The sequence below is a fragment of the Rattus norvegicus genome, chromosome 14 (genome assembly GCF_021556685.1).
Source record: "Rattus norvegicus strain SHRSP/BbbUtx chromosome 14, alternate assembly SHRSP_T2T, whole genome shotgun sequence".
NCBI classification, from domain to species: domain Eukaryota; kingdom Metazoa; phylum Chordata; class Mammalia; order Rodentia; family Muridae; genus Rattus; species Rattus norvegicus.
In genome coordinates, this window is record NC_141547.1 from 58,447,293 (window position 1) to 58,519,381 (window position 72,089).

The window sequence follows — 72,089 nt, forward strand, 5'->3', positions numbered from 1 at the left end:
ATTCGGCCTGAAGTTCTCTTTCTTTGTAGGGTTTTTGTGTGGTTTAGATATAAGCATAAGTGGCGTCAAAGAACGAATTGTGTAGTGTCCTTTAGAGGAATGGATTCAGAGACTGTGGTACATTTACCAATGTAGTACTACTATTAAAAAATTACAGCTATTAATAAAATGACTTCATGGAATTTTTAGGCAAATGGATGGAACAAGAAAATTTCATCCTGAGTGAGATAACCCAGACACAAAAGAAGACACATGGTATTCACTCACTGATAAGTACATATTAGCCCAACAGTTCAGAATACACAAGATAAAGTTTACAGACCATATGAAGGTCAAGAAGAAGGAACACCAAAGTGTGGTTGCTTCAGTTCCCCCCCACACACTTTTTTTTCACTTCAGTCCTTCTTAGAAGGGGGAACAAAATATTCATGGGACAAAATAAAGGGAAAAAGAGTGGAGCAGAGACTGAAGGAAAGACTATTCAGAGACAGCCCCACCTGAGGATCCATCTCATATGCAGCCACCAAATACGAATTCGCTATTGCTGATGCCAAGAAGTGTTTGCTGATGGGAGCCTGATATGGATGTCTCCTGAGAGGCTCTGCCAGAGCCTTACTGTTACTGATGAGGAAACTTAAAGCTATTTAACAGAGTGAGCATTGGGACCCCAATGGAGGAGTTAGAGAAAAGACAGAAGAAGCTTCAGGGGTTTGCAACACCATAGGAAGAAAAACAATATCAACCAACCAGATACCCCCAGAGCTCCCAAAGACTAAAACACCAACAAAAGCCTGCACATGTTGGGACCCCTGGTTCCAACCACATATGTAGTAGAGATAGGCATTGTCTGACATCAATAAGAGGAGAAGCCCTGTGAAGGCTCGTTTCCCCAGTGTAGGGGAAGGCCATGGTGTTGATATTGTAGGGTGGTTGGGAGGGGGAGCATCCTCATAGAGTCAGGGGAAGGGGGATGAGAGAGGGGGAAACCAGGAAAGGGGATAACATTTGAAATGTAAATTCTTAAAATATTCAATAAAAATCTAAATATAGGGAAAGGCAACCAGAATTGGCCATTCTTGCTTTGAATTTACAATCATGGCTTTGGTCTTTCTCCTTTCAATTTTTTGGGATTAATACTCACTTTATCTATTTTTGATAAAAATACAAACACCCAGAGATTACACAATTCTACAACCATAAACTTATTATGTACTAGGTGACCCCCGTTATGTCTGATGATGCTAACACACCATCGCAGGAGTTGGCAGAAAGAGGAAGATCAAGAGTTTAACTTTAAGAGTACATGACATTATAACTGAGACTCCAGCTACAAAATGGCTAAACTCTTAAAACCAAAGTTAGATAAAAGTGAAAAGTCTGGAAGGGTGGGCACATTGATCTCTCTTGCATAGGGAAATAAGATAGATTTTGTGGTAGACTGAGGGCAGATGGGAACTGGAGGGATCAGTTTGTTGAGGGAGGTAAAAAGGGAGGAAGTACTTGGAGGGGTGAAATAGGTGGACATTTAGGGGTGATAAGTAAATCTAATGCAGTGGAAATTTACTGGAATCTACAAAGTTGACCATAGTTAGGACTCCTATTAAGAGGATATGGAGCCTGAATCAGCCATTTTTTTAAAACCAGATTAGCAGTTTTGCTTTATGGCTTTCTAACTTCATATCCTTGAGAGGAGACCTCTTCCTGAACTAGATGGTTCTACATTTTGCTAGAGTATCTGTCCAGAGAGCACATGGAAGATCCTATATCTGTTTTTCAGTGTTGGGTTTACAGTCACTCACAACCATACCTAATATATATGGGTCACATGTGAGGCAGGCTCTGAATGGCCATTCCTTTAGTCTCTGCTCTAAACTTTACCTCCATATACCCTCCTATGGATATTTTTGTTCTCCCTTTTAAGAAGGGGTTGGAGTATCCACTGTTGGGAGTGATACCCTTGAAGCCCTCCATTGTTGATGTTATTATTATGGTTAGAATTAAATATGACTAGGTTCATGGAAAATCCCCAGCCAGCTGCAGAAGACTAATACAAATCTGGTGGTCAAAATGAATAATAATATGATGTGCCAAGATACCCAAGATACCTGTAACCTTTCTGAAAAACCAACATCCTGCTGACTAATAGATATGATAAACCTGTGACCTTTTTAACATATTGTCAACATAAGCTGATTCCCTGACCACCAGGGAATCCTTGTGTCCTTGGCCTGCATAAATGTTTCTTACTTTCCCCCTCCCTCTGTTACCCATGTTATGGTATAAATTCAGCCTTGGGGAAAAATAAATTGTCACCTTAATCAGACTCTTGTCTTGGCATCCTTCTTCGCGTCCCTTGTCCCCCATTCTCTTCCAGGTACCCCCTCAGACCCATCACATACAATCCATATTTTGATCATCCTTCTTCTTGAACTTCCTGTGGTCTGTGGATTGCATCTTGGGTATTTCGAGCTTTTGGGCTAATATCTACTTATTAATGAGTGCATACCAAATGTGTTTTTCTGTGATTGAGTTACCTCACTCAGGATGATATTATCCATAAGAGCAACAATGCAATCCAAACAGAGCTTCCAGGGACTGAACCACTACCCAAAGACTATACATGGACTGACACAGTGATCCAACTACACATGTAGCATAGAGTAGCCTTGTATGGGCACCAGTGGTCCTGCCAAAGTTGGACCCCCAGCTCAGGAGAATGTTGGAGGGGGTGCTGTCCGGGGGTAGATAGGGGAACACCCATATGGGAGAGGGGGAGGGGATGGGGGGTTATGGACAGGATCCCGGGAAAGGGAATAAGATTTGAAATATAAATAAAGAAATATATCTAATAAAAAAATCACGGGGTTGGGGATTTAGTTCAGCGGTAGAGTGCTTGCCTAGCAAGCTCAAAGCCCTGGGTTCGATCCCCAGCTCCGAAATAAAGAAAAGAAAAAAAATCACATCTTTTATGATAAAGTGAGTAAGCCCTTTCCCCTTCCTGTTATTAAATGAGTCTGTAGCAGTGTAAACACCGGAGGTTTGAACGAGCTTTGAACCTAATTGTTTAGAAATGTTTTGATTCCAGTCATAATTTCTGATTTGTTTGGGACACTCTTATCTGTCAATATCCTTAGCCTGTTTTAAAATTAGAATTAATATATTGAGATAACTTTTTTGATTGAGCCGATTAGACTTGTTGCTAGTTTCTTTGACACCTTAAATGATATACTATTACCTCTCCTCTTGCATATAGTTATTCATAAGTTCCTGGTTTTGTGATTTTTGACATTTATTCCTTAACCCAAAAGAAGTATACTATGTATATAATAAATATGAAATTAGTCTTACGTTGCATGATTTCTCTTATATTGTGCCTAGCAGATTTTGTAGAGAAGAATGAAAGAAAGTAGAATGTCTAACTGTAATTTACAAAATCTCTGACTAGCATCCCAATGATTCAATATTAATATCTGTATTAATAATTAAGGGTGATTTAAACTAATTTATTGAATAGAAAAAGAATGGATGAAAATGCTCAGTAAAATCCCATAGTAATTATTTGGGTGTTGTTTTACTACTGTGAAAATTTTACCATAATCTTAAAAGAACAATAGCTTATATTCTTGTATTCCTGTATGGGAGCTGTCAGGTTTCCTGTGCTGGCTTATGTACTGTACACACACAAAGCTAAAGTCAAATGCTGCTTTTCTGGAGGTTCTTTGGGAGAATCTGTGTCATTGCTCTTGCTCTTGCTTCTGTTAGAAGGCATTTTCCTACAGCCACCAAGCAGAGTCTTTCCTCTCAGATCCTTGACCAACATTGTCCCTTTCACATTTTAGCATTCTATGTATTTTCTACTTATTCCTTGCTTCCTCAAAATCATGGTCAGCTGGTCCTCATGATTTAGACCCTGACCTCTGGCTCTTTTTGCTCATTCCAGCCACTTCCCTTTGTGTCGTATTAACAGTGATTTTAGCTAATTTCCTTTTTCCAAGACATGAACATTGAGTCCACTTAGAAAATTCAAATTAATTGTTTTTTTAGTACAGTTTAATTTCATTTTGAGAATAACATCAGAGGCTTCAGTTTAATAACTTCTATTGAATAACCCCGAGAAAACACCTACCTATGTAAAGTTTACTTGAATACACTGATACCATTTGGTTTTATTAAATTCTGTGATGACTGAACTCACATGAGTAGGATATTATGTTACATCAAATCATAAATGCAAAAATGTAAAACAAACAAACATGGTAAAACATTTTAACATTTCATAAAATGATCTTTTAATTAATTAATTTAGCATTTGTATTTGTGTGTGCATGTGTATATGTATGTATTTATATGTATATGCCGCCATTCATGCAAATATATATGCTTTGACACTCTTGTGAAAATCAGAGGGAAACTTGTAGGATTTAGTTATTGACCAAGTCAAAAATCATATTTTAAAATAATGAAAGGTAGTTATTTTATTTGATGTACATTGATCTTGGAATATTATAACCTTCAAATTTTGGAATATATATATGTATATATATATATATATCCATATGTGTGTGTACCATGTGTGTGTATAATTCTGATGGTAGAAAAGTTTAATCTATAGAATGCAACAGATATCCTTAAATATAATTGTCATAGCATCTACCTACTTCAAAAGTTATTATGAAAATTGAAATTATAAATAAATATGCATGCACACATCTCCTATTCTTTTTGTTTCTTTTCTAGGCATGTCAGCAATTGCCTGTCATACAGGTGAATTTCTTTTTTCTGGTTTCCATGGTACATACTCTAACTAAGCAATGTATTTTCTCTCTAAGAACACAGTTTCCAAGGTAACTAGATGGCAAACAAAACCAAAAGTTTTCCAAATATGAACACATTCAGTTTCTTTAAATGATGCATATCTTAATTATAAAATTTTGACAATACATCAGAAAAGATTGAGAATGAGACTAGACTCTTACCAACATATTTTAAATCTTTAACAGATAACTAATTTAAAAATTAACTGTTGAAACTATTAAAATCTTCCTGAAGATATTAAATCATGATGGTTACTGTATTAATCATTATTCTTTGACTTTGTGATAGCAAAATTTTGGAGTCCAAAATAGAAATACATTTCTGAATGCTAACAATAAAAGACAGAGTACTGTAAATTATAATAATTTAGTGATAAATTTTTGAATTTAATATTTTGAAATTTAACCTTATACTTTCAAATGTGCATATAAAATATATTTGAAAGATAACACATTTTTATAAAACCCAATAAGCACAGGAGATTCTAATGTGATACAGGTATGCATTGAACATACCTCTAATTGGGGAAGCAGCGTAGTGTTAGAGCACAATTTTCAGCTCGTAGAAAAGCTTGAGGTTGACCTTTAACAATACAGGATCCTTTACACAATATGAGATTTATTATTTATCAGTTGGAAAAGGCAATAATCTCCTAATAATTAGAAAATGGCATTAAAAGTTTTCCCAAATCATATTTTAAAATATCATGATCAAATTTTATTTTTTTCTAAATATATTTTATGTTATGACTTATAAAATTATCAAATATTTTCAGAAGAGTTTCATCTTGCAGACTTGCCAGTATTATACAAAGTACCATTATGCACAAATACAATATTTGCTTTGATTAAGTGAACTTTAAAAGTGCTATAATTCAACTTCTGAAACAAAAACGGATCAGTTTTGCTATTGTGTCAGTACATGGTTTTAGAAATCACAGGTTTTATGTCTGCCTGAGTAGACTATTTTTGTGGGGATGGTGATGTGAATTTTATTGAATATCTCATGAACCTTTACCATGTAAACAATCTAATCGAGTTCTATATTACTGTCAATGCATTTTTGTTTATTTTTATAATTTCATTTAATTAGTTTGATAAGTGAATCATTCTTTTGCATTATGCTACCTTCGTATAAATTCCAATAGGACAAGTGTCTTATAAAATTAAAAGACCAACATTAATAAATTTATTGTACAGAAAAGAGCTGCTAGTTTTGCCAAATGAGCTGGATCATTAATTTGTTACCACATAATAATTAGTTGCTTTGAGGCATAAAAATTTTAAATCTACTCATAGATTATGCTATTGCAGTGCTTAAGCACTGAACTCTTTGCAGTTCTTAAAGGGAGCTGAATATTTGTCCTAGGCACTTTCTCTCCCTAATGTGTGTTGTTTTCTGCTTTGGTCTTCTTCAATATCGCTGCACTGGCTTTTTTTTTAATGTCAGCTTGACACAGGTTAGAGTCATTTTGGAAGAGTAAAACTCACTTATGAAAATACTCTGACCAGCATACTGGCTTATTTGAAAGCCTAGTGTTGGGGACATTTTTCAATTGATGATTATGTGGGTAGAATCATCCTACATGGTTTAGTCCTACATCTGGGTGGGTGGTCTTAAATAGTATAAGAAAGTAGGTTGAGAAAGCAGTGGGAATCAAGTATGTTGAGATCCTTCAAGGCCTAAATTCCTGTTGTGGTTTCTGAGTTCCTGTCCTTAGTTCTACATGATGGAACGAAAACATGTAAGGTTAAACAATTATTTCCTATACAGTTGCTTTAGATTATGGTGTCTTATGACAATAAAAACCCTAACTAAGGCAATTTTTCCAATATTTTATCTTAATATTTTGAAATCTGCTTTCTAATTTTTAAAGAATGTGATAAATATACTAGCAGAGTTAGGAACTGTATAATCCTGATGCTATCAGTCTTCATGTTGCTCAATAAAATGCTGGAATTTTTAGTACAACTAACCCAGATCTATATATTGAGATATTATAGTATTTATCATTGTTTCAGCTACAGCAGTCATACACAAGTATCCTTATTAATTGAACATGAATAAAAGTAACATATACTATAGTTATGAAATATAATAATTTCTTAATATTTGTATTTATGAGAGAATTAAATTTTTGAGCACACTATTTTATGAATCATATTTCACCAAGTTGATATTTAGATATTAAAATCTGAATCTGTTCATAAATAATTTGTGATAACAATAATCTACTCAGCAAGAGTAAAAGTGCTATTTATTTGGTATGTTGTTTGTTCTTATGCTTTCAGAGTATCTATTTGGTAACACTGTAGTGTGCATGATTCACCTTATAGCAAAAGTAGAGTGCTTGAGGGGTTGGGGATTTAGCTCAGTGGTAGAGCGCTTGCCTAGGAAGCACAAGGCCCTGGGTTCAGTCCCCAGCTCTGGAAAAAAAAAAAGAACCAAGAAAAAAAAAGTAGAGTGCTTGTAAATGTGCTAAATATAAAATATCTGAACAACAATGGTTTTTCAACAATGGAAAACATCTATAAAAATCCCATTTGCTGCCTCATTCCTTTATTTTTGATATTTATTTCTTTAAATTTTAGTAAATGAATATTTTCTATCTTGTTCTTATATATATGAAAGAATGGGCTTGTTTATTGCCCAAGAACCTAAAAGGGAGTACATAGAAAATGAATATAGCCTTTGTAGAACAGATTTTTAGAAGATGATAAATAATGTGATAATGGTAGAAAATAATCAGTATGCTAGAAATGAGAGAACAAGTGAAGTGAGAAATGGAGAGGTGTTCTGAAGATCAACCACAAGTAAGTATGCATTACAATGCCATAAGGTAATTTTATACCTGGTAAATTAATTACAATTTTCTTCAAAAAATTGTCAAATAAAGAAAATTAAATAAAGTAAATTAAATGGACATAGGTAAGAGTATAAAATAACATGCTACAAACTACTAAAAACCGAGGACAGTAAGGAGACTACTCATAGTATAGGTAGCAATACTGGTGTTGGGGAAGAAGAGGTCAAAGATAGAAGTGCCAGATCATCTTCCTCCTGGGTGACTGAACATAGCAATGCATAGACTTCTGACCTCTTTACCACTGTTTATTTCTGAAACTGTATTGGACAAGAATGCATAGAACACCAGCTCTGCCTTCATGATTTTATTTTTCTGTATTGAGTGAAAACAAGGCCTATCCTGACCACAATTTCACAGTTAACTATCTTTGTGCTAGAGTTATGTGTGTGCGTTCTTGAAAGATATTCTAGCATCCTCAGGTTCCCTCCCTATTTCCTACACCCTTGTTGGTTAGTGTTTTAGGTGGTCATTGTCTCCAGAGTCTTTTAGAATAGGAAGAAGCAAATATAAAACTAGGAATTATGAAGAGTTTCAAAATCTACTGAAGGTCTATACTATGCTTTGTGGATGTGTAAATGTGACATAATCCACAGGAGTTTCAATTTCTGAGAATTGGCACTAAGGAACTTCATCACCCTGAGTTTATGGCAGGCCGAGTTCCGTCTCCTGACCAATAATTGCTCCCTGATTTCATAACTTTTGAACAACTGTTTCAAACAGTAATTTTCTTCTTTTGATGAAGTTGGCCACAATACACCAGGACATGAGGAATGGAAAAAAAGGCCATACAACAGTTTTCTTGCTGTTTCAAAAATTTTTTCTTTCATTGGATATTTTTTATTTACATTTCAAATGTTATTCCCTTTACTCTACATGAGCCCCCATGCCATCCCCTCCACTTCTTCTATAAGGGTGTTCCGCTCCCCATCCAACCACCCATCCTGCCCTCCCCAACATTCCCCTACACTGGAGGTTCAACCTTAGCAGGACAAAAGGCTTCCCTTTCCATTGGTGCCCAACAAGCCCATCGTCTTCTACATATGCAGCTGGAGCCATGGGACAGTCCATGTATAGTCTTTCGATAGTGGTTGAGTCACTGGGAGCTCTGGATGGTTGACCTTTCTGTTTTTATGTGGTTGCAAACTACTTCAGCTCTTTCAATCTTTCTCTATTTCCTCCAACAGAGGTTCCATTCTCAGTTCAATGGTTTGCTGCTAGCATTTGCCTCTGTATTTTACATGCTCTGGCTGTGACTCTCAGGATACAGCTACATTTGGCTCTTGTCAGTATGTACTTATTTGATTCATCAATCTTATTTAGTTTTGGTGGCTGTATATATGGAAGACATGTGGGTCAGTCTCTGAATGACTGTTCCTTCAGCCTCTGCTCCAAACTTTGCATCCATATCCTTCCTATGAATATTTTATTTCCCTTTTTAAGAAGGAGTGAAGCATCTACACTTTAGTCATCCTTCTACTTGAGCTTCATGTGTTCTGGGGATTGTTTCTTAGGTGAATTGAGCTTTTGGGATAATATCCACTTATCAGTGAGTGCATACCATGTGTACTTTTCTGTGCTTGGGTTACCTCACTCAGGATGATATTTTCTAGTTCACTTACCTATGAAGTCCATAAAGCCATTCTTTTTGGTACATAAGTAGTACTCCATTATGTAGATGTACCACATTTTCTGTAACCATTTCTCTGTTGGAGGACATCTGGGTTCTTTCCAGCTTCTGGTTATTATAAATAAAGCTGCTATGAACACAGTGGTCATGTGTCTTTGTTGTATATTAGAGCATCTTTTGGTTATATGCCAAGGAAAGGAAAAGCTGGATCCTCAGGTAGTGAAATGTCCAATTTTCTGAGGAACCTCCAGACCAATTTCCAGAGAGGCTGTACCAGATTGCAATCCCACCAGCAATGGAGAAGAGCTCCTCTTTCTCCACCTCCTTGCCAGCATCTGTTGTCAACTGAGTTTTTGATCTTGGCCATTCTGACTGTTGTGAGGTGCAATCTTAGGGTTGTTTTGATTTCATTTCCCTGATGACTAAGGATATTGAACATTTCTTTAGGTACTTCTCAGCCATTTGATATTCTTCAGATGAGAATTCTTTGATTAGCTCTGTGCCCTATTTTTAGTAGGGTTATTTAGCTCTCTGGAGTGTAACTTCTTGAATTCTTTGTATATTTTGGGTATTAGTCCTTTATCAGATGTAGGATTGGTAAAAATCTTTTCCCAATCTGTTGGCTGCTGTTTTGTCCTAATGACAGTGTCCTTTGCCTTACATTAGCTTTGCAATTTTATGAGGTCCCATTTGACTGAGAGTGTAAGCTATTGTTGTTTTGTTCAGTAAATTTTCCCCAGTGCACATAAGACCTCTTCATTTGCATTTGGGATAAATTTTTTGCTTCCCATCAGCCACCAAGTAAATCCTATAGCTATTATCTATTTATTTCTCTAGTTTATTGAATATCCCTTCTATTTCTCCTTAAATGTCAGTGGTTAGATCATTTTTCTTAGAGAATTTCTAGTTGTCTTAACAACCTACTTTCTAATAGAACCTATTATTTCTTACTGTGTCTCTCAGCTTTCACTGGGCCACATGGACACAGCTCTACTCTACAATCGTACTCAAAACCAAAATAAGTTTTGATCTCTCTTACTTGTTTCTATTGGATGGCTATGTTTCTGTGGCATTAATTGTTCATTTTTATCAATATTTACTTTTATGATGTATGTCTTCATACACAAAATTATAAAATACAATGACAAAGTTGAAAATTATAGAGACTTTCCACAAGCATTTACATATATAATAAAGAGTGAATAAAAATACAGCATATTCTAATTGTAAAAGTAGCTGTTACTGGTCATAAAATTAGGAGGTATTTTTCATGTCAAATGCAAGTTACATTCATGTAATAAATAGTAAGAAATCAAATATGAAGAGGAAATTCTTTTACTCAACCAAATACAAAACAAAGAAAGGTGCAGGTTACACTTAATGAAAGACAAGGAGGCTATAAAGAAATGGATCCAGATGACAAATACCTTTGATATCCATATAAAAAAACTACATTTAGTAAAGCCAATAGAGGATGTTCTGAGAAGTTAAAGACTTTCCTTATTAAAAGTATAAGTATTCTGAAATGTTTAGGGGAGAAATGAGAATTTTTTTTCTTTTTTGTCAGAAATAGAATATAACATCCAGAGCATGTCCAATACAGAGGTCAGTGCTAGCAGCAAATCACCAAACTGAGAACAGGTCCTCCTTGGGGGGAATTAGAGGAAGGATTGAAAGAGTTGAAGGAGCTTGCAACCCCATAAGAACAACAATGCCAACCAACCAGAGCTTCCAGGGACTAAACAACTACTGAAAGACTGTACATGGACTGACCCAGGGCCCCAACTGCATATGTAGCAGAAAATAGTCTTGTTGGGGCACCAGGGAAAGGGGAAGCCCTTGGTTCTGCTAAGGTTGGACCCCTAGTGCAGAGCAATATGGGGAGACAGTAAGGGGGATGTATGGGGGAATACCCATAAGGTGGGGAGGAGGTGAGGGGATTGGGAGCTTATGGACAGGAAACCAGGAAGGTAAATAACATTTGATATATAAATAAAGAAATATATCTAATAAAATTTTTAAAAAAGAAATAGAATATAAGATTTAGCAGAGGACATAAACTTGGAAAATTCAGAGAAACTTCTTAATAAATATGAATATGTAAAATGTCCTTTGAATAGAATGAAAAGAATCAAAATCCCATTTATGTTACATAGTATAAGTTTATCTGTTTACACCTTCACTAGTTACATATGGCAGAAACACACTAATTATTTCATACCATGCTAAATTTTGAGCCCTAATTCTGTCTTTTCTGTTTTTTTGGGGGGAGGAAATAATGTATGTTAAAACAAATTTTTTTATTTATGTCAATTATTATTTATTCTACCTGAGTACATAAGTCTCTTTTCATAAAATTATGAAGTGTTGTTTTTAATTTTTAAATGAAAATTTATCTTCCAAAGAGAATAATATAATAAATAATATGAGTAATTTATATGAGAAAGACACTCAAAATCATAAATGACTTTTAGTGGTTAAAGTATTTTGATATAAAAATAAATAAAAACATCATCAGGGAAAAGACCCATAACATGATTTACATTATATAATTAACCTCATTTTATATGACTTGCATCATGCAAAATATATACTACAATAACCTTGATCATTTTAATTAAAGTAGAAAATAAATACCTCTACCAATTTATTTTAGGGTCTATGGACCATATATGTTATAAGGACCACACAGTATAAATGTTTTTGTTGTAATTTCGTGACATAGGATCCAATTTCTTGTGAATTGTCTATCAGCTTAAAAGATATAATTAAATCTATGTTGCAAACACCCCCATATTATGGACTGACCCTGAATGAAATACAGAAGTTTTAAAGGTACATTTCTTATTACTCTTAGGTTATTATAACTATGCCATTAAACCTATCATTTTAGTAGATATATTTAGCCTGTAATAGGTATGTGTATGAAAATGGATGCCTCAACTAGGAAATACGTTGTGCTACAAAATTTTTCCCTAAATATCCTAACAGTGTTTACTTGGGCCAAAACATTCCCAATTCCCCTGTATTCTCACATGTTGTATTTAAATCATAAATATTGATGCAAATATATTTAGATTTTGTATACATGATTAATGATTCTTAAAACAGTTTTTAATTTGTATTTTATTTTGGTTCTTTTTCCTTCAACCATCATTTTCAGTTCTAATAGTTCTGACATCATCAGTATATACCAATTGATGGTGCATTTATGTGATATACATGCATAATAACAATAAACCAACATAAAAGAAAGCTGAATAAAATGATTTAGAAGAGATTGGGAAATACAAATATAAAAGAATAATGGAATTTAAGGAGAAACTAAGTAATCTATAAGCACCATATAACACGGAAAATAAAGCACTATTGTCTCTTTATCAGTGTTGAATTGTTGGCAAAGACAAACATTTTGAATCAAACTATCTCATTAGGAGAGAAGTCTGGGCTATAAAGAGACTCGTCTTTCATAAGTAGTTAGATATGCACTAATCTATGTGAAAAAAGTGTTAGGTAGGTAGCTGAATACTCTATGCATTCAACAGAAGGATACTAAGTTCTCTAGAGTCTATAGCCTCCCCTGATGCATGTCCTTGGTTGTATTATAATACCTGAAAGGGGCTCCTTCCTACTGAGTGTGTGTCTTAAGACCAATCAGACAGCTGTTGTTTAATCTCAGACTATTAGGGCCACTATTAAATAACTGGCCATATCTTGCTTTGCCAATCGTTACTGGAGTTCACAAGATCTAAGTGGGATAGGAGTTTTGTTTACTTTTCTCCCTCAACAACCTGCATAGCAAAGTTCCTTGTAAGAGCTTGTAGTCTTCCAGGAGACTTTTCAGGCAAAAGCTGTTTGAATAGATTCAAGTTGTGGAACTAAATTTTCGTTGTCCACAAGCAATAAATGCTTACTCTCAAGTTTTGGTTGGCAACTAAAAATCAATGGTAATATCCAACATTGTTTGCAAGTTTTTAGATGTCCTGATCAACCACTCAAAGTGAAATAGCCAACACTTATTCATGTGTTGGCGACAAGATCGAACTGCAAAGAATAAATGATGTTACAGGACTAATTTCTAAACGAGTCATTAATAAAGTAACCAGTACAAATTCAGGAAACAAGGCAGAGGAGCAAATAAAGATTCTAAGAGCTCAAGGAGGATTACTATAACATAGGGTCATCTGAAAATGGCAGTGATATTACACCTGTGAACTCTCAAGCTTTGCACAAGACTATTGAGCATTCTATCATATATGGGATAAAGGTTAGTAAGACAGCACTCCTATTTAAAGAGGTATGGAAGCTTACTTTTGTTGAGTAGGCAGAACCAGTTTTCTTCATCTATGTTGCACCATGTAGGATGCCTGTACACCAGTGGTCAGCCCTAAACTCTGTGAATAAAAGAACTATTAACTGGACTCAATAGGTTACATATACATATGAACAGCTTTAGTGGAAAATGGGAGCATAGAAAGAGTTGGTGGGAGTGGAGGAAAAAAATGGCTCTTATCAAAATGCATGTAAATAAAAATTATCAAAATTCATTGAAAATGCATATATACATATGTACTTTATAAAATATAAATAAAATTCTATCTTTTTCTGCACCTAATGCCTCAAATGTCTCCCAAACCCCTCTTGAAATTATGGTTTCTTTGCCTTTAATTGTTAAAATACATATATACATAAATATATAACTACAACCTGCTGAATCTGTTCTATATAATTGTATGTATATGTTTCCAGCATTGTTGACTTCTTATTTAATAATCAGTCATTGTATTTGTCCTTGTTCAATGCTAATTTTCCCTGTTTCATCAGTTCTTGGTTGCATGTATCCCTTCATGTGCATTATCATGAGAATTTTTACCTTTGACATTAACGTGACTATTGGTGTTGTCATTGCCTAGAATTTGTTGTTAAGACTTCATGAGTGTGTGTCCCCTGTCTCTTCTTCAGGGGTACATGTTCAGTGGAGGGGTATTATGACATATGAAACAAAATAGTTTGAATTTAAAAAAAAAAACCTCTGCAAAATACTCTTCTAATTGTCAGAGATTAAGACTATGTATATGCTCTGCAAAAGTAGCTCTCTGTTTCTACATAATTCCTTCTCATGCCTTTTCTTGAGCTCTTTTTCTTCTGTTCATTCATTTTGTCACATGACATATTTGTTTTTATTTTTTCTTATTAAATTATATTTTCTTATAGTCCTTTGAAACTGCTTGTCTTTTGAAAGAGAGAAGGAAGTGTTTCTGGATGGGAGAGTAGGTTGAACTTAAAGGAGTAGAGGAAGCAAAATGTTAATCATGATGTAATAAATGAAAAATTCTATTTTTGATAAAAGAAATAAATATGAATTCATCACTGTTATTACCATAAGAATCTTAAAAGATGTATATAATAATTATTACTACTTTTTATCTATTTGTAGTTAATGTACAGAAGCTAGTGTTGATTAATAGAAGAAAATATGGTGCTGAGCAGTGTGTATGTTTCCATAATCTTCTTGTATTTACATAGCTGATTGCATGGTTGGAATGAAATTAACATGTTTGCTGAACCTCTGAAAAATGTAAGAACACATATATAGATAAAGTTGCCATAGATTTGTTTACAGCCTTGTTGAAGAACTAAATGCACACTCCTTTACTTTAAACATACTTTTTCTCTAAACATTTTCAAAACTCCTTCAAATGGAATCATTTGTGAAATATATAGAAAGAACATTGTAATTATCCTGTAATTTTAGCACAGATTTATTTAAAAATCAGAAAAATGTTAATATCAAGGTGTCATGTTATGGAGAAGGATTTAAGATTTGACAAATATCAAAGTCTTCATTATGAACTAAATATTTTTCTCTTGGTTAACATTTTTGTACCTTTGCATCTCCATGTGTAGCATGTTACATACATGTGTGATTTATCTCTACCAAATAGAATAGAGAAAAAATGAAATTATTTTTGCTGCAGATTTAGTATTTTTATATCATTCATAAAGAGGGCAATCTACATGCTTTAAATTTTTCTTTGGTTGTTTACTGAACAAGAATATTTTGAAATCATAAATACCTAGTCACTGAATCTCCTCCAGAGCAGAAAAATAGTCAAATGCCCATTTCAACATTGAAAATGAAGGAGGAAAAAACGCTGAAATTAGCCAATATAAACTTCATTACAAGTAACATATATCAGTTTTCTGATACCTTTAATTGCAGTAGATTGTGAAAGAATAACACTAAAACACTCTTCAGTGTTGAGCATCAGAAGCTGTCTTTATAAAGCCTAAGTTACTCCTTGCTAGTTCATATAAAATCAGCTTCAAGAGAAGATTAAATTGTTTTTAATGATTAGGACTTTAGTAATTTCATTTAATTATTTTTAGTGTTAATACATTTTGAGATATTGTTTAAAATCGGTTGTTTTTTACTGAATGACAATAAAGGTTAACAAACAGTGAATATCAGATACTTAGACCCAGTAATTTCTGTCTCCCCAATATACTATCTACTTTCCTCACTTTTCTAATATGCTTTATATAGTTTGAGGCTTGAAGCGTATTGGGGGAAAAGTCCTTTTGCGTGTGTGTGAAATTTTATCATTCCCAAATGCTCGCATCTTTTTTAATGCTCAAAATGTATGAACACCTTGTAAGTCTGTATCCTTTGATAACAGATTGTGATAAAAATATGCTTGAGTCTGTAGGTTAAGTGATGTAATTTAAAACATTGGAGGAAATAGAGCAGAAAGAATTGAAGTCTCTGGAAAACTGTTTTTTTTTTTCTTTAAATATACACAAAAACAAGCCTGTGCTAATCATGAGTGGTTACATCAGCCACTGTTATTATCATGATTAACTATCATTAAAGCTATCACTAAAATGAATGAGCTCCTAGTCAAAGGGGATACTATTTTCTTTCTGTTAAATGACAAGGAAAAAATCAATCTGAAATAATGTGTTTTCCTGTTTGTAAGTGCAAGTGAGTACATTTACACAATATTTTATACCTCAACCTAATTGTTGCTGCACTAAACACTGTTTCTAGACAGAATACTGCCACTAGTCCATGCAATAATCATTGCTTTTCCTATATTTCCTTTCTCAATCTTCATGCATTGCTTATTTTGACTCTTTGTTATGTGTCATTTATAAATATATTGATTTAATTGGCTTTCGGAGTCTCTAATTTTTCTATATCTGTTTTTACATGGTATAGAAAATGGAAACACACTGTTCACATAAAACAAATATATTTGATTATTTTGGAGTGCTTAATAAACCCCCATTTTATTTAAAGGAGAAACAAAAGTGAATTTTATATAATGTTTTATTGTTTACCAGAACCAAAGATGTATTGATGTATTATAATGTCTCTTTATATTTTTCTCTAAAATTGCTGTTAGACTTGTTTTTTTCCTGTTTTTTGCTTTATTAAAGCCTTTTCAATGATAAGTGATTATGATATGTACGGCTTTATGAAACATGAGAGACAAGGAAGCACACAATGTCAATTTTAATTTTTTTGACTAGTAGTGTATAGTTTACTTTAGGTGTCTGGAATATTTGAAGTGGTCTCATGTATGGGTTCCTTCTCATATTGTGGCCTCATTCAAATCAGGCATTAATTGGATACTCTCACAGGTTCTATACTACCACTGCACTAGCATATTCTATAGACAGGACATGTTGTAGGTCAAAAGTTTTGTGCTTTGGATAGTGTCTATACTTGTCTTTTGGTGGCCTGTAGAGTACCTTCCCACATAAGGAGACTGTCATGTAGAGGAAAAGGGTCCATGTAAGAATCAGCTTCACTTCTCCATATTCAACGTGCAGGATGGATATTGCTCTCAGCTAAGGAACTCACTATCAATTTGCAGAGACCAACTCTTTTTTATTAGTATCAGCCTATACTAATATGGGGGCTGTTTGTGCATTTCTATGGGATGCCCTTGACCAACAATTTAATAGCATTAAATCCTTTGCAGCCTATGGAATCCTTGCCTGGCTTCAAGAGAAGAAGAGTTGAGACTCTGTATCTCCCATTACTTGGAGTCCTCATTAGGATCACCTTCATAGATTCCAAAAAGTCTCCCTTAAACTAGGTTGCTACATCATCCCTCAAAAGTCCCCCAATTCCAATCAATTTTCACTGCAATCTCCTTTTATTCTTCCAGCATTTCATTTCTCCAACTTCCATCTCTTTCAGGCCCCCAGTCCACTTGGACAATGTACTCTAGTTCCTTTGTCTAGGAAGATTTATTTGTCCATCTTCTTTATGTAACCACCCTGAGTCTAGTGATTATAGCTTGCTTATCATTTACTTAATGGCTACTAAATGCTTCTGTGTGAATATATAATATATTTGTCTTTCTGTTTTTGGGTTACTTCACTAAATGATTTTTTTAGCTCCACCTACTTGGCTGGAAATTTTGTGATGTTACTTTTTTACCTGCTGAGTAATACTCCATTGTGTAAACTAACCACTTTGTGTTTATCCATTCTTCTACAGAGGGACACATATAAGTTATTTCCAGTTTCTGGCTAAAATGACTAAAGTCATAAAGAATAAGGTTGATTAATTCCTTTTACTAGGATGGAGCATACTTTGGGTATATGCTTAAGAATATATATGATGGATCATAAAGTAATCTGATTCCCAATATTCTCAGGAAGTCTCACATTGATTTCTATAGTGGCTTCATTCCCACTAGCAATGACAGAGTGTTTTCTTTTTGCTCATCCTCAGCAGCATGAGCTGTCACTTGTTTTATTGATCTTATGCCCTTCCAGTCATTATTACATAGCCTAATGATTCCCGGGCATCAGCTCAGCCTATTGAACAAATTTCCTGCAGATCTACATGAAGATGAATTTTGATGAATTAATGCTGTTTATATGAATTAATTACTTTGTAGCAATCCTTATTTGATTCAAATAAATTTAAGAAAAAAGTTAAGGAGATGATTTTAGATGTTTTGCCTAATGTAATAAAGCTTTTAGAGAGAGATAATAAAGTTAGAATCAAGAATAGAATTGCCATCCTCATAGAATAATAAATAAAATATACAAATTAAGAAACACAGTGAACTTTCTTAAATTACACTAAAAAGGGAAATAACATTGGGAAAAATTTATGGGCAAGAAAAAACATTCATTCTTGGTCAATTCAAAGGATAACAACACAGGTGGGCACAAGGATAAAACAAAGCAATGTGAAACTATTGTTTTGACTTATACTGAGCTTACAGAATGAAACACTGCTTTGAACTTACTATCTATATCTTTCTGTAACTCCTCTTTTGTGTAGCATTTTATCCATGAAGTAATTTTAAAAAGTACTTTTGCCTAAAAAGGTAGAAGAAAGTCAGAGAAAAAAAAACATAAAGTATGGCTATCAGGACTCAGCCCTGTTCCCCAAATGCCTGTATATCTGTTTATATACATATGAAGCTATATGAACATGTATATAAGTATGTAGGAACACTTGTGTAATTATGGAGACAGATGTTTGGGCCCAGTCAAGACGTTTTTTTGGTGTGTCTATGTTTGAGCTAGAATTTTCCCTTTCTTTATCTTTTGTCTGCCTCATGAACAGTTAAGGAACACCTAGCCTCTAGCCTGGTCAGTAAGTGGCCCTTGAGCCAGAGAGAAAACAGCTCTATTAAGTTTCTTTTATAATCTCCTGCTGTTGCTAGAAGGATTTAATTGCCAGAAACCAAGCCTTTCAGCAATGGAATAACAGGAGGAATTTAAATTGCCAGAAGCAATCAATTTCTGGCCTCCAGAAAAGTAAGAGGGAGTTTCAAGGCCAGTGATCATCAGACTTTGGCCTTTGTCTAAAGCTGTGTCCACCGCAGTACCTCATCCCTGCCAGGGCTCCTGTCCAGTCTATTTTATAGAAAAATTTGAAGAGTATTGGTGTTAAATTTTCTTTAAAATTCTGGTAAAATTTTGTACTAAATCCATCTGACTAAGATCTTTTATTTGTGTTTGGAGACTTACTGACTGCTTTTTCACCAGGGATTATGGCTCTTTAAATTGTTTAACTTTTGTGCATAGAACCTATCAAAAATTATCAATTTCTTTTAGATTTTTCCAATTGGGAGGAAGACAGGGTTTTTGTTTGTTTGTTTTTTGTTATTTATTAATTTACATTGTGGTTGTTGACCCTCCTCATTCCCCCCTCCCATAATTCCTCATCACATTCCTCCTCCCTATTACCTCCAAGAAGATAGCCCTGACTAGACCTTCTCTTTTCCTGGGGCCTCAAGACTCTGGCAGATTTTTTTAGTTGGATGCTTTGTTTATTTACATTTCAAATGTTATCCCTTTTCCAGGTTTCCCCTGCAGACCCCCCATGGACCATCTTCTTCCCTGCTTCTATAAGGGTGCTCCCCCACCCACATACATAATCCTGCTACCCACCCTCCCCTGCCCTGGCATTTCCCTACACTGGGGCATCAAGCTTTCATAGAACCAAGGGCTTCTCCTCCCACTGAAGTCTAACAATGCCATCCTCTACTATATATGTGGCTAGAGCCATGAATCAATCCATGTGCACTCTTTGGTTGGTGGTTTAGTCCCTGGGAGCTTGGGGGGTTCTGGTTGGTTGATATTGTTGTTCTTCCTATGGGTTGCCAACTCCTTAACCTCCTTTAGTCCTTTTACTAACTGTTCCAATGGGGACTCCATCTCAGTCCAGTGGTTGCCTGTGAGCATCTGCCTCTGTATTTGTCAGACTGTGGCAGAGCCTCTCAGGAAACCCCTATATACCCCTATATACCTATATCAGGCTCCTGTCAACAAGTACTTCTTTGCATCTGTGTCTGGGTTTTGGGTCTGTGTATGGGATGGATCTCTAGGTGGGCAGTCTCTGGATGGCCTTTGCTTTACTCTGTGCTCCACACTTTGTCTCTGTATATCCTTTAGACAGGAGCTATTCAGGGTTAAAAATTTGGAGTTGAATGTGTGGGGTGGCCTCATTCCTTGAGGAATGAGGAACATTGCCTAACCTCTGGATATGGTCTCTACAAGTTCTGCCTCCCCTTTGGGTTTTTCAGCTAATTTCATCCTTGTTGGGTCCTGGGAGTGTCTTGCTTTCCTGGCATCTGGGACTTGCTTGTGGCTACCCCCAGTTCCCCATTCCCCATTGCTACACACCTCAGTTCAAATTCCTGACCCTCTGTATATCATCCTCATCTCCTCCAATACCTGATCCTGCCCCTCTTTTTAAATTTTATTTTTCTTGGATATTTTATGTACTTATATTTCACATGTTATACCCTTTCCCCTGTCTTCTATACCCCCTCCCCCTTCCTGAGCTACTATGAGGATGCTCCTACTCACACCTAGCCACTCCCACCTCAACCCTGGCCTTCTCCTATATTGGAGAAATGAGTCTTCAAAGGACTATGGGCTTCTGCTATTGATGCTGGACAATGATATCCTCTGCCACATATGTGGCTAGAGACATGGGTTCCTCCATGTTACTCACTGGTTGGTGGTTTAGTTCCTGGGAGTTCTAGTGGGGTCTGGTTGGTTGATATTGTTGTTCTTCCTATGGGGTTGCATGCCCCTTCAGCTCCTTCAGACTTTTCTGTAACTCCTCCATTGGGATCCCTGTGGTCAGTGCAATGGTTAGCTGCAAGCGTCTTCATCTGTATCTGTAGGACTTTGGTAGAGTCTTTCAGAGACATCCATATCAGGTTCCTGTCGGCAAGCAATTCTTGGAATCAGCAATAGTGACTTGGTTTGGTGACCGCATATGGGATGGATCCCCAGGTGGGGTAGTCTCTGGATGACCTTTTATCCAGCACCTGCTCCGCTCTTTGATTCCGTATTTCCTCCTGTGAGTAGGTTGTTCCCGCTTCTAAGAAGGACTGAAGAATCACATTTTGCTCTTCTTTCTTTTGTGATCTTAACATGATCTGTGAATTTTCTCTTAGGTATTCCAAGCTATTCAGCTAATATTCACTTATCAAATGATTGCATACCATGTGTGTTTTTTTGTGACTGGGTTACCTCACTCAGAATGATATTTTGTAAGCTATTTCTTAGGCATTCTAAGCTTTTGGGCTAATATCCACTTATCAGTGAGTACATACCATGCAGATTTTTAAAGTATGTCCTTATGATTCTTTCAATTTCCTAGGTGTATGTTATTATTTCCCCTTTTTCATTTGTGATTTTTTCATTTGTATTTTCTTCCTCTGCCTTTTAGTTTATATGGATAATGACCTGTCAATATTTTTCTTTTTCTTAAAGAACCAAGTCTGTATTGCATTTATTATTTTTATTGTTCTCTTTTGTTCTGTTTTATTGATTTCAGACTTTAGACCGATTCTTTCTTGCCATTCCTCTGGGGAATACTTACTTCTTTTATTTTAGAGTATTTAGGTGAACTATTAAGTTTCTAGTATGAGATATCTCTAATTGTTTTATGTTGAGATTTAATGCTAGAGATTTTCCTTTTACCACTTTCATTGTGTCCCATAAGTTTGAAAGTGCTATGTATTCATTTTCATTCAATTCTGGGAAGCCTTTAATTTCTTTCTTATTTTGGTCTTGACCCATTTTTTTTATTCATTAGGGAGTTGTTGAGGTTCCATAGTTTGCATATTTCTGTTTTTGTTGATATTAGCTTTAATCTATGGTGGTCTTATAGGATTTGGGAGTGTTTCAAATTTATTGTATCTATTACAACTTGCCTTGTAGTCAATGTGGGAAACTATCCTATGATGATCAGAGGCGAAGGTTTATTTATTTTCTTTTGGTAATATTTTCTGCAAATATGTATTAGGTCCAATTGTTTTTTTTTAATGTGTATTATCTTCAGGATTTCTCTGTTTAGTTTTTTCTGTGTATTAATGATAGCAGACTACTGAAGTTCCCAAGTGTATGAGGATCAGTATGTGACGTAAGCAGTGGTAGACTTTCTTTTAAATTTTTTAGGTATTTATGATAACAATTAAAATGTCACCTTCATGGATATTTCCTTAGATGAATATAATGTGTCTCTTTTTCCCTTCCCATCTCTTTTGATTAGTTTTCATTTCAAATCTACATTGTTTGATATTTAAATGGCTACACCACCTATTTTTAAACTTTTTTTATTTATTTACATTTCAAATGTTGGCCCCCTTCCTCATCCCCTCTCCAAGATTTCTTCACCCCCTATCTCCTTTTCTTTGCCTCTGAGAGGATGCTTCTCAGCCCACCCCTGACCCATCCACCCCTCTCACTTTTCTCACTTTTCCATTTCACCCACCCTCTCTCTTCCTTGGGTCATCAAATATCTGCAGCAGACATGACAATGCTACATATATTCCAGAGCCACAGACCAGTCTATGTATGCTCTATCTTCGGTGGCATATTCTGTGGGAGCTCCTGAGGTTAATTGATAGTATTGGTATTCCTATGGGTTTGTCATCCCTTTCTGTTTCTTCAATCCTTCACCAAGCTCCTCCATAGGGGTATGAGACCTCAGTTCAATGGTTGGCTGTAAGTATATGCATCTGTCTCAGTCAGTTGCTGGTAGAGCTTCTCAGAGGACAGTCATGCTCGTCTTCTGTCTGCAATCACAACATTGAATCAATAATAATGTCAGTTTTTGGTGCCTGCTAAGGCCTATTTGTTTGAAATACATTTCTCAATCCACTTCCTTGAGGTAATGTCTATCCTTAATAGGTATTAAGGATATACCAATTGAGGTATATTGTTCAGATGCAGAAGAAGGACAGCTTCTTTTTAACAAATCCATTCTGTTATTCTGTGTCTTTTTATTTGGGAGTTTAGTCCTTTCATATTGAGAGGCACCAATGACTAATATTTTTCATTACAGATATTTGTTGTTGATTCTGTTGGTGGTAGAGCATGTGTGTGTGTGTGTGTGTGTGTATGTATGTGTGTGTGTGTGATATTCCTTTCTTTTGGTATTGCTGGTGTGAAATTATTTAAGTCCTGTGTTTTCATGTTTGCCTCCTTAGGTTAGATTTCTACACCTAGTACATTCTTTAGAATGGATTTGTAGCCAGATATTGTTTTAATTTGACTTTTTAAAGAAATATCCAATTTATTCCATCTCTGATGATTGAAAATATGTTAGAGATTGTCTGCACTGGCATTGGTTGTCTCTTTGAATCTTCTGTATTCTCTAGGTTATTCTGGCTTTCTCTTTTTTTCATTTAGAATTAGGTGTACTTCTGATAGGTCTGTCTTTGTATGCTACTTGGTCTTTATTTCTTTTATTTTTTAATATTCTCTCTTTTTGTTCTGTATATTTAGTGAATTGATTGTTATGTGGCAAAGGGACTTTTTCTGGTCTTATCTATTTGGTGATATGTTTGTATGTTTCTTGTTCCTTTATGTGCTTGTCCTCCTTTAGATTGGGAACATTTTCTATGATTTTGTTGAAGACATTTTATTGGCTTTGGGGCTAGATTTATTTTCCTTCCTCTATAACTATTATCCTTAGTTTTGGTCATTTCATAGTTTTGCATATTTCCTGGATGTTTCTTGTTAGGATTTTCTTCGATTTAGTATTTTGTTTGACTGACATACCCATTTCTTTTACAGTATCATCAATGCCTAGATTCTCTGTCTCTCATAAATATTCTGTTGGTGAAGCTTGCTACTATAGTTTCTGCTCTTTTTTAAAAATCTTAATAATAATCCAGAATTATGCCCATTTGTATTCTTTATTGATTATATTTCACTCTACAGGTATTGAACTATTGTGTTATTTTTGCAATCCTTTGTTTTAACTGTTTTCTTTAGGATAATCATTCAATTCTGCCAATATTTTGCTCCTGTATTTTCCTAGATTTCATTATGGAATTTATTTATCTTTTGTGAGCACCTCTATTATCTTCATACAATTAATCTCATATGTTTTGTTTTGTTGTCCTTCATCTATGTTGAAATACTCAGGACCTTCTATGGTACGATAGGTGGGCTCTAGTGGGGTGATACTCTTCTGGCTGTTAATTATTGTTTTGTTTTGCTGGCTCTGAGGTATCTAGGTTTTAGATAGTTCTACATCTCAGTGATGATTTATGAATTTGTCTTTGTTGGTTGAATGTTTTGCTCCTTGGTTTCCTCTCTGGAATTTTGGAGAGTATAATGACTGTTGCCTGTTCAGTTAGAAGAGGAAGATCTGTGTGATCCACAGAGATAGGAGCAAAGAAGCAGGAAAAGCTGCCAAGAGTTTTACTGAGGTTGAAACCTAGGGTACTAGAGCTGAAGGAACAGAGGAAGATGATAAGGTCTGTCCATTTCCAGACTATCTAGTTTTCTGGCATGCATAGGCTATGGTTGAACAGGGAGTGCTTACAGTATTTGGGGGCTGAGATATAGCCATGAGTTTGGGGAAGGACTGTTAAGAGTCTGTAGAATACACAGGAGACTGAGAAGTGGGAAATGATGTTTGCAGTTGGAATTCTGTTGCAGTGCTAGGAAAGAGACTGAGGGATTGGGTCCAGGGAAAGGAGAAAGATGAGAAGATTTTCAGGCAGTGTAAATGTTTCATTCAAGGTATGTTCTTTTTTAAACACAATTTATTGTATATGAATGGAATGATTACTGTGGGAAAATACAGAGGTTTGAGCTCTTCAGTGATATAGCTACTGATAACCCACCTATATTTTAGTAAATAACTTCCATTTGTGCACATGAAGACATTAAAATTATTTTATTTTATTTTTATTTTTATTTTATTTTATTATTAAAAATAAGTGGCAAAATAGAAAATTAAAAGCTTTTCTCTGATGATGATAAGGCACAAGAAATGCTTGTGAAGGATGAAAATAACGCCAGTTCATATGTATATGTCATAAAATTATAACGGAGTATTAAAACATAATAAAAATGTACCATACTAAACATAAATAAGAACTTGTATTTTAATTATTTAATGACAATGTTAATTTTCAATGATAGTCTGGTTATAATCTTTGAACAAAGTCAGAAATACCATATTTTGTAAAGAAGTACTAGTGATCTTCTGTGTAATTTAAAATTCCTCAAATTTGTATTATAAATTTAGAGATGTTTACATTCACATCTCAAGGTCACAACTCCAGGACAATTAACTTGATTCTCAAAGAGTGAACATTTATCAAGAATATTTATATAGTTCTGTACTGATTGACTATGTTGGTGTAATCCATTTTGATTGGCCAATTCTGGTTTCTTTTTTCTCTAAACAATATTAGAAATACCACACCTGTATGTTATCAATGAGAATGTTTAAAAATAAGTGAACTGTAAGAATCTAAGTTAAATTGACAATATTTGACTTAAGTATGTTATACCCACAGGCTATATTTTGAATTTTGTGTTTTTCATTATTCTTTCTGGCTTAAAATCCAAATATATCATGACAAGCTGATCTAAGTAAATTGATTCTCTCAGTAAGTCATGTCAATCAGTGGGCTAGTCTCCTATTTTCTACACTGTTAATGTGATGACTGCATTTTAACATTATATATTCACTAGCAATTAAATATCTTTAATAGTTCACACTAAAGAAATATTGTACAATCACAGAATCTTAAGTGTGATGATTAGCAGTAAACTTTTAGAGTAATCCATATAAAACATATCACCCCCTTAAAATATAGCTATCGTCTTACTTCATTTTATAGTCTCCTGTGTGTGCTTTTAAAATCCTCCCACATTTCAAATGGACAAAATTTGGATTTCTATCCAACTGGCTTATTGTCTTTAAAATATTCTCCAGCATCCCTTGCTGTCATGTGATAGATTAATTTTTTACTCAGTATACCTTTTATGATTTGTTATTACTGCATTTCTAGCTAATTTCTTCTGCTTATTCATTATGTAATCTTTTATGTAAGTATATGTTTAAACTCAATAGAGTAAATTCTTGGTTTCCTTTCCTCTTCTTTTTAAACATTTCATTCTTTGTGTATTTCATATTATGCACACCAATTCCTTCATCTTCCCATCTCTTTGTATCTATCCTCCATTCTTTCAATCTCTTACCAAAAAAATTAAAAATAAAAAAGAATAATAAGGGGCTGGGGATTTAGCTCAGTGGTAGAGCGCTTACCTAGGAAGCGCAAAGCCCTGGGTTCGGTCCCCAGCTCAAAAAAAAAAAAAAAAAGAATAATAAAAATGAATCTTGTCACAATATGTCACACAGCATATTCTTTTGTTGAAACATGTTCATTGAAATGAGCCATTGGTCTCTCTTGAGTTGTTTGGCTTATGAAACATTATTAATACTGGATACTTACTAAGACTCTTCTTTAACATACAGTTTTTGATCTGTGGCATGGAGAACCTGCAGCTTTTGATATGGGGGTCTGGCCCCAACAGTTCACAGATAGGCTAGGTTTTGTGGTGGGCAAATGCAAAGCCCTGAATCTGGACCTTAGTGTGGCTGAGTTGGACAACCAGCCATTTTGCTTACACATGTGCACCACTAGGAAGTGCTTTCCAGCTCATTTAATGCTGCAACCAGCAAGAGGCAGTGCTAGCTCTCCAGCTTTCATTTCCTTGAGGCCAGAGAGTGCTGAGGGAGATAGGCAGGGACATTTCTCTATTGCCTACACTACCATTCCCGTACTCATGGGCTGGTTGGCTCACGTGAACACAGGTCAACAAGTGTCAATTCTACTATGCTTCCCAGAGGCTGTACAGGACATACTTTCCTGAATATGGTAGCCCGTGTTATTCTATCCAGAATGTCACAGCCATGAGATGCTGGACTAGTTTTAAACAGTCCTTGGACATCAGCAGGGCTCCAGGTGGCCCTTCAGGCCAGGGATATCCCGATGGCCTTTAGCAGTAATATGAACCATGGTCATCAACACAGACATGGCCATAGACCCAAACTTGTCCCTCAGAGGCAGCACTGTAGAGAAATCACAATGGACTCAAGAGGCAGGGCAGGGTACTCACATCAGGTTATTTTTCTCTATCCTTGTGTCTCCAGTTCCTCCTTTCTCATTGTGTCCAAACTTTTTCTTTCTCTTATCCTTTTTTCTCCCATCTCTCCATCATATTCTTATACATATTAATGGCTTCTTTTCTATGAGGGGCACCCAGCAGGTAGGCTACTGGGTGTCTTCTATATTTTTTCTTTTATCTTCACTAACAGTGCTATATAATTTTTGAATATTTTCTTTGTTTTCTGTTTTATTTATTTATTCTCTGTTTTTGCTTTGATTTTCTGGAGATCAACCTCTTTGACTCGCACATTTATTTATGTTATTATAACTTTCAAAGTCTGAGCAATAGGCTCAGATTTAAATTTTGTATCGGTCTAATACTTTTATCTGCATGTGACTCCATGGACTCTTCAACTTCATAAATCGGTGCCTTTTTTTAGTGATATAGACAACTTTCAATAGGCACATTTACTTGTGGTTCACGTTTTTATTTCACATTGCTTTAGTCATTTAAATAAGATATTCATAGTGTGATTGTATTTGTCTTAACAATTTAAAAACTTCCATGACACAAGAAAAAATTTTTACTCCTGACAGAAATTTGTGGCTCATTGAAACATTGACAAGTGGGTTAGAGAAGATTATAAATATATAATTTTGTTTTACCTCCAGGGAAGAATGCCTTATTATCAATACTGATAACTTTCCTGGTTACTTCCAGGATATTTCCTGGTGTATTTGTGGTATTTTGAATGGGGCTATTTCCTCATTCTTTGTATTTTATTTGAGAAATATTTTTGCTTGTTTATATAACTGTAATTTGATTAATAAAGTTATTTTGTTTTATACTGATTTAGAATTGTTGTTTATCAATTTCCTCTGAGATAAAACTCTAACATTGATGGAAGCTATTCAGCTCCAGAAATAAACAACTCAAAGGCTTTAGGAAGTCCCTGAATTTGAGCAGATCTACTGAGCTCTTCTCATCAAGCATGATACAAATAGGGCCTGATGAGAGAAACTGTCATATAGGTTTAGCTGCCTAGAAAGGGCAATCTAAAACTGCCTGCATTTTTATCTCTACCTTGAAAGTTGGGTGTACTCTCCACTTTTCCTTCCAGTATTTTCAGATTATTGGATTTTATGTTGGAGTCCTTGATGCATTTCCTGTTGAGTTTTGTCAAGAGATAAAGATCTGATATTTTTGTCTCATTTCACATGGGGATATCCTGTTCTGCAAGAATAATTGTTAGCGATGCTGTTTGGTCATCTCTGTAACATATCAGGGAGCTGTGGTTACATGGTGTTGTATTACTTTGATGTAATCTGTTTTATTCTGCTCTTGTGAAAGCTCCATGTTATTTTCCTTATCTGTCTTTGTAGTAAAACTTGAAATCACGTATGCTAATACCTTCCATGGCATCTTTTTATTCAAGACTGATTTATCTCTCCTTGTTTTTTTTGTGGCTTCATATAAATTATGAGATTATCTGTTCTGTTGGCAAAGAAAGGTCATGGTATATTGATCATAATCTTACTGAATTTGTAGATTGCTTTTAATATGATGGATAGTTTTATAATACTGGTACTTTATTCTTCAGTGTCTTAATATTCTTGTTATGGGTCTTACCTTTCCTTGTTTAAATTTATTTCCAGGTCTTTGTCTTATTTTCTGTTATTGTTGCAGGTATGTAGCTATTTCAGATGGAGTCCAATTCCTTGATTTCATATTCAGTGGGTCGTCATTTATCTATAAGAAGACTATTAGTTTTATGTATTAATTATTTTGCCCTGTCACTTTGCTTTAACTATTAATCATCTGTAAGAATTTGGGGGGTGTCTTTTAATTTTATATGTGGAATCATACCATCTACAAATAAGAATACTTGTTAGTTTTCTCATTTGTCTTATTGCTTCATCTAGCCGAGGTTTCAAGTAATTCTTTAAGCAAGAGTAGAGTGATTAGAAATCCTTGTCTTGCTCCCAATGTTCCTGAAAACACTATGTTTTGATTAATCTAGTATTATGTTGGGTATAAGTTTATCGTATTATGATGATGTAATACTCCAGCCACCCTAGCCTCTTCATGACTTTTAGTGTGAGGAGACAGGTTTTGTCAAAGCCCTTTTCTGTATCTACTATAATTGTCATTGGATTTTTTTCTATTGTGTCATTTTGCCTGATGGGTACTATTTCCAGATTTATAGTTGTTTAAGTATCCTGATTCTCTGAAATGAAACCAAATTGTTGGTGATAAGACTTTTTTATGTGAGTTTGAATCACATCACTCAGATAATTTGAAAACATCATTCAGTTTTGCTATACCTTATTGGATATTTTTATATCTACATTTGTCAGAAAGATCAGTCTATAAAATTGTTTGCTATCTTGTCTTTATCTTCTTTTCATGGTATTATTGATAAGAAAGCCTTTCTTCATTTTCTATTATTATAAAATAATTTAAGTATTCATAGGGTTAGTTCTTTTATGTTCTGGTAAAATACTGCAGTGACTCTGTCCTTTTCTGAACTATTTTTAACTGGGACTTTTTTTGGGGGGGTTCATTTTTACTCTTTATGCATGTTAGTAAATTGCCTTTACATATGTATATTCATCACATGCATTTAGCTCCTCTCAAGATTAGAAAATAAGTTCGATTTCCTAATCCAGATTGTATACTGGTTATAAGCTTCCTTATGGCTGATGGGAACAGTATTTTTGTCCTCTCAAGCCTGAGTAGAATATGTTGTTTGCTACTTGGTCAACTCCCTAGTCCTAGAGTAATATGCATATATTTTTTGTTACTGCTTCCATTTCATTACTAGTTATGTGTCTATTAAAAGACAGATTTTTATCTTTGTTTGATTTTCATATGTTTCATGAGTCTTAAAAATATTCTTTTAATTATTCAAAAATTTTACTAAAGGTTTCAAAATGTGTCCCTTTGAATTCCTTATTTGTATCTTTTGTAAAATTTATATCTTCACTTGTATTTTCACTAATTTGAAAATTATTTTTTTATTAATTTACCCACAACATTTTCCAATCTGGTTCTCTTTTTCAAACATCCTGACCAATATTTTTCTGTGATTTACATTCTTTTTGTACTTATGATTTATCCCCACACTATTTTCTTAAGTCTTAATTTAAATTGTGCTTTCCCACATACTGTTTTGGGAGTTGTTTTTTCTTGTTTCATCATGGGCTGCAAGTGAACATTTATGTTGTTAATTTGAGTTCTCTCACATTTTTAAATATATACTGAGAGTCAAAGTCTTCCCTTTATAGATTGTCTTCTTTATAAGCCATAGATTTATTAACCTGCTTTAATTTTTATTCAATCTATTTCTTCCTTCCTTCATTTCTTTCTCTCTTTCTTTCTTTCCTTCTTTCTTGCTCTTTTCATGACCAAAAATCACTTGCTAGTGCATAGTTTAGTAACTGAGTTCCTTTTGTATTACGTATCATTGTTGTAGCTTATTTTCATATTATAAGATTGAGTGCAGATTGTAATTTCAATTTTCCTGTATTTGCTGACACTTGTGTGATTCTATTTTAGTGAAATAGTGGGATCAATTTTAGTGAAAATTTCACTCTCTACTGAAATGAATACATACACTTTATTGAAGGATAGTGATAATATGTACCTATCTGTTACTTCCATTGGATTCAGTACATCTTTGAATAATTTTAAGAACTCTAATTATACCTTTGATTAATTTTGTCCAGATGAGTGATCTATTGGTAAACATGGGCTATTGAATATATCTAGTATCACTATTTTGGGTGTCATCTTTTATTCTACTGGTATTTGTTTTCTGAAATTGTTTATAACTTTTCAGCAAAATTTAGAATATTAATTTCCTAGAGATAAGTGATAAGAGATATGTGACTTACTTCATCTCTTCTAACTGGTTTTGAAGTTTTTTTTGTCACATATATGATCATGTTTTCTGGCTGATTTTCTTTCACTGTGTTTTTATTTTCTGTCCTTTAGCCCAATGACAAGTGTTGCTTGTCATTGATTGCAAGGTGAATCATTTACAATTATGTAAATGCTAGATCTTGACTTCTAATCCAATGTGCTAGTATGTGTTTTTTCATTGGCTAATATATATAGCCAATCCCAATAAGAGAAAGTGCCTATAAGGTGATGGTAGTCACAGGCAAGCAAACTCAGGAATCAGGTAGAGTCAGAATTCAATCTGAATATCTAATAATGTTTCCTAGTTGTATTCATTTTTTTTCATTTTCCTAAAAATTACCATTACTTGTTGGTATAAATGTTAATTTTTAAAGCCATTATTTTTATATTAAATTTGATTTTTTTCATACATTTCCCATTCCTATTTTCCACCTTTCTTTATAGAATTTTTGAAAAGAAAGGAACTACATATTCAATCAGCAACTGAGCTCAGCAATCAAGGTAGGAATTTACATTTTTAAAAATGACATCAATGTACAATTTGCCATGTTCTTTAAATGCATATTGAGGAAATAAACATGTGTTATACTTTGCAGCATATTAGTTTCTTTAAATATTCATATATTATTATTTGCCACATTTTAGTTCTTTGCTACAACAGAAATAGTGTAACTTCAATTTACTCCTATAAAAAATAGCTACATTCATTTGCGATTCATTATTAAAGAATCGTCTAATACACTGTGACCATTTTCTCACTACTTTTTCTTAGCATTGTAAGATTATTCTGTAATATATTATTTTAAATATATTTATATAAGTGCCATTTTGATATTGCTTTGTTCTTATTTATTACTTTTTTAGTAAATATTCTTGGTGGTTGTACTACAGCTTATAATGAAGGCGAGATACAGAAAAAAGTTGTTTGGTTGCCATTACTTTGGCCTCTCTTATGAGAACAGCTGCTTGAGTTTCTGTCTTTTTTCATGAATTTTTATAATTGCACATGACTTTGATACAAGATATAACTATGGTCAAAGGACAAGCTTCATTTGAGGAAAATTATAGACTTGTGCTTTTGAAAAAAGGCTGCATTTGTAAATGCACTTCCGCACATTCTTTTTAAGTGGGGCATTTCTGATATGATTCCCCAAGGGTGTACGATTCTTCTGCCAGGTAAAAATGTATGTCAAGAGTCTCTGAAATAAGCCTACTCTTGCGATTGTTGAAATTTGAATGAGAGTTGAAATGAGGTGAACATAGTAGCAGAAAAACAGAAAAGTTGGAGAAGAGCTGGTTTCCCTGGAGATTCCATATTGACTTTCCATGTGACTTAAAAATCTGATGGCTCTGCAATTATAGAAAAGGGCCCTTAGGGACAAAACTCCGCTGTCCTAGCAGGATTTATGTTTTGAATGATTTAACTGGGACAACTTCTAAATACTATGTGAAACTAGGTTGAAACTAATGGGTATTAGCTACACTTATTTTAGTTCTAATGCAACTTAGTACTTTATGATAAGCATGAGAGAGTATTTCATGAAAAACTATAAAGCTTTATTGGATGCTTTGATATTTTCTTGCACACAGATGCAAGAAAATGCTATATCAGTTATATTTATTGATTCTTTAATTATGTCATGATATTAAAGAAATACATACTGGAGGGGTATAAACAAGGTTTAGCACTTTTGTCTGAAATTTAGATATTAAGCATTATAAAAGGTCTTTGTATTTATTAAAGAAACATATGTTGCTCATTTAACTTAAAACAGGGATATAATAAATGCAAAATCTTCCATATTATATGTCACAATTAAAAATTACACTCAAATAATGTAAGTTATCATATTGTTCAAAACAAAAGTGTCCATTTCATTTCTTAGATGGTAAACAATTTATGGCAATTAACAAGTTGTTTCCATCTTGTTCCATAGTATCCTTGTCTAAACTACTAACACACTACTACTTAATTAAATATTTTGTTTCTTCTAATCATGTATATATTAACTAAATAAAAATAAATACAACACATATGTATGTGCTTGCATGCATGTGTTTATGTTCCTGTGTGTGTGTGTATCATTCTTATACCTCTAAGAACTGTTATCTTTATATTATCCATTGTTTACATATTCTTTAATATACTCAGACATTTGCATGTACAAAATCTACTGTACTTTCATTATTTATATTTGTAGTATAAATTTGTTGCTTAAAATTGTATTTGCAAGACTGATTAAATGTTGCTGCACTCCATTTAGGACTGATAATTAGCAGGCAAGTTACAGAAACACTACAGTTACAAGTTGGCCCCTTTCGTACAGGCAGTGAGCTTTCCCAAATTACAGATTGCCTTTGTGAAGTTTCATTTAATTCAACCTCGTTGGTTCTCAATAGCTGATCGACATAACCAATGGTTATGTCTTAGTGCTCCAAAGAAATCATTTGTTTATTGCTTCATCCTATCAAAAAGTGCTTGAAATTTTGTTTGAGGACAAAGTATTATCTTCCAGCCCATGTCTTATTATATAACCTTCTTCAAATTCTAACTTCTTTTTAAATAATATTTTGTTTATTCTTTGATAAATCTATACATGCAATGCATTTTTATCATACTCTCCTCTTCCATATCCACCAATTTCCCTGGATTCTCCCATAAAACAATTTTCACCTAATTAAATGCTCTCCTTTTTAAAAAATAATTTAACCCATAAAGTCTCATTATTGCTGGTTATATATTCATCAATGTAGGACAGCATTCAGAGCATGGCCACCTTACTAGTGTACAAGACCCAAACAAAATTGAGCCTTCCTCTCTCCAAAATTCATCAGTTGTCAATAGCTTCTCAGTTGGAGGTACAACTGAGTTGCAGATACCTCCCTAATCCAAAGCGAAGTTTCTAAATGCCTTTCTCTGTGACTATTCATGTGGAGATGATCATAGATACTATGAGATCATCCATACCATGGTATAGATGCTATACCATGCCCAATATAAAGTTTTTCCTTCCTGTTGTCCCTTCTCCCATTCTATTCACACTCAGTTGTATGGTGTTCTTCAGGAGAGATGATGGGAAAATTGCATAGGTTTTCCATCATTTAATTGATGAGCACACACACTTAATCTCAGAACTTTAAAATGTTCTGAATCTCTGTGGTAATGATTGTTCCCTTCAAAAAGAAGTTTCTTTCTGATCAAAACAGAGTATAATATGTATCTATGGTCAATAAATGCAAATCAAAATGTAGTTTAATAACAAGACCTTTTAGCAAAATAATAATAGTAGTTTGTTGCTATTAATAAAGTCAATGACCTATGTAGCCATGTATTTTTCCATTCAGAGTTTATTGGTTTTAGACAAAAAATTACAATACAAGTCTCAAATCCTATCATAAACTAGTTGATTGCCAGTAGTCATGTCAGTAGTTCATCAATGGGCATAGTTCGCCAAGCGAGTCAGTATTCTAGTTTGTAATGTCCATCCATGGATAATACAACTAATGCCTTTTCTTCCCAGCAGCTTGCATAGTACCTTGTATCACTGAAACAAAACAGCAGGCAGGGACAGAAAATCAGGGTGACTCAAGAAAAGATACTTATTATGTAGTCATGTTGAAAGTGAAGGGTAATGGTGATAGTCCATTTAGTTCTAGGGTTTCCTAGAGTTACTTTAAAGAACAATAATAATACCTGGGGAAGGAATATGCTTTTAAATACGTTTTATGTTCATTAACCTATATGTTTAGGCCGGAGCATTGTTCATCCACTTGCAATAATTCTATTTACACTTATTTTTCTTTATATTATATATTTAATTCATGGGCAAAATAGTGGGGTTTCATAAATATTTATTATAAGGCCTTGGTTTTCCTTAACCTACATTTTTATTTCTTCTTTCAACCATTCTGTTGCCTCCATCTCCACTTAACTTTTTACTGCAGTATTATCTTCTATTTTTTATAGTCTATTCATATTAAAATTATTATATATTTTCCTCTTAACTATGATGTTTGAAATTAATGAGTCACTTCCAGTTTTACTCAGACATTTTTATTTCATTTCATTCTTGTTAGAGTAGGATATTTTGACGATGATGAGATGTTTATATTATATAATCAAAGATCAAATGACATAGAGCAATTTATATATTTAAAGCAATTAAATAAGTTGAAATTACTTATATTACTTATTTTTACTCAGCATAGGAAATATTCTTATGTGAATATTTTATTATAAAATTTAAATTATTTGGCAATAACTCAAGAAATATTAAAATAAATTAAGCTAGACTCAGATTCATGGCCAAGAGCTGTATGTACAGATACCAGGGAAGGTGAGTAAGTACTTTGATTTCAAGGTTTACCTGGACCACAAAACAAAATCAAGGTCAGTTTACCCACCTTAGTGAGACAGCATCTCAAAATAATAAAAGGACATTAAGGAGGTTCAGCATATACTCAGTGGCAAAAGGATTTTACTACCATTTACTAGGGATAGGTTCAACACCAATTTACAGAACAAACAAGCAAATGAACAGTGAGTTGCAACAGAGAAACCCTTTTTAATAAAACAATATCCTTGCCAGAAAACAGGGGTAATTTAGTAAAAATACTCTCAAACTAATAGAAGAAAAACTAGGACAGCATCTTGAAAACATGGGCACTGGAAAAAATTTCCTGAACAAAACACCAATGGCTTATGCTCTAAGATCAAGAATTGACAAATGGGATCTCATAAAACTGCAAAGCTTCTGTAAGGCAAAGGACACTGTGGTTAGGACAAAACGGCAACCAACAGATTGGGAAAAGATCTTTAACAATCCTACAACAGATAGAGGCCTTATATCCAAAATATACAAAGAACTCAAGAAGTTAGACTGCAGGGAGACAAATAACCCTATTAAAAATGGGGTTCAGAACTAAACAAAGAATTCACAGCTAAGGAATGCCGAATGGCTGAGAAACACCTAAAGACATGTTCAACATCTTTAGTCATAAGGGAAATGCAAATCAAAACAACCCTGAGATTTCACCTCACACCAGTGAGAATGGCTAAGATCAAAAACTCAGGTGACAACAAATGCTGGCGAGGATGTGGAGAAAGAGGAACACTCCTCCATTGTTGGTGGGATTGCAGACTGGTAAAACCATTCTGGAAATCAGTCTGGAGGTTCCTCAGAAAATTGGACATTGAACTGCCTGAGGATCCAGGTATACCTCTCTTGGGCATATACCCACAAGATGCCCCAACATATAAAAAAGACACGTGCTCCACTATGTTCATAGCAGCCTTATTTATAATAGCCAGAAGCTGGAAAGAACCCAGATGCCCTTCAACAAAGGAATGGATACAGAAAATGTGGTTTATCTACACAATGGAATATTACTCAGCTATCAGAAGCAATGCCTTTATGAAATTCATAGATAAATGGTTGGAACTGGAAAATATCATCCTGAGTGAGGTAACCCAATCACAGAAAAACACACATGGTATGCACTCATTAATAAGTGGCTATTAGCCCAAATGCTTGAATTACCCTAGATGCCTAGAACATATGAAACTCAAGCCTGATGATCAAAATCTGAATGCTTCACTTCTTCTTTAAAAGGGGGAATAAGAATACCCTTGGCAGGGAATAGAGAGGCAAAGATTAAAACAGAGACTGAAGGAACACCCATTCAGAGCCTGCCCCACATGTGGCCCATACATATACAGCCACCCAATTAGACAAGATGGATGAAGCAAAGAAGTGCAGGCCGACAGGAACCGGATGTAGATCTCTCCTGAGAGACACAGCCAGAAAACAGCAAATACAGAGGTGAATGCCAGCAGCAAACCACTGAACTGAGAATAGGACCCCCGTTGAAGGAATCAGAGAAAGAACTGGAAGAGCTTGAAGGGGCTCGAGACCCCTTATGAACAACAATGCCAAGCAACTAGAGCTTCCAGGGACTAAGCCACTTCCTAAAGTCTATACATGGACTGACCCTGGACTCTGACCTCATAGGTAGCAATGAATATCCTAGTAAGAGCACCAGTGGAAGGGGAAGCCCTTGGTCCTGCTAAGACTGAACCCCCAGTGAACATGATTGTTGGGGGTAGGGCGGTAATGGGGGTAGGGTGGGGAGGGGAACACCCATAAAAAGGGGGAGGGGGAGGGATTAGGGGGATGTTTGCTCAGAAACTGGGAAAGGGAATAACATTCAAAATGTAAATAAGAAATACTCAAGTTAATAAAAAAAAATCTCACTGCACAGGATATTCCCTACAAGTTTGACAGAGAGGACCAAGATGTCTTCAAAACAACAAAGATCATTTTCATCATTCTGTGCTTTCCCAACATAAATACATACATAGTAGGATCCTCTTGCTAAAGACACTGCCCACTTTTGTTATAGGACGAAATAGTCCTCAGTCCTGGTGAGCTTGACTAGTGCCAGAAGATATTATCCGTGTTCTTTGTGTGGGGGGGAGGGAGGGGAGTAGATATCAGTAGCCTTACCCATTCTTGGACTTTCAATTGTGGATTTTTAACTAAGATAACTCAATTTTATATAATTTGATGTTTTACATATTATATTTTTGATAAATGTAAAATGGCACTACTAACAAACTATATACAGATTAAAAACAGTATTCTAAAATTGTGATTCCTACAATATTACTATAAATGGTGTCATTAGAACAGAAAGTAATTTTGTACTTTAAATAATGATTGACAAAGCAGAGTGACTGGAAGTGGGTTAAATTGTCGAATTGGTTTCTTATAATTCAAATGAACTATTTGAAGGCCTGCCCCCACAAAAATAATTTCATTTTTCTCTTTCTTTCAGGCAAGGAATATGAAAACATAAAAATGGTATTTTTAATAAAAATGGACCCTAATGGAAAAGTTAGAGAAAGGACTGAGGGAGCTGTAGGGGTTTGATAATATCAACCAACCAGAATCCCCAGAGCTCCAGGGCACTAAACCACCAACCAAACAGTACACATGAAGGGGCCTATGACTTCAGCCTCATATGTAGCAGAGGATGCCATTGTCTGACACCAGTAGGAAGAGAAGTCCTTGTTCCTGTGAAGGTTTGTTTCCCCAGTGTAAGGGAATGCCAGGGTATTTAGGTAGGAATGAGTAGGAGTGGGAGCATGTTCATAGAAGCAGGAGGATGGTTGAGAAGGCTTGGGAGAAGCAGGGAAAGGAGATGACATTTGAAATGTAAGTACATAAATTATCCAATAATAAAGTTAGAGCTTGAAATACTTTTCAGATATCTAAGAAATAAGTGGTTTTTATACCTTTTTGCACCATCTGTAGATATAAGGAATTTTTTAAGAGAGCTAAGACTGGACTCAGCATATTCATGGTGCTTTCTGATTTCAGAATAGTATTGGTTTTCTATTGTTTAAGAACATCTTCCCACGGGTAGTTTATACTAAACAATAAATCAACAAACAAACAAGAGGAACAAACAAACAAACAAACAGAAACCACTTACTTATCTCAGAGTTGTTCTGATTTATAGTACAATTAAAAGGTGCCTGGGCTTGGTCTTCTTATAGTATCCCAAGACAGAATTCAAGCTGAATTATTTTGGGAAAAGTGTGAGTGATGAATCTGATATCAATTGAACTTTCCTGCTGGTCTGTCTTCTCTGTAGGCATGGAAACAATGACATTATTTTCATCCTAGCTTTAAAATGGAATAGTCTTTTCTCCAGAAAAGCACTGTGTTTTATGCAGTATTATTCATGTGAGAGGAATCTCTGTCTTTCATCTCTGTGACAGTCCCTGTTGCCACATTTCATTCTTTGTTCTAACTTGACACCATTTTTGGCATTTAAAAGTCATGTAAAATGATTGATCTTAATTGGAAAACAGCATATTTCTTTTTATTTCATTTATTTATTTTCAAGAAGTCCCCATCCCCTCCCCCTCCCCCATATGGGTGTTGTCCCTATCCATCCCCCTTACTCCCCCCCCACATTCCTCTGCACTGGGGGTCCAACCTTGCCAGGACCAAGGGTTTCTAATGTTTAGAATTTGTATCCTTGCTTTGTTAGCAAGAACCTCTTGACATGTGTTACACCATTTTCATTGGTTCTTGAGGCAACTTCCTGAGGGGAAAATTGGAGCACATGTAGTAGAGGGGCCATTCGACCTACTAGACCACTGTTTTCATATATTTATTCTGATTTAGAATTATTTTCTACACTATATCATAATGGAAACACATATCAAAATGGAAAAGATGTGTTTCAAATTTGAAATACATAGAACTCACAAAAGATGAATAATTAAGGAAAAGTAATAAAATAATTGAGCATTTTCCATAACAGCAGTTGTGAAAGTATTGGTGACAGTTTAAAATGCACATGCTGATAAATAAATTAACATAGTTTTTGAATTCTGCCTTCAATTACCATCACTCTCCTATGCCATGTATATACCTATACATTTGTTCGTGTCTGTACATGTTCATAAAGTAGCAATTTTTCAGATGCTTGAAAAGAGAAGAACATTTCCTTTCAAATGTGGTGCATGTAAAAATTGAATTAACTGATTGACTTTCTGGCTCATTGCCTAAAATTCTCAGTGCATAATTTAATGGCAAATTCTTCTTGATCTTATGAAATGGACCCAATGTCATTATCTATATGATTTATATAAGTAATTATTTCTACATATTTTGTTGAAATATATCAATTCTACGATTGTAGTCCCAACAACCTTTTACCTCATTGTCATCTATCTAAGTAAAAATAAAACCTACTGCTATATTTTGGACCATTCAGAAATAATAAAGGTTCCATTATTTATGAAGTTTATTATGTGATTTGTATCTGGGCAGGGAGGTAGCTACAGTACACAAAAGCAACATCTTATCTTGTTTATTAGGAGAAAAATAATGAGAGTTTTTCTGGAAAATGTGGAAATTACATTCTGAGCAAAAATAGTCCTCATACTTTCAGGCTCTAGGCCATGTATTTGGTAATTTATATGAGTAAATTATAGTGTATATTTCATTGAGAATGTGGCTTATCTTTTACAGGAACTAAAATTGCAATAATTACCTCACATAATGATGTTGGAAATAGGGAAAGGAATAACATTTGAAATGTAAATAAGAAATACCCAATTTAATAAAAATGGAAAAAAAAGAAAAAAAAGAGTTTAGTCCTTCAAGATATATCGATTAACAAATGGACTGTTTTCTTCGGCTACTACATTAAGATATTATCAATGTCTATTTTTAAGGCTAACATATATTTATTTTTATTGAAAACAGATACAATATATTCTGATCATGGTTTCACTCTTTCAATTCTTCCAAAATCCCCCCGCTTCCTCACTCATCAAAATCCACACCCTTTCTTTCTCTCATTAGAAAACAGGCATCTAATTACGATGCTGACATATGATGACGATGATGATGATGATGATGATGATGACGGTGACGACGATGATAAGGATGATGTGAAAAGTAAACAAACCAGAACAGGATGGAACAAACAAAAAAATTTTTAAAGGGCCAAAGAAAATGTACAAAATATGTACAGATGCAGAGACTCACCCATTCTCTGGAGTGTAACCCATTCCCAGTATTGGAGGTTTCATCTGGTTAAAAGAGATGTCCAGTTGGTGCTTCATCTTCACTGTTATTTGGTGATTCTGTTTAGATTTCTTTCATATGTGTGTATGTTTTAAAAAAAATCTACTATATTAGGTTTCCATGCAACTCCTCAAATGGCCCTTAATTTTAGCTCTCCCTCTGATTTCCCTTCCTTATGCTTCTCCACTCTGTCCCTTCCTGTGTGATCCTCTTCCATGATGCATAATCGATACATCTAACAAATAATTAGAAATATAAAAGCTCTAACACACTTACTGTCAAAAATACAAATTTTGAGCAGTATTTATAAATATATCACTTTATGCCTGGGTGATTTGGGATATGACTTAAGTATCATGGTCATGAATTTTAGTGTCTGTATACTAAAACAAAGGATATGTGTCTATTTTTGTAACCTATACCCATCAACTTTCCTTGAATAAAAATATGTTCTCATCCAAAGTCCTTTTCCCTTTTTAAGAATTTAGTTCTTTAAAAATTTCAGGCAAGAAGTATTTTTAAGTCCCATCTATCACCTCCACATCTCTGCCAATTCCTTTCCTGTTTGCAGACTTCTTCTATTCCCTTTTTCCGTCATTCCATAAAATTGCCTGCATACTCTAACTTAATCCCTTTGCTAAGGTTTTTAAAATAAATGTTCATGTATGTAGTCTGTCATCAGAAGAAATTCTAAAAACTGAATTTGAGCATTCCCATTAGATTCTGTGAAAGCTATCCATGATCTACTCATTGGAAATACTGGGTGACTCTTCATGCTTAAATGAATGGAAAACAACCTTAACTGAGAGTCTCCCAACCATAAAAAGCCCAGGACCAGATGGGTTCAGTGGAGAATTTTCTCAGACCTTCATAGAAGATCTAATACCAATACGGTCCAAACTACTCCACAAAATAGAACTAGAGCAAGCACTAACAAATTCCTTCTATGAAGTCACAATTACACTTTTACCTAAACCACAAAGACCCAGCAAAGTAAGAGAACTTCAGACCAATTTCCTTGATGAATATCGATGCAAAAATACCCAGTAAAATTCTCACAAACAAAATCAAAGAACACATCAAAAAGATCACCCATCATGATCAAGTAGGCTTCATTGCAGGGATATATGGAAGTCCAACAACTTAATCCATTACATAAGCAATCTCAAAGGAAAAAAAAAACCTCACAGAATCATCTCAGTAGATGCTGTTAGAGTATTTGAGAAAATTCAACATGCCTTCTTTTAAAAGTCTTGGAAAAATCAGGAACAGAGGGCCCATAACTAAACATAGTAAAAGCAATATACAGCAAATCAGTAGCCAACATCAAATTAATGAAGGGAAACTTGAAGCAAACCCATTAAAATCAGGGACTGGACAAGGCTGCCCACTTTCTCCCTACTTATTCAATAATAGTACTCAAAGTCCTAGCCAGAGCAATCAGAAAACAAAATGAGGTAAAAGGGATAAAAATTGAAAAGGAAGAAGTCAAAATATCACTTTATGCAGGTGATATGATAGTATACTTAAATGAACCCAAAAGTTCCACTGGAGAACTAGTAAGCCTGAGAAAAAATTTCAGTAAAGTGTTCAGAATATAAAATTAACTCAAACAAATCAATAGCCTTCTTCTACTCAAAGGATAAATGGGCTGAGGATAAAATTAGGGAAATGACACCCTTCACAATAATCACAAATAACATAAAATACTTTTGTGTGACTCTAACTAAGCAAGTAAAATATATTTATGACAAGAATTTCAAGTCTCTGAAGAAAGAAATTGAATACCATGATCATGGATTGACCATCTTGACAAAAGAAATCTACATATTCAATGCAACCCCCATCAAGATTCCAACTCAATTCTATTCAGAGTAAGAAAGAGCAATTTCCAAATTATTTTGGAATAACAAAAAATCCAGGGTAGTGAAAACTATCCTCAACAATAAAAGAACTTCTGGGGGAATCACCATCCTTTAACTCAAGCAGTATTACAGAGCAATAGTGGCAAAAACTGTGGTATTGGAACAGAGACAGGCAGGTAGATAATGGAATAGATTTGAAGACACAGAAATTAACCCTCATTGACAAAGGAGCTAAAACCATCCACTGGAATAAGACAGCATTTTCAACAAATGGTTCAACTGAAGGTAAGCAAGTAGAAGAACGCAAATTATGCTATTCTTATCACCCTGTACAAAGCTCAAGTGCAAGTGGATTAAGGACCTCACATAAAACAAGATACACTGTAAGTAATAGAAGAGAAAGTGGAGATGAGCCTCAAACACATAAAAAGTTCCTGAACAGAACACCAATGGCTTATGCTCTAAGATCAAGAATTGACAAGTGGGACCTCATAAAATTGCAAAACTTCTGTAAGGCAGAGGACACTGTCATTAGGACAAAACGGCAACCAATGGATTAGGAAAAGATCTTTACCAATCCTACATCCGATAGAGGGCTAATATCCAATATATACAAAGTACTGAAGAAGTTAGACTCCAGAGAGTTAAATAACCCTATTAAAATGGGGTACAGACATAAACAAAGAAATCACAGCTGAGGAATATTAAATGGCTTAGAACTACCTAAAGAAATTTTCAACATCCTTAGTCATCAGGGAAATGCAAATCAAAACAACAGTGAGATTCTACCTCAGGAGTACTAAGACTAAAAACTCAGGTGACAACAGACACTGGCAAGGATGTGGAGAAAGAATACTCCTCCATTGCTGATGGGATTGCAAGCTGGTACAAACACTCTGGAAATCATTCTAGTAGTTCCTCAGGAATTTGGACATAGCACTATCTGAGGAACCAGCTATACCACTCCTGGGCACATACTCAAATGATGATCCAACATAAAACAAGGACACGTGCTCCACTATGTTCATAACAGCCTTATTTATAATAGCCAGAAGCTGGAAAAAACCAGATGTCCTTCAGGAGAGGAATGGATGCAGAAAAAAATGTACATTTATACAATCGAGTACTACTCAGCTATTAAAAACAATGACTTCATGAAATTCATAGACAAATGGGTGGATCTAGAATATATCATCCTAAGTGAGGTAACACAATCAAAAAAAAAAAAAAAAAACCCAGATTGTATCCACTCACTGTTATGTGGCTATTTGTCCAGAAGTTTGAATTCCCAAAATACAATCCATAGACCACATGAAGCTCAAGAAAAATGATGACCAAAGTGCAGATGCTTCAATCTTTCTTAAAAGGGGGAAGAAAATATTCTTAGGAGATATGAAGACAAAGTCTGGAACAGAGAGTGAAGGAATGACATATGGCCACCAAACTCAGATAAGATTGCTGATGCCTGGAACTGCATCCTGACAGGAGCCTGATATAGCTGTTTCCTGAGAAGCTCAACCAGTGCATGTCAAATACAGAGTCAAGTGCTAGCAGCAAACCATTAAACTGAGAATGTGGTCCCTATTGGAGGAGTTAGAGAAAGAATTGAAGGAGCTGAAGGGGATTGCAACTCCCTAAATCCCAGCCAGAGTTCTCAGGGACTAAACTACCAAGCAAACAGTACACATGGACAGACCCATGGCTCCAGCTCATATGTAGCAGAGGATCGCCTTGTTGGGCACCACTGGGATGAGAAGCCTTTGGTCCTGTCAAGGCTTGAACCCTTAGTGTAGGGGAATATCAGGTCAGGGAGGTAGGAAGAGGTTGTTGCTTGGGGTTGGGCACCTTCATAGATGAAGGGGGAATGAGATAGGTGGTTTATGGACAGGAGACCGAGAAATGGGATAAACTTTGAACCTATATCACTCTAAACATAATAGGAAAATTATTTTTTTAAAAAATACATCATGTGCATCCATGCAACGAGTGTTTTACTTCAAGTCGATTATTTCATTACTTCAAACAAAAAACAGACAAGTTGGTTCTCACAGAGTGAGAGAAGCCATGAGGAGTGCTATGCTTCGGGAATCAAGGCTTCAAATGTCAATGCCTTACATTATACTCTATCTGGCATCTTTGTTAATATGTTCAGCCTGTATTACTGTTGTTGTATGTGGCAGTGTCTCCTTACAGTGAAACCAGCAGTAGGAAACTCTCATCATCCTGTAACTTATTTATTGTGTCATCACATGGGTTTCCTTCAATGTAACTCTGAGCCTAAGACTTTTGCCTAAGACTTTTGTTTTTTACTTTCACTTAAAAGGTATTCATTTGGGAATCGGGTACAAACTCAAATATCTCAGAGAAATAACATACTTTTTCAATCACTGCAGCAAGTAAGTTGCAATTTTCAATAACAGATTTTCCATAAAAGGATTCAAAATCAGAACTTGAGGGCAGGAAAGACAGCATAGCAGTTAAGAGTCTTTGTCCCTGTTTTGGAGACTTGGGATTTAGTTCCTAGAAACCATGTGTTGAGGTTAAAAGCCACCTTGAGGTCCAATAGATCTGACATCTTCCTCTATCCTCTGGGAGCATGGGCAGAAAGAATCACATACACATAAACATAATAAATAAATATGTAGATATATTTATAATACATATATGTCTCTCTCTATATGTGTATATATATACATATATATATATATATATATATGGACTAGAAGGATGATAGATAAATAGATAGAAAGTCAAAAACTTAATACACGAAACATCTTTGTAAAATTAGGAAATAATTGGCTACTTTTGCACATTCCAAAACAATTTTTGGGATTGCAGAGTTTTAAAAAAGAGTCAATGAAGTAAGTATGTAGTCCATGTCACAGTTCTAAATGAAATTCATAAAAATAGTATCAATTTTCTTAATAATAAAAATAAGATTATAAAAGATAAACATTAAAATGTGAATAATTATTTGGCAACAAACTCAAGAAAGACAAAGTTAGATATAAGATAACATTGATGCAAAGGCTATGTATAAAATGTCTCATTCACAAGAAAAAAAGGAAAATAATTAAAAAAAGAATAATAAAGATCAACACGGATGATGTAGAAAAGTTGGAAACTAGTAGAAATTTCGTTTCTGGCCTCCAGGATTATCAGGCACACAATTGGAACACATATAAATTCTGACAAAACATGCACATACATGAAAATATTAAAAACAACATTATGAATCACTTTTGACAAATTAATTTATTTTAGTATGAACATTTTATGATATGATAACTTCATTTCTGTTAAATATTTAGACATTTTTTGAAACGAATATAAGCAGAAACATCCTAGAAAATCGTTAAAAGTATCTCAGAATCACTATTTTTTAAACCAAGTTTTGAAAGTAAGAAAGAATGAATAAAATTCATATTGAGTCCTGTCTTTTCCCTGAGCTTTAACAGTCTTCCAAATGAAAAAGCAGATCACCTTATCCAAATATGAAGATCTGAAGGTGACAATCACTGTTCCTTAATGTCTCTAAACATCAATGGACTCAGTTCCCCAATAAAAAGACACAGATTAACAAACTGGATGAATGATGGGGACCCAGCATTTTGCTGCCTACAGGAAACAGACCTCAGACACAAAGACAGACACTACCTCAGTGTGAAGGGCTGGAGAATAACTTTCCAAGCAAATGGTCTGAAGAAGCAAGCTGGAGTAGCCATCATTGAATAAAATCAATTTTCAACCAAAAGTCATCAAAAAAGATAAGGAAGGACACTTCATATGCATCAAGGGAAAAGTCCACCAAGATGAACTCTCAAACCTAAATATCTATGCTCCAAAAACAAAGGCACCTATATACATAAAGGAAACCTTGCTAAAGCTCACAGCCCACATTGCACCCCACACAATAATAGTAGGAGATTTCAACATCCCACTCTCATCAATGCACAGATCATGGAACAGAAATTAAACAACAACATAGAGAGACTAACAGAAGTCATGAACCAAATGGACTTAATAGATATTTATAGAACATTCTATCCTAAAGCAAAATGATATACCTTCTTCTCACCATATCATGGTACTTTCTCCAAAATTGACCATGTAATTGGTCATAAAACAGGCTTCAATAGATACAGAAAGATAGAAATAATCCCATGTGTCTTATCAGACCACCACGGGCTAAAGATGGTCTTCAATAACAATAAGGAAAGAACATACACATGTACATGGAAGTTGAACAATGCTCTCCTCAGGTATAACCTAGTCAAAGGAGAAATAAAGAAATTAAGGGCTTCTAAGAATTTAATGAAAATGAAGGTACAACATACCCAAACTTATCGGACACAATGTGGGCTGTGCTAAGAGGAAAACTCATAGCTCTGAGTGCCTGCAGAAAGAAACAGGAGAGAGCATATGTCAGCAGCTTGACAGCACACCTAAAGGCGCTAGAACAAAAAGAAGCAAATACACCCAGGAGTAGTAGAAGGCAGGAAATAATCAAACTCAGAGCTGAAATCAACCAAGTAGAGGTAAAAAGGACTATACAAAGAATCAACAAAACCAAAAGCTGGTACTTTGAGAAAATAAACGGACTGACTAGAGGGCACAGAGAGTGTGTCCAAATGAACAAAATCAGAAATGAAAAGGGAGACATAACTACAGAATCAGAAGAAATTCAAAAAATCATCAGATTCCACTACAAAAGTCTATATTCAATGAAACTTGAAAATTTGGAGGAAATGGACAATTTCCTAGAGAGAAACCAGGTACCAAAGTTAAATCAGGAACAGATGGACCATTTAAATAACTCAATCTCTGCTTCTCTTGCTTTAGGAGTTATGACTTGAGTCTCCCAACCAAGGAGAACACAGGTACTGATGTGTTCAGAGCAGAATTCTATCAGACATTCATAGAAGACCTCATACCAATGCTATCCAAACTACGCCACAAAATTGAAACAGATGGAGCACTATCGAATTCCTTCTATGAAGCCACAATTACTCTTCTACCTAAACAACACAAAGACCCAACAAAGAAAGAGAACTTCAGACCAATTACCCTATGAATATTGATGCAGAAATACTCAAAAAAAATTCTTGCAAACCAAATCCAAGAACACATCCAAACAATCATTCATCTTGATGAAGTAAGCTTCATCCTAGATATGCAGGGATGGTTTAATAATTGGATAACGATCAAAGTAATTCACTCTTAAACAAACTGAAAGATAAAGCCACATGATCATCTCATTAGATGCTGAGAATGCATTTGATAAAACTCAACACACCTTCATGATAAAAGTCCTGGAAAGAACAGAAATTCAAGGCCCATATCTAACATAGTAAAAGCCATATACAGCAAACCAGTAGCTAACAGTAAACTAAATGGAAAGAAACTTGAAGCAATCCCACTAAAATCAGGGACTACACAAGGCTGTCCAGTCTCTCCCTTCTTGCTCAATATAGTTCTCGAAGTCCTAGCGAGAGCAATCAGACTACAGAAAGAGATCAAAGTGATACAGATTGGAAAGGAAGAAGTCAAAATATCACTAATTGCAGATGATATGATAGTATATTTAAGTGATCCCAAAAGTTCCACCAGAAAACTGCTAAACCGGATAAACACCTTCAGCAAAGTGGCTGGGTACAAAATTAATTCAAATAAATCAGTTGCCTTACTCTACACAAAAGAGAAACAAGCTGAGAAAGAAATTAGGGAAACGACACCCTTCATAATAGTCACAAATAATATAAAGTACCTCAGTGTGACTTTAACCAAGCAAGTGAAAGATCTGTATGATAAGAACTTCAAGCCTCTGAAGAAATAAAGTGAAGAATGTCTCAAAAGATTGAAAGATCTCCCATGCTCATGGATTGGCAAGATTAATATAGTAAAAATGGCCATTTAACCAAAAGTGATCTACAGATTCAATGCAATCCTCATCAAAATTCCAACCCAATTCTTCATAGAGTTAGACAGAACAATTTGCAAATTCATCTCGAATAACAAAAAAACCCAGGATAGCTAAATCTATCCTCAACAATAAAAGGACTTCCAGGGGAATCACTCTCCCTGAACTCAAGCAGTGTTACAGAGCAATGGTGATAAAAACTGTATGGTATTGGTTCAGAGACAGGCAGATAGACCAGTGGAATAAAACTAAAGACCCAGAAATGAAACCACATACCTATAGTCACTTGATTTTTGACAATGGGGCCAAAATCATCCAGTGGAAAAAAGCTAACTTTTTCAGCAAATGATGCTGGTTCAATGGGAGGTCAGCATGTAGAAGAAGGCAGATCGATCTGGTTTTATCACCCTGTAAAATGCTTAAGTCCAAGTGGATCAAGGACCTCCAAATCAAGCCAGAAACACTCAAATTAATAGAAGAAAAAGTGGGGAAGAATTTTGAACACATGGGCACTGGAGAAAATTTCCTGAAGAAAACACCAATGGCTTATGCTCTAAGATCAAGAATCGACAAATGGGATCTCATAAAACTACAAAGCTTCTGTAAGACAAAGGACACTGTTGTTAGGACAACACGGCAACCAAGAGATTGGGAAAAGATCTTTACCAATCCCTGATAGAGGGCTTATATCCAAAATACACAAAGAACTCACGAGGTTAGACTGCAAGGAGACAAATAATTCTATTAAAAAAATGGGGTTCAGAGGTAAACAAAGAATTCACAGCTGAGGAATGCTGAATGGCTGAGAAGCACCTTAAGAAACGTTCAACATCTTTAGTCATAAGGGAAATGCAAATCAAAACAACCCTGAGATTCCACCTCACACTAGTCAGAATGGCTAAGATCAAAAATTACTGCAACAGCAGATGCTGGCGAGGATGTGGAGAAAGAGGAACACTCCTCCATTTTTGGCGGGATTGCAGACTGGTACAACCATTCTGGAAATCAGTCTGGAGGTTCCTCAGAAAATTGGACATTGAAATACCTGAGAACTCAGCTATACCTCTCTTTGGCATAAATCCAAAAGATGCTCCAACATATAACAAAGACACATGCTCCACTATGTTCATACTGGCCTTATTTGTAATAGCCAGAAGCTTGAAAGAAGCCAGATGCCCTTCAACAGAGGAATGGAAATAGAAAATGTGGTACATCTATACAATGGAATACTACTCAGGTATCAAAAAAATGACTTTATGAAATTCAAAGGCAAATGGATGGAACTGGAAAATATCATCCTGAGTGAGGTAACCCAATCACAGAAAAACACACATGGTATGCACTCATTGATAAGTAGATATTAGCCCAAATGCTTGAATTACCCTAGATGCACAGAACACATGAAACTCAAGAATGATGACCAAAATGAGAATGCTTCACCTCTTCTATAAAGGGGAAAAAGAATACCCTTGCAAGGGAATAGGGTGGCAAAGTTTAGAACAGAGGCTGAAGGAACACCCATTCAGAGCTTGTCCCACCTGTGTCCCATACATATACAGCCACCAAACTAGATAAGATGGATGAAGCAAAGAAGTACAGGCTGACAGGAACTGGATTTAGATCTCTCCTGAGAGACACAGCCAGATTATGGCAAATAAATAGGCAAATGCCAGCACTAAACCACTGAACTTAAAATGGGACCCCCGTTGAACGAATCAGAGAATGGTCTGAAAGAGCTGAAGGGGCTTGAGACCCCATATGAACAACAATGTCAACCAACCAGAGTTTCCAGGAACTAAGCCACTACCCAAAGACCCTACATGGACTCACCCTGAGCTCCAACTCCATAGGTAGCAATAAATAGCCTAGTAAGGACTCCAGTGGATGGGGAAGCCCTTGTTCCTGCCAATCTGGGCCCCCAGTGAAAGGGATTCTTGGGGGGAGGCTGGTAATGGGGGAAGATCGGGAGGGGAACACCCATATAGAATGGTAGGGGCAGTTGTTAGGGGGATGTTGGCATGAAACTGGGAAAGGGAATAACATTTTAAATGTAAATAAGAAATACCCAATTTAATAAAGATGGAAAAAATAAATCAACAGACAAAAGCTCTATCGGGGAGAATTTAATTTTAGAACAGAATAAGCAAAATCTAATTACTTATATTTTCCCTGCTGTATATAAAGGTAATACTCTCCTGAACATATTGCACATGGTATTCTTAAAAGTAAATATGTGAGTATAACAAAGTGATATCTTATATATTTTAGAAGTGTTTTGCAAATTTTATGTAAATTTTGTCATCTATCTAAATCTAGCATTTCCTCAAACTATTTAAACTTTTTGGAGCTTACAGTCAAAAAATGTATTTTATTGATTTTCCTCATGTGTGATTTATTATTTACTTAAACATATTCTGGGATCAATCATAGGACTGTTTATCACCATGCTACCAAAATATTCTTCACACTTAAATTTCACATGTGTCACACTAGTAATATTTTCCTTCCATCCATCAGATTTCCCCAGGAACTTTAATTGTACTTAGATTTTAAAATGTAAAATCAATTGTCTTCATTTTAGCTGTCATATCTGTTAAGCAGAAGACAATTTAAATTAAAATGCAGATACACAGAACAAAGGATTAATTAGACAATGCTGAGTATTTCTATTCTGCTGTACTTAGTTTATCTTTAATACAGATTATAGAATTAATACTTCTCAATTAAAATTTAAACCAATATTTGGTAAAAAAGAGACATTAGTAAAAATGTATTGGAAAAAAATAAATTCATGATTATTTCATAATAATATAGTTTGCCTATTAAGTACTCTATTTTCATGAAAATTCCCTGTATTTTTCCTGACCAAAAAATTTAAAATAAGGAAAACAATGCATTTTATAAGCTAATTAAAATATATAAAATTAATATACTCACATATCAATGGCACATGTTTCCCTTATCTCTATAGTTGCCTATAAAGCTGCAAAATAATTTTCAGTTCCAATGGAGGACATATTTTTCTACTAGGTACTCTGATAGTCTGCGACCTTACTACTAAGTTATCCTTTCTGTTTTGGGGTTAACGATAATATTTTAGCTTGATGGAGTAATATATCATCAAGTGTCCTTTGTTTCTGACACTCTAGCATATCTTTTGAGACTGGACAAGATCTTTTTTGACCTCCCAAAACAGTAAAAAGCATGATATTTATTCAATAAAGTCAAGTGAAAATATTATCTTTTCATAGAGTTTTATTCTATTGCTATGTGTCCTGCATTAAATCAGCTAATTAGAAATGTACAAAATAATTTGTATATCAATATCTGATGAACATTGGGTTTTATGTTTGTGTAAGAGTGGATCATTGCATAACAGAAAGAGATCACTGAAAAGTCTGAAATATTCAAGTCATATAACTCAACCTAAACTGATTTCTTTCTTTGTAATTTTTATTTTAACTGAATTGAAATGGAAAGAACTTACACTTCATTTATATTTCTGAGTTTCAATTATGAACTTTTCTATTCTAGAAATGTGGGGAAAGCAATACGTTTCTAGATTACTTCCACATATTCCACTATTTCACAATATTTTCACAAATGTGATCAGACGTAAAATCATACATATATTTTTCAAACTGATTATATATATATATGTGTGTGTGTGTGTGTGTGTGTGTGTGTGTGTGTGTGTGTATGCATGTATGCACACAATAGCAATTGGTGAAAAAAAAAGCAGCCCAGGACCTTTAAGGAGAGCTGTAAGAAATATATGGGAGAATTTGAAGAGAAGGGAAAAAGTAAATGTTGTAAATAGAACGTAAGAAAGTCTTTATAGTATGCAAAGTACACATACGTATGTGTCTATTTTCACTCAGAGTTTTTTTTTTCCTTTTTAGAATAGAAATTCAAACTGTCCTTGAGCAATTGAATACTTAGAATTTAACATCTATTCTTTATGTAATAGATTCAGTCAAATACCTACTTTTGGAAAGATTCGATAAACAGCATAGACTTATTATGGTCTGTGAACTAAAATATAATTCTGGATATTAAAAATGATAAACGTAACTAAGACTGTAAAATATTCAAATAAGGTTAAATTGAATAAAATACAAAAACACTTTTTAAACAAGAACAAATGGGATAGTTCAACAGCAAAAGGTGTCTGCTACACCAGCCTGACAACAAAACTTTGATTTGCGGAAATCCCATAACTTACATGGTCAGAACTATCTCCAAAGGTTAGCATCTTCATGCTCTCAATAGCAAACACACAAACACACACACACACACACACACACACACACACATACACATACATAAACACACACATACACATACACACATACGCATACACACATTACACACACACAGGTGCTACACACATATATACAATATATAATATATACAATTAAATAAAATAAATGAAAAGAAAACCATTATTTTATTTTCTGATAGCATAACAAAGTAAATAGCAGATATTTGTGTTTATAATTAATATGTTAAATTAATAATATGAATTATATAAACAATAATAATGATTAAAATCAATGCTACATTTAACAAATATTATATGTACAATACAAACAAATTGACACCTCTCACATTTTAGTAAAGCACAACAGATGCACAAAACTGATCCCACACACATTATCCTGTGTTTGAATTAATTTAACCCTTCTTAGCAAGTTTGCCACCTGTTTATTCTGCATTGTCTCCTTAATGATTATGTTTTTCACCATGAATGCTGCTACATGCACCTTAAACTAATTACAACACAAATAAAATAGTAAACAAATCAATCAGCCCAGAGTACTCACTTCACTGTGTGATTTCTAATGCTGAGAAAAAAGCAGATAAGGAAGAGGAAGTAAACTTCTGGGTTTTTCTGAATAAAAAGCCTGAATTTCCTCAAAACAATAAAAATAAACACAAAGTCAAAAAGAAAAAGAAATCAAAAACATGTGCAGACATTGTGAGACACCCATGAGGAATGCATTCCTGATCTTAAAGCCTAAACCAAGCTATTTTTTTTATTAACCTATCTACCTATCTACCTACATACCTATATTTTTAATTAATTAATTAAATTATTTCTTTTTAGTAAGTCTATATTTATAATTCCCACTGTGAGTTATTCTCTAGCGGATCTGAAAAAAAAAATGGTTCCCAAGTCTTTTGAGGCCTGGAAAAGTCCCTGGAATGTGATGACATTAAAAGACTGTGGTCCGAGAAGTTCAATGATGACTCCTTTGAGATGGAAAGGCCTAGACCAACAGTCACACAATTCACGTGACTAGATGACTCATTAGCCACAATCTGCTCCTGGAGTCCCAGGAAATTCCTAGAGAGGAGCTAGACTTTGGTGCAGCTCCTCTTAAGTTTGTCCTTCATACTAAATAGTATAAATATACCTACAGTTGCGCATATGTTCCTGCATACCTTAAATCTCTTTGAGAAGACTTATTGGATTTAATTAGAAAATAAAACCCTAGAAAGTGTTGTTAAGCTGTACAACTTAGGCAAAAAAGTGCAAGGAAATAAAATTCCTGTGTCCAGTAATACAGAGATACTTTTAACAATGTGTTTGTTTGTTTGTTCGTTTTATTTTTTTATACTCAATCCCATTTAGCCCAGGCTGATCTGGAACTGTTGTAGAAGGTGACCTTGAACATCTGATAGTTTTCTTCTCTTTATGAATGTTGGCACTACAAAATTTGTCAAGGCAATTTTTAAAAATATATTTTGAGGGGTTGGGGATTTAGCTCAGTGGTAGAGTGCTTGCCTAGCAAGCACAAGGCGCTGGGTTTGGTCCCCAGCTCCGAAAAAAAAAAAGAAAAGAAAAAAAAGAAAAATATATTTTGAAAGGAAGAACTTATAGAAGGGTTATCTGTACTTCATAAAATGAACCATAAAAAAATAAACCCAGTGCTGATGCAAACATTGTACAAAGAAGGAGAAGGTCAATAGAGGAACTACAGCAGACATGGATGGCACAGCGGAGGCTGGGGCTACAGGCACTAACACCTCCACAAACCTCAGTGGAAATGCCTGTTCTCTACTACCTGAGAGGAGCTGGGACTGAAGGTGAGATTGATGTGGTTAAAACAAAATGATCATGTAAACTGAACAGTTAAATTACTGAATATAAATTTGTTCATCTTTCACAGAACTCAGTTTTGTGTTTTAGTGCCCATATGATGTCTCGCAGCCATCTGTAGCTCCAATTAGATCCAGTGCCCTCTTCAGAGAAGGCATCAGACATAGACATGATGCTCATACAAATGTAAAGGCAAAATGCTTACACACATAAAATATTAATAGGTAAATCTGAAAATGAAAAATAAAATGAAACCGGCAAAAAAAGAGGAAAATGATTTTATCCAGAAAAATTAAGATGAAAAGGTGAAAAAAATTGAGAATGTAGCAGAACCTGAGTTTAGTCAGGCCATGGAGCAGCCATTGCAGTTTTTCTCAACAGGATTATCATCGGGCATCAGCACCCCAAACTGGTGCTGCTTACTAACATCATACTTCATTCTTTTTTTTTTTTATTAACTTGAGTATTTCTTATTTACATTTCGAATGTTATTCCCTTTCCCGGTTTCCGGGCAAACATCCCCCTAATCCCTCCCCCTCCCCTTCCTTATGGGTGTTCCCCTCCTCATTCTCCCCCCATTGCTGCCCTCCCCCCAACAATCACGTTCACTGGGGGTTCAGTCTTAGCAAGACCAAGGGATTCCCCTTCCACTGGTGATCTTACTAGGATATTCATTGCTACCTATGGGGTCAGAGTCCAGGGTCAGTCCATGTATAGCCTTTAGGTAGTGGCTTAATCCCTGGAAGCTCTAGTTGCTTGGCATTGTTGTACATATGGGGTCTCGAGCCCCTTCAAGCTCTTCCAGTTCTTTCTCTGATTCCTTCAACGGGGGTCCTATTCTCAGTTCAGTGGTTTGCTGCTGGCATTCGCCTCTGTATTTGTTGTATTCTGTCTGTGTCTCTCAGGAGAGATCTACATCCAGCTCCCATCTGCCTGCACTTCTTTGCTTCATCCATCTTGTCTAATTGGGTGGCTGTATATGTATGGGCCACATGTGGGGCAGGCTCTGAATGGGTGTTCCTTCTGTGTCTGTTTTAATCTTTGCCTCTCTATTCCCTGCCAAGGGTATTCTTGTTCCCCTTTTTAAAGAAGGAGTGAAGCATTCACATTTTGATCATCCGTCTTGAGTTTCATGTGTTCTATGCATCTAGGGTAATTCAAGCATTTGGGCTAATAGCCACTTATCAATAAGTACATACCATGTGTTTTTTTCTATGATTGGGTTACCTCACTCAGGATGATATTTTCCAGTTGCAACCATTTGTCTATGAATTTCATAAAGGCATTGATTTTCATAGCTGAGTAATATTCCATTGTGTCGATATACTATAATTTCTGGATCCATTCCTCTGTTTAAGGGCATCTGGGTTCTTTCCAGCTTCTGGCTACTATATATAAGGCTGCTATGAACATAGCGGAGCACGTGTCTTTTTTATATGTTGAGGCATCTTTTGGGTATATGCCCAAGAGAGGTATACCTGGATCCTCAGGTAGTTCAATGTCCAATTTTCTGAGGAATCTCCAGACTGATTTCCAGAATGGTTTTACCAGTCTGAAATCCCACCAACAATGGAGGAGTGTTCCTCTTTCTCCACATCCTCGCCAGCATTTGTTGTCACCTGAGTTTTTGATCTTAGCCATTCTCACTGGTGTGAGGTGAAATCTCAGGGTTGTTTTGATTTTCATTTCCCTTATGACTAAAGATGTTGAACATTTCTTTAGTTGTTTCTCAGCAATTCGGCATTCCTCAGCTGTGAATTCTTTGTTTAGCTCTGAACCCCATTTTTTAATAGGGTTATTTGTCTCCCTGTGGTCTAACTTCTTGAGTTCTTTGTATATTTTGGATATAAGCCCTCTATCTGTTGTAGGATTGGTAAAGATCTTCTCCCAATCTGTTTGTTGCCGTTTTGTCCTAACCAGAATGTCCTTTGCCTTACAGAAGCTTTGCAGTTTTATGAGATCCCATTTGTTGATTCTTGATCTTAGAGCATAAGCCATTGGTGTTTTGTTCAGGAATTTTTTTCCAGTGCCCATGTGTTTGAGATGCTGCCCTAGTGTTTCTTCTGTTAGTTTGAGTGTATCTGGTTTGATGTTGAGGTCCTTGATCCATTTGGACTTAAGCTTTGTGCAGGGTGATAAGCATGGTTCGATTTGCATGTTGACCTCCAGTTGAACCAGCACCATTTGCTGAAAATGCTATTTTTTCCATTGGATGGTTTTGGCTCCTTTGTCAAAAATCAAGTTCCCATAGGTGTGTGGGTTCATTTCTGGGTCTTCAATTCTGTTCCATTGGTCTATCTGTCTGTCTCTGTACCAATACCATGCAATTTTTATCACAATTGCTCTGTAATACTGCTTGAGTTCAGGGATAGTGATTCCCCCCTGAAGTCCTTTTATTGTTGAGGATAGTTTTAGCTATCCTGGAATTTTTGGTATTCTAGATGAATTTTCAAATTGTTCTGGTAATTCTTTGAAGAATTGGATTGGTATTTTGATGGGGATTGCATTGAATCTGTAGATCGCTTTTGGTAAAATGGCCATTTTTACTATATTAATCCTGCCAATCCATGAGCATGGGAGATCTTTCCATCTTCTGAGGTCTTCTTCAATTTCTTTCTTCAGAGTCTTCAAGTTCTTATTGTACAGATCTTTTACTTGCTTCGTTAAAGTCACACCGAGGTACTTTATATTATTTGGGTCTATTATGAAGGGTGTCATTTCGCTAATTTCTTTCTCAGATTGTTTCTCTTTTGTGTAGAGGAAGGCTACAGATTTATTTGAGTTAATTTTATACCCAGCCACGTTGCTGAAGTTGTTTATCAGCTTTAGTAGTTCTTTGGTGGAACTTTTGGGTTCACTTAAATATACTATCATATCATCTGCAAATAGTAATATTTTGACTTCTTCTTTTCCGATCTGTATCCCCTTGACCTCCTTTTGTTGTCTGATTGCTCTGGCTAGAACTTCAAGAACTATATTGCATAAGTAGGGAGAGAGTGGGCAGCCTTGTCTAGTCCCTGATTTTAGTGGGATTGCTTCATGTTTCTCTACACTTAGTTTAATGTTAGCAACTGGTTTGCTGTATATAGCTTTTACTATGTTTAGGTATAGGCCTTGAATTCCTATTCTTTCCAGGACTTTTATCATCAAGGGGTGTTGAATTTTGTCAAATGTTTTCTCAGCATCTTATGAAATGATCATGTGGTTTTGTTCTTTTAGTTTGTTTATATAATGGATCACGTTGATGGTTTTCTGTATATTAAACCATCCGTGCATGCCTGTGACGAAGCCTACTTGATCATGGTGGATGATTGTTTCAATGTGCTCTTGGATTCGGTTTGCCAGAATTTTATTGAGTATTTTTACGTCGATATTCATAAGGGAAATTGGTCTGAAGTTCTCTTTCTTTGTTGGGTCTTTGTGTGGTTTAGGTATAAGAGTAATTGTGGCTTCATAGAAGGAATTCGGTAGTGCTCCACCTGTTTCAATTTTGAGAATATTTTGGATAGTATTGGTATGAGGTCTTCTATGAAGGTCTGATAGAATTCTGCACTAAACCCGTCTGGACCTGGGCTCTTTTTAGTTGGCAGACTTTAATGACTGCTTCTATTTCCTTAGGAGTTATGGGGTTGTTTAAATGGTTTCTCTGTTCCTGACTTAACTTCAGTACCTGGTATCTGTCTAGGAAATTGTCCATTTCCTGTCGATTTTCAAGTTTTGTTGAATATAGGCTTTTATAGTAAGATCTGATGATTTTTTGAATTTCCTCTGAATCTGTAGTTATGTCTCCCTTTTCGTTTCTGATTTTGTTAATTTGGACACACTCTCTGTGTCCTCTCGTTAGTCTGGCTAAGGGTTTATCTATCTTGTTGATTTTCTCAAAGAACCAACTTTTGGTTCTGTTGATTCTTTCTATTTTCCTTTTTGCTTCTACTTGGCTGATTTCAGCTCTGAGTTTGATTATTTCCTGTCTACTAGTCCTCCTGGGTGTATTTGCTTCTTTTTGTTCTAGAGCTTTTAGGTGTGCTGTCAAGCTGCTGATATATGCTCTCTCCTGTTTCTTTCTGCAGGCACTCAGAGCTATGAGTTTTCCTCTTAGCACAGCTTTCATTGTGTCCCATAATTTTGGGTATGTTGTACCTTCATTTTCATTAAATTCTAAGAAGTCCTTAATTTCTTTCTTTATTTCTTCCTTGACCAGGTTATCGTTGAGTAGAGCATTGTTCAACTTCCACGTATATGTGGGCGTTCTTCCCTTATTGCTATTGAAGTCCAATTTTAGGCTGTAGTGGTCTGATAGCATGCATGGGATTATTTCTATATTTCTGGACCTGTTGAGGCCTGTTTTTTGACCAATTTTATGGTCAATTTTGAAGAAAGTACCATGAGGAGCTAAGAAGAATGTATATCCTTTTGCTTTAGGATAGAATGTTCTATAAATACTTGTTAAGTCCATTTCGTTCATGACTTCTCTTAGTCTGTCTACGTCTCTGTTTAATTTCTGTTTAAATGATCTGTCCATTGATGAGAGTGGGGTGTTGAAATCTCCTACTATTATTGTGTGAGGTGCAATGTGTGTTTTGAGCTTTAGTAAGGTTTCTTTTACATGTGTAATTGCCCTTGTATTTGGGGCATAGATATTTAGGATTGAGAGTTCATCTTGGTGAATTTTTACTTTGATGAATATGAAGTGTCCTTCCTTATCTTTTTTGATGACTTTTAGTTGAAAATTGATTTTATTTGATATTAGAATGGCTACGCCAGCTTGCTTCTTCTGACCATTTGCTTTGAAAGTTGTTTTGCAGCCTTTCACTCTGAGGTAGTGTCTGTCTTTGTCTCTGAGGTGTGTTTCCTGTAGGCAGCAGAATGCAGGGTCCTCATTGTGTATCCAGTTTGTTAATCTATGTCTTTTTATTGGAGAATTGAGACCATTGATGTTGAGAGATATTAAGGAATAGTTATTTTGCTTCCTGTTATATTCATATTTGGGTGTGAGGTTATGTTTGTGTGCTTTTCTTCTCTTTGTTTTGTTTCCAAGATGATTAGTTTCTTGCTCTTTCTAGGGTGTAACTTGCCTCCTTATGTTGGGCTTTACCATTTATTATCCTTTGTAGTGCTGGATTTGTAGAAAGATATTGTGTAAATTTGGTTTTGTCATGGAATATCTTGGTTTCTCCATCTATGTTAATTAAGAGTTTGCAGGATACAGTAACCTGGGCTTGCATTTGTGTTCTCTTACTGTCTGTATGACATCTGTCCAGGATCTTCTGGCTTTCATAATCTCTGGCGAAAAGTCTGATGTGATTCTGATAGGTCTGCCTTTATATGTTCCTTGACCTTTTTCCCTTACTGCTTTTAATATTCTTTCTTTATTTTGTGCATTTGGTGTTTTGACTATTATGTGTCGGGAGGTGTTTCTTTTCTGGTCCAATCTATTTGGAGTTCTGTAGGCTTCTTGTATGCCTATGAATATCTCTTTTTTTAGGTTAGGGAAGTTTTCTTCTATGATTTTGTTGAAGATATTTACTGGTCCTTTGAGCTGGGAGTCTTCACTCTCTTCTATACCTATTATCCTTACATTTGATCTTCTCATTGTGTCCTGGTTTTCCTGTATGTTTTGGACCAGTAGCTTTTTCTGCCTTACATTATCTTTGACAGTTGTGTCGATGATTTCTATGGAATCTTCTGCTTCTGAGATTCTCTATTCTATCTCTTGTATTCTGTTGGTGATGCTTGTATCTATGGCTCCTTTTCTCTTCCTTTGGTTTTCTATATCCAGGGTTGTTTCCATGTGTTCTTTCTTGATTACTTCTATTTCCATTTTTAATTCCTTCAATTGTTTGATTTTGTTTTCCTGGAATTCTTTCAGGGATTTTTGTGATTCCTCTGTATAGGCTTCTACTTGTTTATTTTTTTTTCCTGGAATTCATTCAGGATTTTTGTGATTCCTCTCTGTAGCTTCTACTTGTTTATGTATGTTTTCCTGTGTTTCTCTAAGGGAGTTCTTCATGTCTTTCTTGAAGTCCTCCAGCATCATGATCAAATATGATTTTGAAACTGGATCTTGCTTTTCTGGTTTGTTTGGACATTCCATGTTTGCTTTGGTGGGAGTATTGGGTCCGATGATGCCATGTATTCTTGGTTTCTCTTGCTTGGGTTCCTTCACTTGCCTCGCACCATCAGATTATCTCTAGTGTTACTTTGTTCTTCTATTTCTCACAGTGGCTACACTGTCCTATAAGCTTGTGTGTCAGGGGTGCTGTACACCTGTTTTCCTGTTTTCTTTTAGCCAGTTATGGGAACAGAGTGTTCTGCTTTCGGGTGTGTAGTTTTTCCTATCTACAGGTCTTCAGCTGTTCCAGTGGGCCTGTGTCATGAGTTCACCAGGCAGGTCGCTTGGAGCAGGAAGGTTTGTCTTACCTATGGTCCTGAGGCTCAAGTTCGCTCGTGGGGTGTTGCTTATGAGCTCTCCGTGGGGGCAGCAACCAGGAAGATCTGCACTGCCCTTTCCAGGAGCTTCAGTGCACCAGGGTTCCAGATGGCGTTTGGTGTTTTCCTCTGGAGTCCGAGATGTGGGCAGAGTGTAGTCTCTTCTGGTTTCCCAGGTGTGTCTGCCTCTCTGAAGGTTTAGCTCTCCCTCCCACGGGATTTGGGTGCAGAGAACTGTTTATCCGGTTGGTCCCTTCAGGTTCCGGTGGTGTCTCAGACACAGCAGACTTACTGCTCCTGTGCCCTTATCCAAGGGTACCCAGAGGCCGTGTACAGTTTCCTCTTGGGCCAGGGATGTGGGCAGGGTTGGGCAGTGTTGGTGGTCTCTTCCGCTTTGCAGTCTCAGGAGTGGCCACCTGTCCTGGTGCTGAGCTCTCTCTCCCACAGGGTTTGGGAACAGTGAGCTGGAGCAGGGAGTGCGAGATTGGGACTCCAGCTAAAAACCGAAAGTGTCCGGTTCTAGAGGAATTTTGCCTCTGTGTGTCCCGAGGCCACCAGTCAGGTCGCTTGCAGCAGAAAAGTTAGTCTTACCTGTGGTCCCGAGGCTCAAGTTTGCTCATGGGGAGTTGCTTATGAGCTCTCTGTGAGGGCAGCAACCAGGAAGATCGGAAGATTGTCATACTTCATTCTTAAATGACGTTTAGCATAGTCATTCATTGTCTTGTGAACTTCATTTTTATGTAATTAATATGAAATTGTATTGATTCCGTTCTATTTTATATTGAAAGTGGTTTCTTTCTTTTTTTTATTAGATATATTTCTTTACTTACATTTCAAATGTTATTCCCTTTCCCTGTTTCCTGTCCTTAAGCCTCATCCCTTCCCAATCCCCCATATGGGTAATCCCCCCATCCAACCCTATTACTGCCCCCCTATATTTCCCTGCACTGGGGGGGTCAAACCTTGGCAGGACCAAGGGCTCCCCCTTCCACTGGTGCCCCAACAAGGCTATTCTCTACTACATATGCAAATGGAGCCCTGAATCAGTCCATTTATAATCTTTCTGTAGTGGTTTAGTCCCTGGAAGCTCTGGTTGGTTGGCATTGTTGTTCTTATGAGGTTGCAAGCTCCTTTAACTTGTTCAATCCCTCCTCTAATGTCACTCAAGGGGATCCTGTTCTCAGTCCAGTGCTTTGCTGATAGTGTTGACCTCTGTATTGGAGATAATCTGGATGTGTCTCTCAGGAGACATCTACATCCGTTTTCCGTCAGCATGCATTTTTTAGCTTCACCAATCTTACCTAGTTTTGGTGGCTGTATATATATATATATATATGGGCCACATGTGGGGCAGGCTCTGAATGGCCATTCCTTGAATCACTGCTCTAAACTTTGCTTCCATATCTCCTTGTATGAATATTTTCCCCCTTTAAAGAAAGAGTGGGAGCATCCCCATTTTGAAAGTGGTTTCTATGTTACCTCAAAATTATTAAAACTTAGAAAGGTAAATTGTTTAATTATGTGGCCAATTTTCTATGAAGCTTAGTATTTTTTCACAAATTTCTGAATTTCAACAATTGCCCTTATGTTTCAACTCAAGATCTTTCTTGGAGGTATAGAGCAACTAAGGATATTTAGGTTTTTAGTGATAACTTCTGACCACTTTTCTGCCATATTGACATTTACTGATTTTATATTTTTAAAGTAAATTTCAATGAGAGTCATGATTTTCTGGCTCATAAAACAGAATCAATCAAGAATGTTTGCTTAAAATAGTGAAAATAGAGAGATCCTGTGCTTTTTTGATAAATTAATCATCATTGATATCTGAAAAGGTCAAGAGAATCAGAAGGAAATTAAAAATACTCAGAGCTGAAATAAAAACCACTATTTATTCTCCTAGAGGAATTTTTGTCATGGTTTTCTTATTTCTTATATAAACAAAAATGACTGTCATCATATTTAGTGAATACGAAACTTTATGTTTGAAACCAGTAAGATTAAAAAAAAATATTAGTATAAAATAATTCCATTTTATCTGATATTTTTTTTCTGTCTTGCATCATGGGGCTTTTTTTGCAAAACCTATCCTATTGTTCAAATATGTAATCTATATTAATATTTTGATGAAATCAGGGTTCCCTCAGCTCAGCCTGTTTCCTGAAGTATGACAAACTCACTTCTACTAAGTGCTGACTATGCTCTATTCAGTTAATGACCATCCTTTAAACTGGATCTCTTCTCTGCATAATCACATCGTCCCTTTAGAGATTCAGTAACTGCCAGATAGACCACAATTATAACTGCAACAGTTACATTCCATTAATGACAGGAAGCAGGTATGTTGTTATCAATATGGGGTGTACCTTCTGTTCCTTTTCTGTCTCAGGATGAATGAACTGTCTGCTCTAGCAAAAGCTTACTTTATTGTTTAAAAACACTCCTGAGTCCTTAATCACATAGGCAATAACCCCCTACACTGTATTAGGGAAATATTTTTTTCAGTGCTTTCTCAATATTCAGAGTAAAGGTCATCACTTACCCAATATGCATTGCTCTCCTGGCATCACACTGATCAGCCTAGCACAAACTCTGTTATTTTTCCCTCACTAATTACTGTTACTGCTATCCCTTGCAATTGTAATTATTTTTGTATTTCACAGCCTTGCTTAAAATTTTATAGTCTCAAAAGTAGTATACTTACAGAGAATTTCAAAATGCTTAAAGATTTACAGTCTTAATCATACAATGTGATGGAAATATTTGCCGTTACTTTATATCTTCATCTGTTGTCAACAAAATCTACAAAAAGCTGGATATTCATTTTTGTCATTTTCTCTGACAGTATCATTTTGTGCTACTTTTTATGTTTATATCTTCTAGATTTTACTCATTTAAAATCAATTGTTGTCAATGAACATATTCAAATATAAAAATTGTATGATGTTGGGTACTATGTAATGTTTTGTTATGTTATGACAGACAGCCAAAAGAAAAGTCCCTAGGGCTGAAACACTAAATACTTTACATATGGGTTCAGAGGGATCTCAGCTGGAAATAATCTGAATTCGTCTGCCATAAGGACTATCATTCATGGTACCAGAAGTTATGATGCATCCTCCAAGGGAGTGAAGCAAACAAAAGTCCGTCTTAGCTATAATGTTTATGATCAACAGCAACACAATAACTGTGGAGACGCAGTAGTGTCACACACACTTATGTAGTAATAAGCAGCTCTTTAATTGGAAGTAAGACTTGCTCAAAAAAAGGGAAAGCATGGCTGTCACTAGAATCTTAGCCAATCATCAGAGCTACTGACATCATGTATCATGGAGGAAAACTTATCACTGCTACTTTCCTACACCACGGTAGTCATTAACTACACTGTAAGTATTTTCTTTATGGAGACAAGCAAGTTTAGAGATTACTACTCATAAAGAAAACTTCTCATTATAATGGAGAAGATTATTACAGAAACCAGTTAATCAACATGAAGAAATGTGAAGCCTGGTCCCCACATACACATTAAAACAACTTAAACAACAACAACATCCACAACAACACAATCTTACAAATAAGGCTCAGGAAACAGTGAAGTATAAAGACCTAAAGGAATGTAAGAACCAGAGAATCAGAAAATTTGATGAGGGATTATGTCTCCTTTTAGGCTATACCCATACACTGTAAGAAACAATAGTGTTTAAACATGAGTTTAAAAATAACAACATCAATAGATTAATAGGACTACAGAATGCCAAGGAGCTTCACCACTGCACAAATTATTAGAAGATACTGAGGAATGCTAAGTGGAGAAATAGCCTTCCCCAAGAAAGGCACTACAATTGGTTATCCAATTCCAAATGTGTAACCTTGAAAGCCTAATACAAATAATGCTATACACACTAAAGAGGCTTCATCTAGAAACACATGCGTATATACATAAATGGAAATATCAAAAATTAATTAAGAAAAGATACTATGAGTATCAAAGATAGTAGGAAGTATATGGGAGGATTTGGAGGAAGGAAAGGAGAAAGGAAGTGATATAGTCATCTAGTCTTAAAAATAAAAGAAGTAGGGGCTGGGGATTTAGCTCAGTGGTAGAGCGCTTACCTAGGAAGCGCAAGGCCCTGGGTTCGGTCCCCAGCTCCGAAAAAAAGAACCCCCCCAAAAAATAAAAGAAGTAATAAGAATAATAAATAAAAACTTATTGGTAAATATGTATTTATCTTTAACTGCTGTTTACATACCGCCATTCCAAATACATATTTCAAATCATCTCAGTACTACACATCTATATTTTAAAACAATTTCCACAAATTTGATTTTTCTTTTATATTGTTTTCTAGCTCATTGATGTTTCATAAAATTTACTATTAAAGACAATGGACTATGCTCTGTTCCTGAGTGACTACTAGTCATTTATGGTCGATCCATCTGTGGCTAATTACAAAGAATAGCACAAATCTGATGTTATTTGCCTATCGAGGTTTTAGTAATTTCATTTTTAGAAAAATTCTTGATGATTTTTTGAAAACAGCATTCAAAGAGCTCTATGACCATGTTGAGTATTGGAGGACAGAGATGAATTTATAAAGGTAAAAATGAATAGGTTTTCCTAATACACTCTCATCTGAAAGGATATACTTATATAACCCATTATCACAAAATATATTTCCCCTACAACTTACCATGAATACGTTTAAAGTGACCTTTCTTATAATGTGGAGTCTGTATCATTTAGAGCTTCAAATATATCCTGTTTCTTTCTATTTTGAAATTTGCAGCTGCCCTTCCACTTCCTCCCTAACTGGCATCATTGAAATAGACTTCTCATGACCCAGACAGTCAAGGCTGGTGAGATCTTTCTCTTGCTTCCATTTTGGAGAGCTCTTTTCAATGTTCACAGACAACAGACTGTCTGAGAGTGCAATCTTACATTTCTATTTCTTTTCTCGGAAAATAAAACATACTGCTCCCAATATTGATAGCAATAGTAGTTTACTTTCAAATATTTTATGCTAGCAATAGGATATAGTGATATAAATTTTTCAATGTAATTATTTATAAACACAAGATGCATTAAAATTAGGACAATAGAGTTATATTTATTTGATTGATCATTCCCACAGTACCTGAAAAATATGCAACTTCCAAACCTAATATTTTTGGAACACAAATTAAACTTGATTACATAGAAACAGCACACAATAATAGATGGAAACAAGCAGCCAAATTTGTGGCCAATTTTGTCCTTAGTAATGCCGAAGGTTAAAGGTTATATCAAAATAAGCTTTATGACCTTTGTCATCAACTTTAACAGTTTTCTTCTATAAAATGCATACTTCTGTTCTAAAATGTTTGCTTATTCACTTTGGTTTTACAAGAAGATAAACAGGAATTTAAGTGAGGAGAGATGGGGTGATTTCTAATCTATGCTGACAACAAGTTTTTTTGAGATGATAATATTTTAATATCTTAGTTATTATGCTTTGGGCCACTGGTCTCATTTACCTTTTCCCACCAATCTTAATTGTGAAAAATTTTAAATAAGAACATTTTATCCTGATTACTGTGAATGTGTGTATTCATCAATAAATAAAGATATCTGTGACTGATTTGACTTTTCTTTGATGTGAGAAAATGGAAATTTAAAAAAATGGTTTGTTTTATTAGTGAAAATTAGGTACATGGATGGGGACATTCATGTAGCCTTATATAAACTATTCTCACCGTACTTTGGAACAAATCAATCAAGGCATAGAATTGTATAAGAATAACAAATTGGGTAGAATGTATAGTCATTCCTTTGAATAACAGAGTATCGTAAGTAAAGGTGTGAGAAATGAATACGTGAAAAGTACATCACATCCTAATACAGAAACAGAAAATATTATTTGTGTTAAATTACAAAATATATGTTTTGACTGGGGGTTACATATTTAATTTTATTTAAAAACAAGATTTTCTTATTATGTGTATATTTATGGATAGAGTAATGAGAGTAATAACAGTCTTCTTGTTCTTTCAAATTACATTTTTGTACAAAGGAACTGGACAATGTTTCCAAAAAAATCTATAAAATTGGTGAAAGGTAGAATCTCAGGGTCATTTTGATTTGTATTTCCCTGATGACTAAGGTTGTTGAACATTTGTTTAAGTGCTTTTCGGCCATTTGAGTTTCTTCTGTTGAGAATATTCTGTTTATCTCCGCAAATCATGTTTTAATTGGTTTATCTGGTTTTTGTGATTTTAACTTCATGAGTCTTCATATATTTTGAATGTTAGCCCACTATTGGGTCAGTAAAGTTGTTCTCCCATATGTAGGCTACCATTTTGTCTTATTAATAGTGTCTTTGACTTTTCAGTTTCAGGTCACACTTACCAACTGTTGATCTTAGAGCCCAAGCCATTAGCGTTCTGTTCAGGAAATTTTCTCCTGTGCCAGGGTGTTCATGGATATTTACCGCTCTCTCTGCTATGAGATTCAATGTATCTGGTTTTATGTTGAGGTCCTTAATTCAGGAGAATGGTTAAAACCAGATTGTTTGCTTTTTCTGTTTTATTTCTTTTTTATTGGATTTTTAATTTATACTTCAAATGCTATTCCCTTTCCCCCATCCAACCACCTATCCATTCCCATCTCCCTGCACTGACATGCCCCTGCACTGGGGGATCCAGCCTTGGCAGGATCAAGGGATTCTCCTCCCTTTGGTGTCCAACAAGGCCATCCTCTGCTACATATGTAGCTGGAGCCATGAGTCTGTCCATGTGTACTCTTTGCATGATAGTTTAGTCTCTGGGAGCTCTGGTTGGTTGGCATTGTTATTCTTATGGGGTTGCAAATCCATCAGTTCCTTCAATTATTTCTCTAACTCATCCAATGGGGACAGTGCTCTGAGTTCTTTTGAGAACCTTTGAATAAAAAACACATTAAACTTTAAAAAGGAAAAAAGAAACCAAAAACAAAACAAACAAACAAACAAACAAACAAACAAAACCTCAAACAACATCCTGAGCTATCTAGGATGTAAAGAAAATCAGTCTACTGCTGGTGGGACTGCAATCTGAACAAGCACTCTGAAAAGCAATCTGGCAATTCCTTAGAAAATTGGCAATAGTTCTACCTGAAGAACAAATTGTACTGCTCCTGGGCATAAACCAAAAGATGTTCCACTATATCCCAAGGGCACATGCTCCACTCTCTAGTTAGAAAGCTTATTCACAATAACCAGAAACTGGAAGCAATCCAGATGGATAGGCTGCAATTAATGAGTACAGAAATTGTGGTTCATTTACTCCCCAGAATTCTATTCAGCTATTAAAACCAGGGCATCATGAATTTTGCTGGAAAACAATAGAACTAGAAAATATCACACAGACCCAAATGACATGCATGGTATGTACTCACTGATAAGTGGATATTAGTTGAAATTACAGAATATCCATGATATATCTCACAGACATGAAGAAGGTAAGCAAGAAAGAAGGCTCAATAGAGTATGGTAACATTCCCATTCCCATTAAAAGGAAGAAAAAATTATCATGGGAGGTAGTGAGAGGGAGGAACCTGGGTAGGAGAGGGAAGAGGAAAATAGGGGAAGATAAGGTATGGGGGAGACAGAAAAGAATCCCAGAGGCCCAGGAATAGAATTATGCAACTGCTGGGAATTTGGAGTGGAGAGAACCTCTACAAAGTCCCAAAGACCTGAAATAGGATAGGTTCGAAAGACTCACTTTCAGTGACCTTAGCCAAAATACAACACTGAGGATATGGAACTTGAAGTAGTTACACAGTCTCACATTATTTCTGCCTACGGTAAAGGGTGTCATTTCTCTAAATTTCTATCTCAGCCCATTTATCCATTGAGTAGAGGAAAGCTACTGATTTTGAGTTAATTTTGTATCCACCCATTTTGCTCAAGTAGTTTATTAGGTGTATGTGTTCTCTAGTGGAATTTTTTGGGCGTTATACTATCATATCATCTGCAAAGTGGGAAAGAACCTTAAACCATGGGCACAGGAGAAAATTTCCTGAAGAGACCACCAATGGCTTATACTCTAAGATCAAGAATTGACAAATGAGACCTCATAAAATTGAAAAGATTCTGTAAGGCAAAGGATACTGTCAAAAGAACAAAACAGCAATCAACATCTTGAAAAATCTTTACCAATGATAGTGGGCTAATATCCAATATACTTAGAGAACTCAAGAAGTTAGACTCCAGAGAAACAAATATGCCTATTAAAAATGGGGTACAGAGCTAAACAGAATTCTCAACTGAGGAATCTCAAGTGGCCAAAAAGTCCTCATGGAGACAAAGTGAGAGCAGGGAGGAGGTATAGGATGAGGAACAGTTGGAGGGTAGACAGGAAGGGGAGTAAAATCTGGAGTGTAAAAGTAAATAAAAAATTAAAAAAAAGAAATGTTCAACATCATTAGTCATCAGGGAAATACAAAAACAACCCTAAGATTCCTCCTCACACCTGTCAGAATGGCTAAGATCAAAAGCTCAGTTCACAGCAGACGCTGGTGAAGATATGGAGAGAGAGGAACACTCCTCCATTCCTGGTGAGATTGCAAGTTGGTACAACCATTCTGGAAATCAGTCTGGAGGTTCCTCAGAAAATTGGACATAATACTACCTGAGAACCCAGCAATACCACTCCTGGGCATTTACCCAAAAGACGACTCAACATATAGCAAGGACACATGCTCTACTATATTCATAGCAGCCTTATTTATAATAGCCAGAAAATGGAACAAGCCAAATGTCTCACAACAGAGAAATGGATACAGAAAGTGGTACATTTACACAATGGAGTACTATTAAGTTATTTAAAACAACGATTTCATGAAATTCACAGACAAATGTACGGAATTTGAAAATACCATTCTGAGTGAGGTCATCTAATCACAAAGGAACACACATGTGATGAATTCACTTATAAGTGGATATTAGCCAAAAAGAAGCTCAGAATACACAAGATATGACTCACAGACCATATGAAACCCAAGAAGAAAGAAGATCACACCAAAGTGTGGATGCTGTGGTACTATTCCATAGGGTGAAGAGAATAATCTCTGATAAGTAGAGTAAGAGAGGGAACTGGGAGGGAGAGGGAACCTGGGGGGTCCAGTTCAGCTATGGGAGGATATGGGGGAGAAGTACAGAGGGCCAGGGATACGAAAGTATTTGTGTAGCAGTTGGGGAGGAGGAACTGGGGGATAGCCACTAGTAAGTGCCAGATGCCAGGGACCCAACAGGGAGGACTTTAGCCAAAATATCCAACAAAGGCAAGATAGAAACCGTAGAGACCATATCCAGAGCATAGGAAAAGCCTCCATTTATGGGATGGTCCACGCACTTCAAACATATTAATCCAGAATTCCTCCTGTAAAAAGAAAATGCAGGGACAGAGTGGAGCAGAAACTGAAGGAAAGGCCATCCAGAGATTACCCCACCTAGGGATTCATCCCACCTGCTGACATCAAACCCAGACACTATTGTTGGTGCCAAGAAGTGCTTACTGACAAGAGCCTGGTATAGCTGTCCTCTAAAAGGCTCTTCTGGAGCAGGACCAATACAGATGTGAATGTACACAGTCAACATTGGATTGGGGTAATTAGGGCAAGGTCTGTAGGAACAAAAGGGGTTTGCAAGCTCACAAGAAGCACAACAATATCAAAAAACCAGAGCCCCCAAATCTCCCCAGGACTAAGCCACCAAACAAAAGATACACAGGGCGTACCTTTGGCTCCAGCTGGATATGTAGCAGAGGATTGCATTATCTGGCATCACTGGGAGGAGTCCCTTCTCCTGTGGAGGCTTGATAACCCAGGATAGGGGAATACTCGACTGCTGAGGCATGAATAGGTATGGAGGTGGGGTAGCAACCTAATAGAGGCATGGGACGGTATAGATAGGGGATAGAGGGATAGATGAGAATAAACTGGTATAACATTTGAAATGTAAATAAATAAAATAACCAATAGAAATAATAAAGGAAAAACTGTAAAATTAAGGAATCCCAGTTGTATAGGATAATTAACTAGATATAAAATATTTTAGTTATGTTCTTTTTTGTTTGTTGCTTGTTACCTCGTGTTTTTAAATAATGTTTAAAAAATAACACTTCAAATGCTCCCTTAGCAGTAGCTAAAAGGCAGTGGAAGACAATACCAAAACCTGTTAACTTTTTACCTCTCATTTTAATTTTGAGTTTCTCTTATTTTGCAGCAAAGTTAAGATGAGACCTTTGGGTTATTCATTTCCCAGAAAGTTGAAGTGGAAAAATACTATCAAAGTTTGCAGTGTTCACCAGCTAAAGTCAATATACTTGACACCTCTGGAGTTCATTTTGGGAAGGTAGAGACACTCTGTCAATCATGTTTGTATTGAACTGAATGAAATTTCCCTCTGTGGATGAAACTATCATTTAGTGAGTCAGGATGCTAAGCTTACACCTACTCTCATTTATAGTGTTTATATGAGACATTAAGTAGACATGTATTTATTGATTTTTTCCTCCCAAGATCAGTTTTAATTTTAGATATTCAGGATTCATAGGCAATATAATAGTAATTCATGGTTTTGAAATGCACAACATTTTCCTTTTCTACTCTGTTATTCTGAGCACTCATGGATCCCAAGCCTCTGAAACAGAATGTTTACTGGAATCATCAGCAGTCAATGTGAAAGTCATTATTATTCTAAATGTATTTTTTGACGACTTACGTTAGTATAAACATAAAGTTAAGAATACATTTACTTAACTGCTCATATTTACTCATAGATCTTTTTATCTAATTTTACAATTTTCTCATTGTAATAGTGTGACAGATAATACTATAACATACTACCAAAACACAACCATCTGACTACTCAAAAATGTATAATTACCAACAAAGAAATAATAAGTAATTTTTATTTTATTTTTCTTGGATATTTTATGTATTTACATTTCACATATTATCCCCTCCCCCCATACCCCTTCCCTCCT